At 43.8% G+C, this 69,968-nt stretch overlaps 7 protein-coding genes and 1 pseudogene across 9 annotated transcripts in view; 1 reads left to right on the top strand and 7 right to left on the bottom strand.

The window, feature by feature from the left end:
* The window catches only part of PDE318 (P-loop containing nucleoside triphosphate hydrolases superfamily protein), a 7,717-nt gene extending 1,071 nt beyond the window's left edge, over positions 1-6,646 (top strand). Inside the window, exons 2-14 of the mRNA XM_048678491.2 lie at positions 1,367-1,490; positions 2,313-2,433; positions 2,545-2,609; positions 2,684-2,797; positions 2,972-3,046; positions 3,749-3,787; positions 3,930-4,001; positions 4,162-4,275; positions 4,771-4,842; positions 4,947-4,983; positions 5,524-5,636; positions 5,797-6,006; positions 6,143-6,646. Coding sequence (XP_048534448.2) covers positions 1,367-1,490; positions 2,313-2,433; positions 2,545-2,609; positions 2,684-2,797; positions 2,972-3,046; positions 3,749-3,787; positions 3,930-4,001; positions 4,162-4,275; positions 4,771-4,842; positions 4,947-4,983; positions 5,524-5,636; positions 5,797-6,006; positions 6,143-6,235 — 1,249 coding nt within the window. The 3' untranslated portion in view covers positions 6,236-6,646. The remainder of the gene's footprint in view (positions 1-1,366; positions 1,491-2,312; positions 2,434-2,544; positions 2,610-2,683; positions 2,798-2,971; positions 3,047-3,748; positions 3,788-3,929; positions 4,002-4,161; positions 4,276-4,770; positions 4,843-4,946; positions 4,984-5,523; positions 5,637-5,796; positions 6,007-6,142) is intronic.
* Positions 6,647-11,715: 5,069 nt separating this feature from the next.
* LOC125517435 (AT-hook motif nuclear-localized protein 20) lies at positions 11,716-16,072 on the bottom strand. 2 transcript variants are annotated; one of them, XR_007287601.2, is made up of 3 exons: positions 15,832-16,072; positions 14,475-15,595; positions 11,716-14,356 (listed from the first exon to the last, which is right to left on the bottom strand). XR_007287601.2 is itself a non-coding variant. In XM_048682638.2 (2 exons), exon 2 carries the CDS (start codon positions 15,458-15,460, stop codon positions 14,612-14,614), a length of 849 nt encoding a protein of 282 aa, XP_048538595.1. In that variant the 5' UTR covers positions 15,461-15,595; positions 15,832-16,072; the 3' UTR covers positions 11,716-14,611. The 2 variants fall into 2 exon arrangements, 1 of the variants encoding a protein (XP_048538595.1); XM_048682638.2 differs by having other exon boundaries at positions 11,716-15,595.
* A 5,561-nt stretch (positions 16,073-21,633) lies between these two features.
* Positions 21,634-23,407, bottom strand: LOC147963654 (uncharacterized). The gene is made up of 2 exons (XM_087531122.1): positions 22,436-23,407; positions 21,634-22,300 (listed from the first exon to the last, which is right to left on the bottom strand). Exons 1-2 carry the CDS (start codon positions 22,778-22,780, stop codon positions 21,923-21,925), a joined length of 723 nt encoding a protein of 240 aa, XP_087387248.1. The 5' UTR covers positions 22,781-23,407; the 3' UTR covers positions 21,634-21,922.
* Positions 23,408-30,714: 7,307 nt separating this feature from the next.
* LOC147963653 (uncharacterized) lies at positions 30,715-31,729 on the bottom strand. Its single transcript, XM_087531120.1, has 2 exons — positions 31,092-31,729; positions 30,715-30,987 (listed from the first exon to the last, which is right to left on the bottom strand). Exons 1-2 carry the CDS (start codon positions 31,384-31,386, stop codon positions 30,914-30,916), a joined length of 369 nt encoding a protein of 122 aa, XP_087387246.1. The 5' UTR covers positions 31,387-31,729; the 3' UTR covers positions 30,715-30,913.
* Positions 31,730-39,637: 7,908 nt separating this feature from the next.
* LOC125517457 (uncharacterized) lies at positions 39,638-40,378 on the bottom strand. Its single transcript, XM_048682658.2, has 2 exons — positions 39,993-40,378; positions 39,638-39,879 (listed from the first exon to the last, which is right to left on the bottom strand). The coding sequence occupies exons 1-2, from the start codon at positions 40,285-40,287 to the stop codon at positions 39,821-39,823; spliced, it is 354 nt and encodes a 117-aa protein (XP_048538615.2). The 5' UTR covers positions 40,288-40,378; the 3' UTR covers positions 39,638-39,820.
* A 1,798-nt stretch (positions 40,379-42,176) lies between these two features.
* LOC125517416 (uncharacterized) lies at positions 42,177-42,962 on the bottom strand (annotated as a pseudogene). Its single transcript, XR_015608841.1, has 2 exons — positions 42,581-42,962; positions 42,177-42,433 (listed from the first exon to the last, which is right to left on the bottom strand). The product of XR_015608841.1 is annotated as an uncharacterized LOC125517416 (transcript).
* A 3,963-nt stretch (positions 42,963-46,925) lies between these two features.
* LOC125517573 (uncharacterized) lies at positions 46,926-47,521 on the bottom strand. Its single transcript, XM_048682778.2, has 2 exons — positions 47,188-47,521; positions 46,926-47,053 (listed from the first exon to the last, which is right to left on the bottom strand). The coding sequence occupies exons 1-2, from the start codon at positions 47,468-47,470 to the stop codon at positions 46,983-46,985; spliced, it is 354 nt and encodes a 117-aa protein (XP_048538735.1). The 5' UTR covers positions 47,471-47,521; the 3' UTR covers positions 46,926-46,982.
* Positions 47,522-54,227: 6,706 nt separating this feature from the next.
* LOC147963652 (uncharacterized) lies at positions 54,228-55,794 on the bottom strand. Its single transcript, XM_087528588.1, has 2 exons — positions 55,331-55,794; positions 54,228-55,189 (listed from the first exon to the last, which is right to left on the bottom strand). Exons 1-2 carry the CDS (start codon positions 55,614-55,616, stop codon positions 55,161-55,163), a joined length of 315 nt encoding a protein of 104 aa, XP_087384714.1. The 5' UTR covers positions 55,617-55,794; the 3' UTR covers positions 54,228-55,160.
* Between the last annotated feature and the right edge of the window lie 14,174 nt (positions 55,795-69,968).

Here is a 69,968-nt window from a genome sequence, read left to right as displayed (position 1 = left end):
CAAGATTGAGTATGAAAGGGAGGAAGAGGTTCGGGAGTTGGAGTCTGTACACAGGGATTGGGGTAGGCCAGGGTTAACATATGCTCCTTACTGAGTTTTGACTGGGCTGGACCGTATCAAGGAAGTATCAGGGAACGTATCTGCATTCATTTTATTGCCTATATTCACCGATACTGGCATTGATACATATCGGGACGTTGGGAACGGATCTGTATCGAATACGGTAGACACGCTGTATCGCTGTTTTTTAGATGTACTAACGAACCCCCTTTTGAGAGAATACAAAACTTCTGCTCACAAATTACATCTGTGCGTTTTATTCGATAGTTGCATTTGCATAGTAAAAAAAACAATTGTGCACCTTATTCCATAAATCACATGCAGACCTGGGTCGAAAAAAAATCTCCCCCTATTTAGGTCGATTCAAACTATTTAGTTTGTGTATTTCCTGTGTTTATTGCACACATTCTTTTCTTCTACATGTGTTACCTCTGGAATTCATATTTATGTGATATTTTCTGTTGTTTTGTTACTCTGAAATAACCACTAAGCATATCATATTTATTTTGATAGGCCGTGCCATTGTAAATCATTTATTCTTTTTATCCATGGTAATTAGCTAAATATAGAATTTTACAACTATTGACAATCATATGCTGAAACAACCACTAAGCATATCACAGGAATTCAAATATAGAATAATCTCCTGGTCTTGAATTTTAAGAAATGGTCTTGGGCTAAATCTTTGAAATTCGACAGTATAACTAATATACTACCTCCGTTCCTAAATATAAGTCTTTCTAGAGATTTCAATATGAATTACATACAGATGTATATAGACACATTTTAGAGTGTAGATTCACTCATTTTGCTTCGTATGTAGTCCATATTGAAATATCTAAAAAGACTTATATTTAGGAACGGAGGAGTATATAGCATGCTGTTCTCCCCCTAATAATATTATTTTTCTGTTTTATTCCAACCCTTTGTTGTCAGTTTTTTTGTGTGGTAATTCCCTTTGCTTGTGTGTGCACATAATCAAATCGTAGTTACAGTGGACTGAAAAACAACACCATCAGAAATGAGCCAAAGGCAAAAAAAATGGTTTATGTCTTGTTTTTATTGATATGTGACCGCAAAGATCTTCTTTAACCATCCAATCCAAGTAGCTCTTCCTGTTTTATTCTAGATTGTAATTGTATGTCAAGTGTTAGATGACAATGAAGATTGATAACCTATTAAGCTTCTCCAGTCTGAATATACTTTCAGAATATGGACTCTGTTGATGCAGCTATATTTATCTTTAAACTATTCATTTCGTTATGCTATTTTGAATATGTCTTCATCTTTGGTACTTGGAACTCAGGTTTTTTTGTCAACTCTTGGAACGAGGGGCTTCTACAGTCTACTTGGGTCGTTGGGTCCATTCTGCAACATGCAGTGTTTCTGTAGATGACAGACCACATGTAGAGTTAACAGATGGATCAAATGTACATTTCTTCAAACCCTTCGCCGAGCATGTCTTTTTGAAATTTATGTCGTGTTCCATATTCAGAGATTTATTGTCGCATGCATTGCTGTCATGAAAAAAGTACTTGTATAGTGTGCTTACCTGTTGTTTCCTTATTTTTATTTCACATTTTGGTAGTCATCATTTTGAACCAAAATTTTAGCATATTCTTGATTGCCAAGATTCCTGTGTGTTATTTTTATTTTGAGACCATATTTTGTTGGTGTCAATTTGTTCCTCTAACTTCTCTCACCTGACCGATCTGATTCTTGTATGTGCACCTACATTCATATTTAGCTTCCTCAAAGTCTTAAGATCTTGTTTCTCTGTATAATTTATTAAAAAATAATCTCATGTGTATTGTCTATTTTTTTGCATTTTCACTTGAATTTTCTTTATAGCCAGAGTTTCTGCTGTGCTTAGTGGTTATATGATAGGAGTGTAGCTGGGCTTACTTTGTGGGTGTCACAGGGGTTGTTCGTAAGCATATCGAAGCTGCATAATCTACAAGAACCGTGATGCTGCAGCTGTAGTATACTTGACCAGTGCTAAATAACAAGGAGCTGGTTAATAGTGTAATATATATATAAACCTCAAGTGCTGTGAAACTGAGTTTCTCTGCTTCAGGCCTAATTAATTCTTGGCACCTCAAGAGCTGACATGTACTTGGTGCATTTTTTAATGTTATATGAAATTTCAGCACGAAGACATATACTAGGCAAAAGTTACTTCCATTAGCACTGTATATTTACTATCAGATGCATCATAAGTTTCTTTTGTTTGCTATTATATATTCATTCAGGGAGATCTTGTGCAAAAGCGTGAAATGGTTGGTGCATTTCAAAGAATACCTATGGTGATGCCTGCAACTGATATACTTATGTCAGCACAAAGAAAATCAAGAAATGTGCCACCCACAAAGGGTATTCTTCAATTTAACATATATTTTAGCATTTTTTTCCTTGTAGCTACTATGACATTTCACATACAGTTCTGGGTCACCTATTTTGTTTTAAGATCCATATATTCTGTAGGTATACAAAACATAGCCAAGCGTGAAAGAAACAAAGGTGCAAAACAACTTGATGCCTTAATGAAGGTAAGTCCTCTATGTTGTTGCACTGCCAATGCAAATAGTTCAACTTGGTTACTGTGAGCTGTTTTGTTTTTTAGGAACTTTCGGTGCCACTGAGAACTTATACAGAGAACTTCCCTAGAAGGAGAGATTTACATCCTTATGAGAGATCTCTCATTGAGTTGACCTTTGGGGAGGGATATTATGAAAAGGTACAGTTCTTATGTAAGTTGCCCCTCCCGGTTCTGAGTATAAGCACTGGACTAATGATTACAGAACAAATGTCAAAACTAGCAGTGTTGCTAATTCTTTCAATTGTATTTGTCATGAAAGTTCTTCATTTTACTTCTAGAGTTATTGTGATTTTATTGGTAGTGCTATGACAGGTACTAGGGCGAGTGGATGCTCTTAGGAAAAAGATAACTTCTGTCGGGAAGCAACATGCTTCTGTCTGTGCTAAGGTTAGCGTAGATGCAGACCTTGTGGGGCAATCCCATCTTCATTTGTTGAAACCAAACATTATCCTGTCTTTAATAACTCAAAGAAAAGGAAACGGCATGTTGAGAAAAAGCACCACCAAAATTCAGTAATCACATAATGAAGTATCCAAGTACAACAGCCTAAAGAACAAATGCAATAGGGTAAAAGAGTGAGTGAATAGAAATTCAATGCGACACGAACATTACAAAAAGGACAGAATCAGACCATCTGCCTCCAAACTGGTCACACCCATATGCTCTGTTAACTTCATTCCCACCTGTATCAATATTGTACCATTGCAACTATTCATGTATTGTTTTTACTAAGCATTTGACAAGTGTCTTACAAACACATTTGGAACTAGTAACTATAACCATTGATGACACATAAAGTCATTTATGTTTCAAAGTTAGATTGGCATTCTGATAGGAAATGATTACAATGAGCACATAATGTAGGGAAAATTATCACACCGTATATGCACCGACATGCTCGGTAAGGTACTTTGGTCGTCCACTATGGGAACGAGGACAATTCAACAGCCTTTTAGTATGCTATTCATTGTTGTTCACTTACTAAGCCTAGATAGCCAAACCCTAACTGTTGCGAGCTTCTTCTCTTTCAACAAAATAGTAGCATAAATTTTGTAAATTTGATTCACGATCTACATTTGATATTGACAGTCTTTGACGAAGCGTGAAGCAGAGGAGCGACTCACTGAGGTTTGTTCAAGTTTAAGCACATATAAATAAGTGTCTTCCTAGACCCTACTATCTTTTGTTTTTTGTTCAAATGTATAATCAGTTTATTTACACTTCTTTCTCTGCTTGATGAGTTCTTTGGTTGCATCTAATATTTTTTTAGGGCCGGAAGGAACTTGAGGAAGTTTTCCAGCGTGGTCAAAATGCAATTGAGGATTTAATAAACGTTGCAAAGGTAATATTCCTTACTTTGTCATTGGGGATTGTTGTGTGCGAAAAACCAAGAAAATTATTATGGTGTCTCATAATTTATTTTTTCACACTTATTTAGGCTTCTAAGATTTCTATTTCACTTATTATGTTATTAGCACTGACTGATCAGTAAACTATTACAGGCTTTGCGTTCTATGCCAGTTGTTGATCCACATATACCGACACTTTGTCTTGTTGGATCACCCAATGTGGGGAAGTCATCATTAGTTCGAATATTATCCACTGGAAAACCAGAGGTGAGCATATTTCTAAGCAGTGAATAATGCTTATTGCTTAATTTATCTGTAGTGTAGTTTGGTGGTAGACATAGCTTCCTGATAATTCATGTATTACTGGTTACTCCCTCCGTCCCATAATATAAGAGCGTTTTTTACACTAGTGTAGTGTCAAAAATGCTCTTATATTATGGGATGGAGGGAGTAGTAATTAAGATTCTAAACAACTGTGCTCATTTACAATTCTTTGAAGATGGCAATTCTTAGTACTCTTGTCTTATTCAGTATTAATGCTGCTTTTTTCTAATAGTTCCTCCATTGTATAGCACTAAGGCTTCTTGTTTTTGATTAACATCAAAGCACAAATGTTTTAATTTACTTTTAACCCATGTTGACAAGTTCTTTGTCTGGCCTTAGCCTAACTGAGTGTGTACCTTGTAGCCTCATTCTACTCTCCTTTCTTTATTTCTATAATTTTGTGTTTCTGTTTTCTTATTCTACCTCACCTTTCTGCAGGTCTGCAGCTACCCTTTCACAACAAGAGGGATTCTAATGGGTCATATAGTATCCAATCATGAACGTTTTCAGGTTCAAACACATGCATTTCTATTTTCTCTACTCTTCAGACAAAATGCTTATTTCCTCCTTCCCATCTAAGACCTGACGCCACTGAACAACCAAAATATTTGTAGGTTACTGACACTCCGGGGCTTCTCACAAGACATGATGGTCAGTCAGACTTCCCTTATTGAATATGATGTGAATACAATGTGATCCCCTCCCCCCCCCCCCCCCCCCCCCCAATACTGAATATGTGATTCCCTTTTTACATAAAGTTTGCAGCAGTTTTCCCGTAGAATGTACATCCATAACAAAATGTTCTCTAGTAAGTAACAGTGACATTTGCCAACACTATATAAGCCTTTCTTGGTTGGGAAATGCCCTTTGGTTCCCGTGTGTATATACACCCGATATGGGATTTTTTTAAAGAAAAAGTCAAGTTTATTTGCCCTGAAGGCAACGGGGGTTTTTCTTTCGTGGATTTTTTTTACGATTACAATGGATCGTCAAGTTTATTTCAAAAATATTTTCAGAATTTTTTTAGTTCATATTGAATTAGTAATTTTTTTCCAAACGTCTATATCCTGGGTGCTTATATGTTCTCCGCTCCGTACTTTAACAAAAATTCCATGTTCTGTGCACCTGTATTATTCTGGCATATCCTTTATCACATCCCTTTTGATCTATTCCGAATTTTGTGGTTGACAGATGACCGGAATAACATAGAGAGATTGACACTGGCTGTCCTTTCTTACATGCCAATTGCTGTTCTGTATGTCCATGATCTATCTGAAGACTGTGGGACTAAGGTGGCTGATCAGGTGCATCTTTTATTTACCTCTCCATTTTTATTTTCTTTGTCACTTATAGGTTCTAGCCTCCCAATACCAAACAGATGACGCAGTCAGCCGGTCAGCCCATTGGTTTTGCATTCTCCCACTTGATTGGTTGTACTAAACACAACTTCTTCCTCCTTTGCAGTACATCACGTACAAGCATATAAAGGAGCGGTTTGGCGACCGTCTTTGGATCGACGTCGTGTCCAAATGTGATCTTCTGGACAGGGCCACACCCTCCAGGTTCGACGATGCCGCTGATGATGGCGTCGACGATGAATTAAGGAGATACAGAGAGTTTGGACCGGAAGACGCCATCCGGGTGTCCGTGCAGAGCCAAACCGGAACACAAGAGGTCAGCAAAACTCATGGCTGCCTCGCTAGTCACGAATCGTCTTATTGGTCGGACGGTTATCCGCCTCTTTATGAGATTGTGAAAGTCATGACCGTGTCCGGGCTAATATGTTGTATATGTCTCCTTTTTTTCCCAGCTGAAGCAACGGGTACATCATCTGCTAACCTCTCAGAGGGCTCGGATCAAAGCCGACACGGGCGACGATGAAGCCGTCAGTGAAGTTAGATAAAAAGGGATTCATGTTGGACTATCGTTATAGGTTAGATGTTCTTGTGGAGCTGATCTGGTCAGCCTTATCTCATGCAACATGCATGGCGCATCAGTCACGTTGTTGGAGGCATTCAGTCAGCCAGGTTCCCTCACTGGAGCGTCGATCAGCTCGAGCGTTTTCTTCACGAGCTCTAGTCCAGCGCCGTCCTTCGGTGGACGCGCGTGGTTAGGCTGGCTGATGCTCTGGAAGTAGACCTCTTCAAACTTCTTCACCGACCTGTATGTACGACATTTATATAAACGAAACGGCCCTCCATATGTATGTATGTACTCCCTTATGGCCTTTTAGGGATCGGTTAGAAATGCCCTAAATGTTCTTATATTTCTTTACAGAGGGAGTATATTATCATATAAGAGCAACTTTAGCAGAGTTGTCTGTATCAAACCGAACTTCATAATAACCTCTGGGGCATTTTTCTTTCAGAAAGTAGGTGGAGAGTAGCCACCCCGTCCTCCATCACGGTAGTAAATTTTTTGAGGGTGCTGCAATAATAAAGGACGCTGCAATAACAAGGTGACGGACATCCGAAATCACTAATTTAGGAGTACTTTCTAGTTGCGACAAGTGGTGCACATGTCACTTGTTGTAACTTGAGAGTTTTTTCTTTTTTTTGGAAAAGAAACCTTGCCTCTTCTTGTGGAAGCAAAAACAAAACGTGTTTTCTTTGTGGAAGGAAAAAAAAAAGAAACACGTTTTGTGGGAACAATTTTTTTTGTTAAAAAGCTAAGAAAGACCGGTGGAAAGTCGAGAAAACCATCTAAAAACTGAAAACGCGTGCGAAAAAAATATAAAATAAAATCTGAAGAGAGCACCCAAAGCGCAAAACATGGCGGCGGCTGAGTGTCGCGCTCTCAGCCCACCCCAAATGATTGTTAGGAGGATCCTGAAGGAGGCTCCTTAATTAATTGCTCTCACGGACACACGCCCAAAACAAGTTTTTTTTGGAGTAACACCAAGTTTTATTGTTCAAAATCCATACGGGATGGGATGCAAATGGGATCGTCCCTGATCAAAAGAATAAGAAAACTTAGCTAACCTATCTGCATCAATGTTTCACAACTCTACCTTCATAAGTGAATGTACAATTGAACATTAAAGCTCTACTCTTAATTTCGCTAATAATATTACTATACGCGGCCAAACAAGTTGATGATCTATCCTAGACAGGCCGCTCCACATGCAGGCTCGCCTATGCGACACCACACAGAGGCCCGGTGGCACACATTTCATTCTTTTCCTCTCTTCTTAAAAAAAAACTAGCTAGTAAGTTACACCAACCTAAAAAGAAAGTAGTAAGAGCATCTCCAGCCGTTGGCCTCCCAGGCGGCGATTTTACGTGCCCCTTGGGCAAGCCAGCGCAAAAATCGGCGCGGGGGCGAGCAGGTTCCCAGCCGCTCGCTCTAGGGTCGGCCCCCAGACGCGATTTTTTATTTTGAAAAAAAACCAAATTCAGCAAAGTTTGGCTAAATTCGACAAACTTGACATAAATATTGGACATGTTCGGCGTTACATAAGTTATATTTGAAGAAAAACCAACCACGGGGCGAAGAAGTCGCTGAGCGCGGCGAAGTCGCCTACGTCGCCGCCGTCGTCGGCGGCGGCGGTGGCCTTCTCCTTCTTGATGGCGCGGCCGCCCCTGCTGGACCCTTACCCGACGTCTCCATGACGGACCGCTGGCGGCGGCGCGTCCTCGTCGTCGCTCTCGTCGAGGACGACCACGCCTCCCTCGTCCCGGCCACGGCGCCGAGCTTCGAAGCTCTCGAAGGCGAGGCGCTGGCGCTATAGCTCCGTCTGCGCCCAGTCATCGCGCGCCCACTTCAGGGCCGCCGCGTTGTAGAGCTCCTCCTCCTTGACGCCGCTGGAGAGCTCGGGCTCCGTCTTCACGACGGGGAGCCCCGACTCTGTCTTTGTCTTGACGTAGCGCGGAGGAGCCGAGGAGGGGGCGCGCCTGCCACCCTAGTTGATGATGATGCCGGCGCTGCGGGTGCGCCGGCCGAGCGACGTCTCCGTGGCGGGCTCGGCCTTGACGCCGAGCAGCGCCGGCGAGCCGGAAGAGTGGGAGGACGCCTGAGATGAGGAAGAGGAGGAGGAGCCGAACCTCCTGGGCGCCCATGGCCTGGCGCTCCGGAGGGGGGAGGGTAGGATATGCCAGCGGTGGGTCATTGCCGCCCTCGAGGTACGACAGTACCTCGTGGAGCGTGCGGCTGGGGACTCCCCACCAGATGCAGCGGCCGTCACTGTTCTTGACGCTGCCCACCACCGGCGCCCCGTTCGTGGACGCCAACCGCTGTGCCTGCCGGCGCCGGAAGTACTCCGCCCACGCCGTGTGGTTGTCGGCGGTGTACTGGGGGAGGGCGCGTTGCTCATGCGTCAGGGACGATCGCACACGGTCGACCTCGGCGGCGAAGATGCCGGGCCGCGCGTCGATGTCGGGCACCGGGGGGATGGGGACGCCCCCGTTGCTGAGTCTCCACCCCGTCGGCCCGGCGTGCATGTCCGGCGGCGTCGGGATGTTGGCCTCGAACAAGAGCCGTTCTTCCCACTCTTGGAGCGAGCGGCGGCCGAAGCCGTTGGCCGCCGCGGCGTCGCCGGGGAAGCGTTCGGCCATGGAGAGGGAAAGGGGAAGGGGAGGAAAGGAGAGAGAGAGCGGCAGAGCTCGGTGGCGGACGGCGGCTGGTTTGGCTCGGCGGCTCGGGCTGGTGTGGCCAGCGGAAAGGGGAAGCCTCTGGTTTTATAGCCTCGCGCCATGTGAACGCATGGCGAAAGGGGAGGCGTCGCCGCACTCGCCAGCCCGTGACGCGTTCTGGGGAAGACGAGGCGCGGGAAAACGAGGCGTTCTGGGGAAGACGAGGCGCCTGCCATTGATTCCCGCGCGGGAAAACGAGGCGTTCTGGGGAAGACGAGGCGCCTGCCGCTGACTCGGCGGACCCACGGCTCTTTCGCGCCAAAACCGCTCGCCCTGGCGCCCCGGGGCGCCCCCAGCTCGCCGGGTTCGGCCTGGGGCCGCCGGCGCCAATTTCGGCCCAAGCCGGCGAAAAACGGGCTCCTGGGGTCGCGACTGGGCCGATTTTTGGGCGCCGGCCCAGAAAAAACGCCTGGGGAGGGCCTGCTGGGGGCGCGGCGGGAGATGCTCTAAGTTACACACGTGAGAGCATCCCTAGCCAGACCCCGTAAATGTCGCAAATCCACATAAATCCGGCGAGTATATGGGCTCGGCCTAATTTTCTGGCCAGAACAGAGCCCGTACAAAATTATACCGCGGCTCACAAACCGCCTAGCCGAAGCGGTATATCTACGGGTTTGCAGGGGGATACGGGTTGAAGCCCTATCCCTCCACCGCGATTTCCCACTGCCCCCTCACATTTCTCGCCGCCGGCGAGCCCGCTCCGCCTCGAAACTCCATGTGGAACTTCGGATGCGGCTCCGGTGGTTGCCGCGACCCCGAGCGCGAGCGTCGTGTCCGCTCGGACGACGCGAGGAAGCGCATGGACAAGAAGTGGACGAACCGGGGCCTCTAGCCGTCGTCGAGGTTCCTCCGTCGCGAGACGAAGGAGTATGACCGTCAGCAGGCCGCGGGGTCCTCCGCCGCGGGCTCTAGATCTGTCGCGTGGCTCACCCGCGCGGCGAGCTCTTCCTCTTCCGGCGCGAGGACTTCTCGCCGTGAAGAGGGAGTGGTCGGAGGAGCCCGAGGAGATCGTGCGCCACGGCGTCGTCGGGCCCAAGGACTTCATCACCGATGTCGACGCGGTCATGGCCGTCATTGCCGAAAGCAGCTTGCGCGAGGAGGCGGAGCGCCGGCGCCACCATGAGGAGCTCGAAGACCTCGTGTTCCAGCAGGCGGTCGCGGCGTACCTTGCCGCCAAGGATAAGGACGACGAGTGGCGGCGCATCCGCGAGGAGTAGAGGGAGAAGTACATCGACCTCATTAGCTCCGACGAGGAGGATTGAGCTCCTCCACCGCGTTGTCCATGGCCGCGAGCTCGGCGCCGTGAGATCCCCACCCCCCTACTACTAGTAGTGAATGTAGTATGTAATATGAACTAGTGTTTGATCATGTAGTATATGTAGTATGTGATGAACTACTATGGTTGCAATTTCTCCCGCCAAACTTTTTTTTCTTCAAATTATACAGTTTCATATATGGTTTCTGTTCTGCCGCGCACATTTTCGACCCGCAAATAAGATCTTCGTCGACCGGGAAATGGCTTATGCGGGTCGGAATTTTGCAGGGTCTGCTAGAGATGCTCTGAGAGTAATTGTGACTGGATATATAGATTTTGAAGTCGCACATCCATGAAATATAAGAGTAGATTTAAGTTACATCGCTCATTCCATTAAAAATTAAATTATGACTACCGAATATGCGATCATTGCGTGGTATATACTACACCAAACTCATGTGTAGTCCGAAAACACAAATGGACTTTAGGAAAGATGCTGCCATAGCTTGGAAATAATTAAATAAATCATAGAGTAAAATAAATGCCAATCGTTTAGAAAGAAAAAATATTGGAGAATTTATGATTGTATGCAAGTCTAGAACAAACGATAAGTGGTTGTGTTTTGTGCATATTTTACAATGTGAATGATATTTCTACTATTTAAAAAGAATGTAAGGCTTCATATTTCATTTTTCTTCCCACTACCCCTTCCTCCAACCATCTCCGTATTGTAATCAATTATGCTAATAAACTTACCTTCTGAACCAATTTCACTTTAATTTACTAGTAAATCTCTTTCTCTATCTCTACTATTTAAAAAGAATGTAAGGTTCCACGTTTCACTCTTTTTACTACTACCCCTCCATTCAACATTTCACGTATGATAATCAATCACCTTAATTTACTTACCTTCTTAACCAATTTCACTTTAATTTACTAGCAAATTTCTCATCAAAATATTAGGTAAATCATGAACAAGATTTGATAAAAATTTATTTATACGTTGGCGTTAATATGGGCAGGTAAATCACAAGCTAACTAGAACATTTACATCCCGTTGCAACGCACTGGCTTGTCCTATTAATAAAAATAATACTCCCTCTGTTCCACTATATAAGGTGTATCGATTGTCGTGCAACTCAAATTTTTCTATGTTTGATCAATATTATAGAATAAAATATTGACATATAGAATAAAAATAAATAAAATATGAAACTACTTTTCGTGATGGATCTAAGATACAAATTAGGTACTGTAGATATTCGTATTTTTTTTCTAACAACTTGGTCAAATATACACATGTTTGACTTTTCAAAAAACTAATACACCTTATATTTTGAAACAAAGGGAGTAGGTTGGCAACATTTGGCAAGTATGCATCTCCAACAGCAAAAAGAAAAACAATCGCTAAGAAAAAAAGCATACAAGTAACTAAAATTTAATAATGATTGTTGCAGCCGCTTTTGTTAATATCCTTCAACCAACAAATCCAGTGCATCTCGCTATGTATATAACCTTTTATTGCAAAAATGACCAGATCTATTATAAAGTTCATCGAAAGTACAAAGCATTTCAAACATAATAAAAATTATATTGAGATTCCGAGACCACTACTATCGTCAGAATGATCCGCCGACGCGCCTTTGTCACCGCTCACTTACCGGAGCCGGCTTGACCTTGTCAATGACAACCGGGAAGTCTTCGTGCATGTGTCCCTAAGGACTAGCGTCTTGAATCTACAGTCGTCGCCGTTGAACTCTTGAATAGATCTGAAGCACCTGTCACCAGATCTCGTCACATGTAAGAAACACTGACCTCACCACCCGAAGGAGACGATATGAATCTACGCCGGAGGTTTGTCGACTACGCCAAGACAGGCAAACTCTTCATGCTCTGAAAGGTTAGCATTGATAATAACAGGATATATCTTCTTTTCATCAAGATAAGCATATTTAAGTGTATCGGGTAGTTTCTTTAATTCAAACACAGGATCGCTCTTGGGTGGTAGAGGATCTTCAAGAGTTTTAACAGGTGAATTATGTTTAAGGATAGATGCTTGCTTAAAGAATGTCTCATCTATTTCATTTCTTTCATTCATATGCAAGGAGCATCGAAACCTGAAAGACAAACTTAAAGAAGAAGTGTCACTATCCATCCGAGCGCCGCCCGCAAGGATTAAAAACCCCTAAAACCTAATTAGACTACTAACCAGAGCGAAGCCACCGGGATTCTCTACTACCTATACTATCCACCCGACGCGTCTAGAGCTTTTTTTTTCGAGAGAGAGAAAAACCGAGAGGAAGCCGCCTTTTAAGCTTTATTACACATTCTCTGCTACCTATACTATGCATGAACGTATATGCAAGTATGCACCGACTATAATAATGGAAGAACGCACACACGTATCTGAGCCGAGCTGAAATTAGTACAGGCATGCACCTCTAATAACCGGCCAGCGAGCATATCGATCGGTCCCCTAGGTAGCTAGGATGATACTATTTTCATTTTCAGCACCAATGTGCACTAGGATCAATTTGCTTTTGGTTTCAAATTTTGATTCCATGGGGGCAGCTGCTGGCTACTCAACCTTTTACAATACCGATCTGTCCGATGCAAGCACGCGAGCGAGACGAATATTGGACCACGCCATTGTATACAAACCGTACTAACTTACTTTGACTATCCAATATAATGCTTTGACCATATATAATTTATGTTACATAACATAGCCACCATCAAATATATTTTTCAAAACATTTCCGTGTTGTTATAGTTTTGTAACCGGGTAAACATTGTACGGGAGATTCACGGTCAAAACATGCACTTGGACACTCAAACTACGCCTTATGTTTTGGTTACTGTAGTGGTTTGGTCAATCAAACTTTTGAAGTTTTAACATGTTGGGATTTTTCCTCCTGTCCAAGACAACTATATAGTCAATGCACTTAACCCTAAAAGTTTTTTTTCATTGTTTGGTGCTACAACCATACACCCACAACTATTGCTTATGTCAATATACAGTCAACTCTCAAATAAAAAAATGGTTTATATCATTTATATCACTAGTTGTGTCCCACTATTCAGTTTTGCATTAAAAGTTACAACCGCTCAAAAATGCCATCGTTTTGTGAGATGCTTGCTCAAATATGCTATTAGACACCTAAAAAAAATGACATCGCTCCATTAGATGTTTGCTCAAAAATGTAATCAAACACCGTTACTGTCATGTCAAACTAGTTGACTATGTTATATGACCAAAATACCCCTACACCCGCATGTTAGCTCTCTTTATCTCACAATGATAATTGTGAGGCCTACTTACCAGAAGCAATCAACCAAATAATTTTAGAGGAAAATAAGAACACACTTTGGGGTTGAGTGGGACACACACTTTATTGTAGCGAGATATAGGGAGAGCTGTCATTTTTTCCATGGGTATTTTGGTCATATAATATTGTAAACGAACTTTGAGCTGATAGTAATGGCTTGTAGTGGCTTTTTTAGCATGTGCCTAACAGAGCAGTGGCATTTTCAAGCAATGGCATAAACGAGTAGTGGGACACAACTAGTGGCATAAATGATAAAAAACATTTCATTGTACCAAATTCTCATGTCTTTCCTATTCCTATGTTTGGGGATCATGCGAATCAAAAAGTTTCATAAACTTGATGAAATGACCACACATGGCCACCTTGTGCAGTCATGGCAACATCAACCTATCATAACATTGCTAGGAATGTGGAATGAGATTCAGTAACTAAAGGATGAGCAACATCAAGCGATTAAAACATGTGGAAAAATGACTCAAATAAAGTTTAGTTTAATCAAACAGAAGATCCAGTTTCATAATTATGTTGTATACATTGATCCATTGGTCCAAGCAGAACTGGTTAATCTTGCAAGAAATGTGAATTCATTATAAATATTTCTCAGCAATGCCAGGCTTCTTGTGTTCATACTACAATTGCATAAATACATATATATTCACCATTCCTTCACATATATAACTAGTTAAGTTAAAGGAACTTTGTGAATTATGCAGGGAGGATACATACGCATGCAATAGTCAGAGATGGGGTATATAAGAGTCACACACTTGGAGAGTTCTGTTTTTACTATATGATCACTAATAACCAATCTGCAGGCAGTAAAAGGAGCTCATTTATAATTCCTCATACATGAATCGGAGCAAGCAACTCCAAAATGATTTTTGGCAGATAATAAGCAAAGCAAAATCAGAGATTCTAGTTACTTACCAGCTGCTAAATATATGCAATGCAAGTCTAGTTATTGGTAGGATGGATTTCGATGAGGACGATGGGAGGAGCTAGCTGAACTTGATGCTTGGAATCGTCGACACATGGACTACTCCTGATTGATTGATGCTAGGTAGCTAGTAGGGCGGCCGTGCATGCGCCGCCCATTCCGGCGCCGCATGCCCACCGCCTCCCGGCATCAGGTTCGGCGGCACGCCGTACATCGGCATCCCCGCCGCCGAGGGGTCGCCGGCCATCATCGGAGGGACACCACCGCCGGGGGCTCCGTGCATGCGGGCGGCCTCCAGCTGGTGGTCCTCCTCGGCGTCGTCCAGCGGCAGCCGCTCGTAGGTGGCGTTGGCGAAGGTGGAGGCGATCACCATGACGGGCCCCGCGGCGGTGAGCGCGCCCACCACGCTGCCCCCGACCACCTGCCCCTGCCCGCCGGCGAGGTACACGGTGAGCCCGGTGGACCCCGGCGGCGAGGGCCCGGGGAGGAAGGTGCCGGAGAGGGAGAGTATCTCGAAGCGGCCGCGGAGCGCGACGACGGCCCCGGGCGCGGCGGGCTGGCGCAGGGCGACGTCGGCGACGGCGCCGGCCCCGCTGAGCACGCAGACGCCGCGCTGCCTGCGGCGGGAGAAGTGCGCGATGGCCTCGGCGACGTCCGCGCCGCTGGCCACCTCCATGACGTGGCTGCGCAGCGCGTTGGGGCTGTCCCGCGTGACGAAGATGGGCGGCTTGGGCTTGTTCTTGGACCCCGCCGGCCGGCCGCGCGGGCGCCGGTTCGCCGGCACCACCACCGCGCCCTCCTTGGGCTCGTGCTCGTCGTCCTGCCCGCTCCCTCCGCCGCTGTGGCTGCTCTCCCCGTCCACCTTGGGCACCGCCATGGCGTCCTCCAGCTGCTGCCGGTTCTGGTCGCTGGCGAGGCTTGATGCAGCTGCCGGCGCCTCCGTCAGCCGCCCTTCGTCCCACCACCTGTTGGCCATCTCTCCACCTAACCTAACTCTATGTGCTACAGCTGATCTGGTCTTCTTCTTCCCTATGTAGTTCCAAGGGCGGCTAGCAAGCTTTCTTGATTAGTTGACTTCTTGCAGAGCTAGCTTCACCATGATGCCCTGGATCTGAAATTGTGCACACAAATGAAGATCAGAGAAGCTTCATGTCAAACACACAAGAGATCGAAGAAAACGAGCTAGAAATATAGATGGGATATTCAGCATATGTGCGTGGGGAACTGGGGATTGGGAATCCGCTCCTTGTCAGCTTTTGATTTCATGAACAAAAACAAGACGGTAAAGGGCCCTGGATCGAAAAACCTGATCGATCTAGCTAGCTAGGAGGAAAAAAATATCAATACCTTATGCGCCATGAAATTGCAGCTAATGAAACCAGCTAGCTCCCATCAATCGATCTAGTATGAGATTTTGGTTGCTCCTCTTTTTCTTGGGGGGTCGAGAAAGCTAGCTAGCTAGCTAGAGGGTAGAAGAGGAAGACCAAGACTTGCTTGTTGCAAGCTGAGTAAGCGAGCTTTGTCATGGAGAGGGTGCATGAGGTGTGTTGATGGGTACCTTCCGGTTCTACTTGCTCAACACCTGCCTGCAAACTAATTAGTTAAGTTAAATACAGATCGATCGATACACATGTTATGCATACTAGTATATATGATTAGTATGCTAGTATGTATATATGATTAGTAATTTAGTATGTGTACATGATGCCACTGTTTTTAAATTTGCATAAGGCTAAGCTAGCGCACCCCTTTTATTTTACAGTGGGTAACGTGGTGGGGAGTACAACTCCCAGATATACAAAGCTGAAAATACTTCGTATGATTGCATGGACCACGCTATACTCTGGCACCATTTTATAGCAAGGTATTTTCAAAGCTGCATCTGAGAATATGCTTAAAAATTAATTAAGCTAGCTATCCTGCTACCATCACATGTGGATTTGCACATATTGCCAGCCCAACCAACCAGTTTATTTATGTTAAAAGGTAGCGTATACTTTTCAACGTAACACGTATATAAAAATAGAAATGATCATCGAGCCAAGTATCTACGTAACACATATGTAGGCTCTATGGCAGTCTCGCCGGTTTGGTGGGAACCGAAGACGCGCGCTTCTGAGCCGGCTTATGGGTGTGAAGAAATATTTCTTCCGTTTTAGAACCTCCACTATCAAAGATAGCTCACATATAGGGATATAAGGCTCGTGGCAAGAAAATTCCCTGGTCCGTAGCGTAGTATATATACATGGCTTTTTCGTGTTGTGCGTCATAACACTAGTGGTACCACATACCTTCATTTGTATGGTTTCATGGACCACTATTGGTGTCGTTTTTTAGATCATGGTATTTTTGTTGCTGCCACTAAGTATACACTTAAAAATTAGTCACCTACCATCAAATGTGGATTGACATACACTCACCATCCCATACCAACTGGTTTATTTCTGTTAAATCTAACACAAATATAAGGGATCCTTTGATTCAAAGGATTATCATAATAATTTTAGTGTGTTAGAATCCTTAGGAATTTTTACTATGTTGGTTTTTTGCTTCATAGGATCGAATCCTATATGATTTTTTCTAAGGATTTTTTGTACTACTTCCCATAGATTTCTAGCATCCACTCAAATTTCTTTGAAAGAATCCTTTGTTTTTCTATGATGCAATCAAACAACCAAAAATCATCTATAGTTGAGATGAGCATGGCATTCCAATCCTATGTTTTTCCTTTTCCCGTGTTTTTAGAATCCTGTGAATCAAACAGGCCCTAAGACATTCTAACTTTTTTGTAAATCAGATGTAAATAGACATGTTTGAGTGTGTTTGTTCACCCATTTTAGTCTTTATGTAGTTCATATTGAAATATACATCTTATATTTGTGAACAGAGAGAGTAATTTTCAATACCATAATTCTGAATACTTTACATAAGCTGATTTGTATACAAAATGGAGATGATCAATGATCCTATAGAGTAGAGAAATCTATGGTATACAATTGTCAACTTGTTTTTCCTTTTTCTAGATGGGAGAATAAACCCCTGGCCTATGAATCAAATGGATGCACAGAGCCATTTTCTCATCAACTAAAATTGTGTTACAACACACGATGTAGCAATAAAATATGACGACATCACGCACCAGAGATCTCAATATATATCATGGTGATTCCAGATCACATTGTCTTGATTCATAAGTTGAGAGAATCCCCAAATCACTACACATTGGGAAAATTAAGGTGCACCTAAAGATAAAAGTTATTATGTGGTTTGTTCACAAGTGATCTTGACCAAAGACAACCTGGCAAAACGTCGTTGGGAGGGTAGCAAATGATGTTGTTTTTGCAATTGTGATGAATCGATCCAACATCTGTTCTTTCAATGCCCACTGACCAGACTACTGTGGCGCACAATGCACGTGGCCTTTAATGTTAGCCCACTTAATAACATAGACACTTCATTTGGGACTTGACTTAATGTGGTGGATCTTAAACTAGCAACACATATTCGAGTCAGAGTATGTGCATTAATTTGAGCAAAATGGAGCTACCGAAACGACATCATTTCTAACATACAGAACATTACCAATTTTTTGCAGGTCATCTACAGAGCAACTTCCTGGATACATACGTGGTTGTTACTTAGTCATGCGGAAGCCAAGGAGCATATAGCTTATGGGTGCAACCATTGTGAGATGGTAGCACGGGGGATACCTACAACCGGTTTGGATGGCGGTACAACAATAGGATATGTGTATAGGCATCTATTCTTATTTGTGTCGGTTGTGGCCTTGTGTATCTTTTATTTACTTTTCAAAACTTGTACCACACTTCGTACTCGTTGGAGACTTTTTTTAATAATATGGCCGCATGCATCTTTGTAATGTAGAGGCCGGGGCAATCCTCCTTTTCGAGAAAAGTTAAGTTGAGAGATTAAAATATATTGTACTAATTATAGATGGAAAATTTAATTGGCGAGGTGTGGTGACACCTGAGTATATATGTTTAACACTAGTGTTTGGAATATCATCAGAGAATGCATGCATGCATTGCATTTCTTTGTTGCTGAAGCCATACACATGATGACTTCGCCAATCCTAAGATGATGTGCTCAGTCTCTCGAAGGTGCTTATAATAATAGGGTGTGCATGGGTTCATAGGGGTGAGTGTATCTGCGTTTATATGAGCGTCTATGCCTACACTATGTTAAAAAATAAATCATTTTTCCTTCCTACTCCACGACTTCCGCTTTTCCGCATCCCTGCTGTTTTTCTATTTGCCAAAAGAAAAAGGGAAATCTTTGCCAAAACCATGATCAACTTACATATTACAACATTACTATCAATCAACTTGAAATGTAGCTACAGTGCATCCACACCGTCGACCATCCTCCACTCTGTTGTAACAACCCTCGATCTTGCAAGTTGTGGGTATCCTCAAGGTCGAGAGGCGGTGATCATCTGGTAATATTTACTATAGAGACATGAAGAAGCGGATTTCCTCTCCGCTAATTGTAATATATTGCTTCTGATCCAAAATGCACGTCATTATAGATTTTTTTTCCAGTTAAACATTTTAGTTTGACGACCATCTATAAAGAAAAATAACAATAGCATCAACACCAAATAAATACTACTCCCTCTGCAAAGTTTTATAAGATCTTTTAGATCACTACGATTACTATACAAATTTTAATAATAGGAATTCAGCGAGCGCGCCTACTACAAAGCAAAAGAAATATAAGCTAGTATTCTAATGGAATGGGGGCTTGGGCTCGAGTGATATTAGAGCATGCAAGTCCCAATTAGTAGCTAGCTTCGATCCCCGGTTAATTAAAAGTACAGATAAGTAGTGATGAGATTCCTTTTGGCTCTATTAGTGGTGGTCCTAAGCACAAGTTGCCAAGTAACACTACTAACCAGGCCAAGTACTAATCAAAGATCGATGATCCTGCCTGTCATGGTCATGCACAGTTTGTTTATCTGATTAATCCTGCTTGTTGGTTAGTTTAGAGTAAGCTTTGCTTCTAAACTCGACACGCGTACTCGGTCATGCTAAAAGCAAACACAACTTGCTAGAACAACAACTCACCCATTCTTTCCTAAAGAAAAACAGCTTGCCCATTCTCCTTGTTACACGTTCTAGAACAAGTAGACGACAATGTAATCCTAGTTGTCCACATGTTTGGGTAAATGGAAGGAGAAAGATATGTTTTGGTCTCTCAATTATTGCCAAGGTTTAAATTGATTTCAATACGGGAACTTTTGGTCTCTCGATGGTGCCAAAACCATACTGATTATTTTAAAATGAATTCAAGGGAGTCCCCAAAATATAATTATGAATTCGGATGCATGCTTAGGACTAGGAGGACTTGAACTTAGACGGTGGAATTATATACCCTCATGCCCAACTAAGTGAGCTAGGCTCTCCCCGTGAAAATAAAATGAGCTAGACTCTCACTTCTTAGAACCATCAAGATTTATTTTTCTATGACAAAAATCACAGGAAAAGTGAGGTAATCAGAAAGACATATATGAAAAGACAAAACGGATGGAGTTTTTCTATTTTTATAAATTCAACTAAGTGAAAGAAAAAAATTGGGGAAACAAATTTCTTTCTGTGTGTAAAAAAATTAGAATAGAGAAACCATGAAAGTAGAAGTTTAGAAAACACAAAGAAAGAAAGAAAAGAAAATGAGAAAAGTTCAGGGGAAATAGAAAAATAACTAATAATTAGGTGAAATCGCGAGTATACATGGTTTTCTTGAATACATTTGTCGTGTTCCATGGTTTTCTTGAATTTTGTTGCCAAACTCCAATCTTTTCCAGAATATTTATAATTGTTGTTCATTTTACATCCCAGGATCATTAGTAATTTTACTAGATACGTGACTGCTTAACTTTCTGATATTCATTTGGATATTATAGATATTTTTGTTCTCATCTTGCTGCGCTTGAAACCGCGTCGTGTCACCATAAAAGCAATTGTGTGGAGCTATAGGACAAATGCAGACGGTTTTGACACTCAAGGGACCAACTTTGAACTAATTAGAGTCTCCTTTTATTTTGCCGATAGTTGAGGAAGTACAATTCTTATTTTGTTTGCTTTTTGGATGAGGGTTGATTAATTAGTAAATATAATTGCCTCATCGCTAGCTTAAGTAAGTGGTGGGAACATCATTTTATTTGTAGAAGAAAAAAGTTCAGAGTTACTTTTTTTTCTTTCTCAGGGGCAGGTCAGGGGACACTGGGACAGTCCTTTTCTTTTTATAAGATCAAGGCAGGGGATAGTAAGATCTGAGTTTTTTTTGAGGGGTGTCAGAGCTGAGTTGAAATGTACTTGGAAGCCCATTCGACAAAGTAGGACTGCAAGCCTGGAAGCCCACCCACAGATAGGCCCATACTCCCACGGGCGCTTTGCCTGTTTGGCAAGTCGGCCGGCCGGTTGAATGCCGCCTCCGGCGATCGCCGGCGTCCGAGCCTCAGATGTCGCCGACCCGTTGATTGGAGACGAAATGCTTCGCCTGCCAACACTATGTGATCCGGCCGCAGTGCAGGCGTGCAGGTCAGCCTCCCTCTACTGTGAATCCAAGTACCACCACGAACTCAACCTGTTCGACGGAATGCCTCCTAATCCACAAAAACCATGGCCGCCATTTTGCTAATTAAGGCGTGCATACCACATCTCCTAGTTAATTCTATCATAATCGGAGACTTTTCTTCCGCTTTCTGACTCTATCACACACCTATGAACCACACCACTCGGTGGCATGGCTGCGGGCAGCTTGGCGTCTGTCTCATGATCCTAACTAGTTATTTAGTCAAGTTCAACTGAATCAGATATTAATTTCCATTCCACGTATTGGTTTGGAATGTGTGAAATGAACTTGACAGAAGAAGCTTGGTTAGCTCCACCATCATTGTTATGTTTTATTTTGCTGTTTTCTGTCCTCCCAGTTTTGTATGTTTTCCAGCCATTTGATGTTGCTTCTTTTTCGATCCCAAAGATGAGGCACTGTTATGTCATCCCTATCGTTTGGACCCATACAACAAACTACAATGTTAATTGTGATTCCCTAAGCACGAAACTTCTTTTTCGGTTGCACTAAACCAAATGTCTGGCTTGTAGGCAATGAATTAATGATCATAGGAGGGAAAAAAACATAGCTCGGCATATCAGCATCTCTGATTCTTGCCAAGTCACGACAGCTAGAAAAGCACGATGAAGCTTCAGCATACTTCAATGATGGTTGGTAAAAACCATGTCTTCTACACCCTGCTTGATTCAGAATTTTAGTACAGGCTGCTCATGGAACATTCTACAATGGTTATCCATGGCTTATAATCTGACCAACTGTATATTACCAAAAGAGGACTGCTGGTAGTTTTGCAGTTACCAAACACATGATGTGACACCTAGTTGATATATGCAAAGGCAACTGACTAGAGGTCCTCAGTGCCATAATTCCCATTCTCCTGCAGATATTCCTGGATATCAACGGGAAGCATGGTGCTACTGTGGATACCCTCATCGTTAAACGGGGCTGTATAGTCAGGCGTGTATACATGTGAAATGTTGTAATCCTGAGAAGATTGCATGGAAGTACAGGTCATAAGGTCATTTCCGAAGTAGCTCTCGCTCTCACTCTTTACAGCGGGGCATAATTCTGCTGGCCGTGGCATCCTAGCTTCCCCTTTCTGGTAAGCCATAACCTTGGCCTTAATACTGTCTTCTTCAGGGCTTGATACGGAACAAGTATTTGTGTACCCTTGTGGTGCCTGAGCCTTTAGTGACTCCAACTGTGCTTGCAGATTCACAGCCTAAGAGAACATTGCATGCCATCAGTTTTGAGTTATTACTGTCCATGCAATTAGCAGTTCATCAAACGAAAATTCAGAAAGCAATAGAATTGTTGTTGAAGTCGGTGTGAGTGCAACAGTAATGAACTGACTAACCTGCTGCTGCAGAGCAAATATGTGCGCGACGCAACCATATACAGGATCATGTAGCCTGGCCTGTGCCTCGTAGGAGATGGTGGCTGCAGCCTCGCGGCGGTCTATTGACGGGAGGCCTGTGAGGAGCTTTGAGACATTGCTTGCACCAAAGACCTTATGGATGGCGCCAAAATGTGCAGCCCCTTGCTCATGGCAGAAGTGTGGGGCGAAGACACACCCACTCACGCACTTCCTCCGAAGGAACTTGCAAGCGCCGCATGGAGAGGGAAACCCTGTCATTGCTCCTGCTACCTGATCGATGCTGGTGTTGTATTCTTGTTCCTTGCAGCTTGCAAAGTGAATCATCAATCCTTCAACTTATAAAGGCTACTCTAGCACTAGCAGTGGGGTACATGCCGGGGATGGCTTAGTTTGTTGAATAATTAATCGGACACGGTCTCCCTAATGGCCTGCAGATTCCATTATCCAAAAGCCAGGTTCCCAGTTCTATACCAACTTGGCATTCCTTTCAGAAGGACGCAAGCGACAAAGGAGGCAACAATCACCCGACCCATTTGTGTTTGCTTGAGAGACTTTATTTTACTATTGGTTGTTGGGTGAGTTTATGAGGTGTTCAACTTTTCCTTTCTTTTTAACATGTCTGACAAACTTAGTACTACCCTTATGGGCGACAAAATCTCACAACTTGGGGAAAGCTGGTAGAATGAACCAAAGAAAATGACTGCTGTTCAACATATGGTACACTCATACTCAAGCCCATGTCAAGTCGCTCACCACGTAATGTTGTGAGATGATTATGTGACTATGTCCATTTAATCATGTGTGTCAAACCACTGATGATGCGCATACTACTCTGTTAAACAACCTAAGTATACCCTTCTAACTATACTTTTCCTCTGTTTTGTTTCTGCCTAGGACTTTAATAGTTGTAATGCAGGTTATGTAATACTTTGATCATTTTTGTGTATATCAAGCATGTAGCCGTTCTTGTCATGTGGGGCACGGCCTACAGGCGTGGGCCACGTGGCCAGGAGCGACAGCCGCCGGCCGCAACAGGCGAGGCGTAGGCTGGGCAGGAGTCCTGGTCCTTATACATTAGTTCCTATAATAAAGGAGTAGTTTAGGCATAGGTTTCTAGTTTGTTAGCAGCCCATGGGGCCTTTATATACCGTATAACCAGCACCCTTTGAGGGCAAGTAATAAAGTTATTATCTCCTACCTCTTCCTCTACTCCTATCCTCTCCTCCCGCACCATTGAGCAGCCAGGCAAAAACCCTAGCGCTCCTATCCCCCGAGACTACGAACTACGTAGTCGAGGTCCTGCTGTCTTGGGCACCGAGGCCCTTGACAACTTGGTATCAGGTTCCAGGCGATCCTCTTCCGCGTCCGCGCCAAGCACACCTCCATCGCCACCTTCCGCCGCCGCCTCGGTCACGTCCGGCATGGCAGAACCAACCACCGCTGATCTAGCCAAGATAATCGAGGCCTTGACTGCAACGGTGGCGTCCCTGCAGACGTCCGTCGACGCGCTCCAGAAGGACAAGTCCACCTCCTCGTCGAGCGCTGCCGGCGCCCACGATGGGCAGCACCACAATGATCGCCCGCCCCGGTTTCAGAAGATGGACTTCCCCAAGTTCGACGGCAAGTCAGATCCGCTCGCTTTCCTCAGCAGATGCGAGTCCTTCTTCCATCAACAACGGATCGCCGAGGAGGAAAAAGTCTGGATGGCGTCCTACAACGTTGAGGGTTCTTCCTAGCTATGGTACATGCAGGTCCAGCGTGACGAGGGCACTCCGCCGTGGCGCCGCTTCTCCAAGCTGCTCAACCTCCGCTTCGGGCCACCTCTACGCGCTAACCCGCTGGGCGAACTAATGGCGTGCAAGCGCACAACGTCCGTAGTCGACTTCCAGGAGCGGTTTGAGGCGCTCCTCCCCCGGGCAGGCATCTTATCAGAGACACAGAAGGTTCAGATCTTCACCGCGGGACTCCAGCCACCCCTCAGCCTCGACGTGAAAATCCACAACCCGCAGTCCCTCGCCGTAGCCATGAGCCTCGCCCGCAAGTTGGAGCTGCGCGACCAGTGCGCTCTCACCTCCGCGCCACCGGTGCGTTTTCAGCAGAAGGGCATCCTGCCGGCGCCCGTACCACGCCTCGCGCCCCCCGCACCGGCTCTACCAGCCGCACCCCCTGCTCCCAGTCTGCCGGAAGGGCGCCCAATCAAACGCCTGTCACAGACAGAGATGGAGGAATGCCGTCGCCTGGGCTTATGCTTCAATTGTAATGAGAAGTTTGGCAGGGGCCACAACTGCGTCTGCCAGCGCATCTTTCTCCTCGACCTGGCGCCGGACGACGACGACGACACGGCCTCCGCTGATGCCTCGCCGGCCGACCCTCGGATCTCGCTCCACGCGATCTCCGGCGTGCGCACGAGCGAGACCATGCAGATGCATATCACCCTCGGGGGTGTCTCCCTCCTCGCCCTGATCGACTCAGGCTCCACCAACAACTTCATCGCCGAGAAGGCGGCCGCTCGTGCTACACTGCCATCCCCCACCACCGAGAAGATGCGTGTCACGGTGGCCAACGGCGAGCGTGTTCCGTGCCAGGGCGCATACCGCGCCGTGTCCTTCCGCATCGACCAGGAGGCGTTCTCGGAGGATTTCCTCGCATTGCCGCTCGCAGGCTACGACGTCGTCCTGGGCACGCAATGGCTGGCGACGCTTGGACCGATCCTGTGGGATTTCCGCGCCCTCTCCATGACGTTCTGGCGGAGGGGCCATCGGGTCTGCTGGCGCGGCCTTGCAAGACCGGACGGGCTAGCCCTGCAATCATGCAATGGCCGCGATTTCCTCGACGCCATCATCACCGAGTTTGACGGCATCTTCGTCGAACCCTCCGGCGTACCACCACTCCGCAGCCGCGACCATGGCATCACCCTGCTGCCCGGCTCCGCCCCGGTGGCCGTCCGTCCGTATCGCTACCCGGCCGCGCACAAGGACGAGCTGGAGCGTCAGTGCGCCGCCATGCTCGCCCAGGGCATCATCCGAGCAAGTCGTTCCGCATTCTCATCGCTGATACTGCTGGTCCGCAAGCCCGACGGGTCCTGGCGCTTCTGCATCGACTACCGCGCCCTGAACGCCATCACCATCAAGGATGCGTTTCCAATTCCGGTGGTGGACGAACTCCTCGACGAGCTCCGGCGTGCTCGTTTCTTCACCAAGCTCGACTTACGCTCCGGCTACCAACAGGTGCGGATGCGTGCGGAGGACATCCCAAAGACCGCCTTCCGTACCCACGACGGCCTCTACGAGTTCCTGGTGATGCCGTTCGGCCTCTGCAACGCGCCGACGACGTTCCAGGCACTCATGAACGATCTGCTGCGGCCGTACCTGCGCCGCTTCGTTCTCGTCTTCTTCGACGACATCCTCATATTCAGCGAGTCGTGGGCCGATCATCTTCGCCATGTGCGCACCATCTTTACCGTACTGCACCAGCACCGGCTCTTCGTCAAGAGGTCCAAATGCTCGTTCGCCGACGAGTCGATCTCCTACCTGGGTCACACCATCTCCGCGGCCGGAGTGGCCATGGATCCGGAAAAAGTGCAGGCCGTGGCCGACTGGCTGCAGCCTCGCTCGGCGCGCGCGGTCCGGGGGTTTCTCGGTCTTGCAGGGTACTACCGCAAGTTTGTCAAGGAGTTTGGCGTGGTCGCCGCGCCCCTGACGGCCCTGCTTCGCAAGGACGACTTCTCATGGTCGCCGGAGGCGGCAGCAGCTTTTACCGCCCTCAAGACGGCGGTCACCACGGCTCCCGTGCTCGCGTTGCCCGATTTCACACGGCCGTTCATCGTCGAGTGTGACGCGTCTACATACGGTTTCGGGGCCGTCCTTCTCCAGGATCAGCACCCGGTGGCTTTCTTCAGCCGGCCGGCCGCGCCTCGTCACCGTTCTCTGGCGGCATATGAACGGGAACTCATTGGCCTGGTGCTCGCTATTCGCCATTGGCGACCGTACCTTTGGGGGCGCCAATTTGTGGTAAAAACTGACCACTACAGTCTCAAATTCCTCCTTGACCAGCGCTTGGTAACCATTCCGCAGCACCACTGGGTCGGCAAACTACTGGGGTTCGATTTCACTGTGGAGTACAAGGCCGGTAGTACAAACACGGTGGCGGATGCCCTTTCCCGCCGCGACACGGAAGAGACGGGGGTCATGGCTATATCTGGTCCTCACTTCGACTTCATCGACCGCCTACGGCAAGCTTCGTCCACCGACCCAGCACTCGTCGCGCTGCGCGAGGATATCACGGCAGGCGCTCGGCAGCTGCCGTGGGCGCTCTCCGACGGCCTCGTCACTTTTAACGGCCGCCTCTACATCCCGCCAACGTCTCCACTACTCCAGGAGCTTCTCACCACAGTGCACGATGACGGACACGAAGGCGTCCTGCGCACGCTGCATCGTCTCCGCCGCGACTTCCACGCACCTAACCTTCGCAAGACGGTGCAGGAGTATGTCCGCGCCTGTGGTACTTGCCAGCGGTACAAGTCCGAGCACTTGCACCCAGCCGGTCTGCTGCTGCCACTGTCGGTGCCCACAGCCGTGTGGACTGACGTCGGCATCGATTTCATAGAAGCGCTCCCTCGTGTGGGCGGGAAGTCTGTTATCCTCACTGTGGTGGATCGCTTCAGCAAGTACTGCCACTTTGTGGCGCTGGCCCACCCGTACACGGCGGAATCAGTGGCGCAGGTGTTCTTCGCTGAGATTGTGCGTCTCCATGGCGTCCCGCAGTCCATGGTCTCTGACCGCGACCCCGTCTTCACCTCGGCTTTTTGGCGGGAGCTCATGCGCCTCACCGGGACCAAGCTGCACATGACGACGGCGTTTCATCCACAGTCGGATGGCCAAACGGAGGCTGCTAACAAGATCATTGTGATGTACCTCCGTTGTCTCACGGGGGATCGTCCCAGGCAGTGGCTCCGGTGGCTTCCCTAGGCCGAGTACATATACAACACCGCCTACCAGACAGCGACCCAAGAAACTCCGTTCAAGCTTGTGTATGGCCATGACCCTCCCACTATTCGCTCTTACGAGCCGGGCGATACACGGGTGGCCGCAGTGGCCAGGAGCATGGCGGAGCACGACGAGTTACTCGCGGACGTCCGCTATCGTCTACAGCAGGCACAAGCGGTCTACAAGTCCTGCTACGACAGACGCCATCGGGACATTCGGCATGACGTGGGCGATTGGGTCTGGCTTCGTCTTCGCCAGCGCGCCGCGTCCTCTCTCAACCTGCCAACCAGGGGCAAGCTCAAGTCACGCTTCTATGGGCCGTACCGCATTTCAGAGGTCGTCAACGACGTGGCCTACCGCCTTGAGCTTCCGGCACGCTCGCGCCTCCATGACGTGTTCCACGTGGGCCTCCTCAAGAAGTTCTTCGGCACGCCTCCAACTGCACCACCGGGATTGCCTCCGATCCACAACGGGGCGGCTGTTCCAGAACCGGAGCGCGTGACTCGTGCACGACTAGCACGCGGCATTCGCCAGCTGTTCGTCCACTGGAAGGGTGAAGCAGCATCATCAGCTACATGGGAGGATCTTGACAGTTTCGTCGAGCGCTACCCCGCTTTTCAGCTCGAGGACGAGCTGCTCGTCGAGGGGGAGAGAGATGTCATGTGGGGCACGGCCTACAGGCGTGGGCCACGCGGCCAGGAGCGACAGCCGCCGGCCGCAACAGGCGAGGCATAGGCTGGGCAGGAGTCCTGGTCCTTATACATTAGTTCCTATAATAAAGGAATAGTTTAGGCATAGGTTTCTAGTTTGTTAGCAGCCCATGGGGCCTTTATATACCGTATAACTAGCACCCTTTGAGGGCAAGCAATAAAGTTATTATCTCCTACCTCTTCCTCTACTCCTATCCTCTCCTCCCGCACCATTGAGCAGCCAGGCAAAAACCCTAGCGCTCCTATCCCCCGAGACTACGAACTACGTAGTTGAGGTCCTGCTGTCTTGGGCACCGAGGCCCTTGACAGTTCTTCTTACTTATTTATAGATTTATTGGCGAACCACTTATACCTTTTTTCATAGGCATTTGCCCTGCATCTATGCTATTGGTCCTTGCAAACCCATAGGTGTTCACAACAGGATTTTATTTGTATCGCTCGATATATAGAAATCAAGCTAATTGCTCAGAACTGACCACGTTTTATTTTAGTTGTTTACCTTATGCAATTTTCATTATTTTTGGTTCTTATTGCATAGTCGTAACCTATAAATTATACTTCAGCCATACTTGGTCACCCAAGTGCATCTTTGCTTCTAAAAGGAATTAATATTAAAACAGTAGAAGGAGCATTTAACAACCACAAAGGTGTTGCTTTCCAGAGTGTAGAAAGGAAAAGGTGCAGAGTAGTAGTCACGGTTGCTTTTAGTGACTCCCAACTAAGATGCATTCTAGTCACTCCGGCATACTACAAAATACAACTAATGATGATGCGATGTTCCTAATGACATTTTTCGTTTTGACTCTATGATTCTACTGATTCGATTGGTTTCATATAATATTATGTCAAAGGAATAACAATCTTGGTTATCTCACATGTTCTATGTACATAGGTCCCCAGAGTTTTTTCCTGAATCATGAGATGATTGATTACAGGAGTTAGTTCGTAGACGTGCCCTCGCAGCTAATTAAGTTCCCCAGGCCTCCACCCAATCGAGTGAAGTGGATAGTATGTCCAAAAAAGTGGAGGCAGCCTTACAGAGCTCAGCGTGTGATCATTGTAAACTAAGTGTTTTCTAGTTTTTGGTGCCTTTGTTAATAGCTGCCATGCTTATGGTATAGTATATGGTTAGCTTGCTAATGAATGATTAGCACTCGATTAATACAAAAATTTTGATAAGACAAAATATATGAGTGCATTCCACGCTTTCCAGTTTCCACTGAATTTGGAAGTCCCAGCTATGGAAGGCAGATAAATGCTCTGTTTCATTGATTACTGATGCAGGTTTAGTGCCTGTTCGGAGTCCCTCTGCTCCACAACTCCGCTTCGGAGCGGAGCGGGCTTCAGTTCAAATTTACAGAGCAGGGGAATAGGTGCTCCGCAGATTCTGAATATTTCGTGGAGCTGGTGGATTACCAAACAGGCCCTTGGTTAGTGCAAGTGCTTGGCTAGCTCCTGTTTCAAGCAGTCTGTGCAAACCTCTTGCAACCAGCTACACATCCTTGATCTTGAATCCTTCCTGCATGCACAAATCTTGTTTACCACTTGCACTTCATTCCACTTTACAAATTGCTTGTTTACCACTTCTTTCAAAGTTGCTGTGTCGCTTTCCTGGCAAATAAAATTTGTTCTTATTTGTTTTATTTAATGAGAAATAGTGTTTATTTCATTTTTTTCTCGTCCAATCAATTTCTAAAGGAAAACCATGGGCTCTCAGTGGAATAGGCTCAGATACTGAACAGGGGCTGATAAAGTGCAGCTGAGATGGGCCGCTATTGGGTACTATGCATGTTTGACCGGTGGTATTGCTTGCTCTGCAGGTATCTAAAGTTACATTCCAGTGGCTGAGATGCAGAGAGCTGTTGGGTGTAGTTTCTTCCATTTGTATGCTCGCCGTGGAGATGGATCCTCTATGTAGAATGCACTGCCAGCTATGTAGTGCACTTGTAGGAATTAGTCAAATTTTTGGTAAATTCACCCGTCAATTGATCTTGCTAGCACTTTAGTGTGTGCCCATGCTGTATCAGCATTTAGAAGCTTAGTTCTGACCAATGAATGCTGAATGAATCCCATCAGTACTCTGGCCTGGGAGTTGGGAAGAAGTTCCTGTAAGCTGAACCAAATTGCACCTGCCTTAGCCCTGGTGCTATTTGCTACTGCTTATATACAGGGATGGGTTTCGGCGCTTCTCTGCCTTCTTTGATGAGAAATAAAATGGGTCGCTTGTTCCTGCCGGAAAATACATAACCAAACCGTCGCACTTGCTGTTGCTTCTGAAGAAATGATTTAGTTCTTATCAGGACAGGGATAGGTAAAACAATATTATCCTTGATTTGCTTCTGAACATCGATTACTGCCTTTGCTTTTAAGTTTCAGTAGCAATACTACTTTGCTTGTGGGACGTTTTTTCCTCGTTTCTCTGAGGTGTGGCGAAGGTTTCCACGGCTTGGGTAACATTTGAACTTTAGCTCGTCTATGAGTTAGCTTGAGAATGTTTGTTTTCACTTCTTCCTTACAAATTTAAAAGGCAAATAATTTTTGGTAGTCATGATCGAATCAGGTGTTGACCAAATCAAACTAACACCGATTAAAATTACTATTGATAGGCCTCTACATTTAGTAGTATAGATGACATGACAGACACAGAAACTCATTTTATTGGTTGCTGCCACAATCACAGCAGTTCAACATCGTTTATATATGATCCAATGATCGACAAGCTAGCTCTTAAAATCTTTTTCTCCTCTAGAGCAGCTTGGAAGCTAATTATGGGCCTTGTGGCTCCATATTTTCATCTTGTTGCAGTTCTGCACGCAGACGTCGGCGTCAGCTGCATCTGCAAAATAGCAACGCAAGAACAGAAATCCTCAGAACATATTCAACTCATCAAGAAGAAGAAGAAGAATGCGATCAAGGACTCAAGGTGGTCTGCTGTCTTACCGGCTGGCGCCTCTGAAAAGTCACAGATGTGTATCTTGCAGGCCATCCTGCACGTGGCGGCGGCAGAGCCGACACCGTCGCCGGCCTGGTTGGTGTTGGGGCTGCACTTGTTGGCGCAGAACGGGATGCAGAGCCAGCGCGGCACGCCGGGGCTCTTGCACCCGGGGTAGCAGTCGTTGAAGCACTTGCAGAAGTCGGACATGGCGGCCACCTGCTGCCGCTGCCCGGACAGCAGCACGAGGAGGAGCATGATGCACAGGGCGGCAATGGCTGCCGCTCTCTTCTTCACCTCCATCTCTTTCTCGGACCAATGAACGATGCTTCTTAAGGATCAATAGGAGAAGGGAGGAGGGGACTGCTGTTGGTGACTGACTGGTGACTCTGCTAGTCAGTTTTGTGGTTCTTCTTATAGGAGGCACTGGAGCTCCAAGGGCAAAACCGACATTTGGCCTGGATAATTAGTAAGGGAGCCGAGCATAGTATTTCGCCATTTTCAGCGCAAATCAAATGACTATGATTTTATAGTGCCGCGTCACGGCTCAATTGTGCGGCGTGTTTTGGCGAATGGGTGATGGCCAGGTGGAGTGTCCTCAGTGGCGGAGCCAGCATTTTCGACATGGGTATGCGGAATCAAAAATATATTTTTGGTGCACAATAATGCAAGACATAAAAAAATTATTGCCTCTGATTTAGTACAACTTCAGTATAAATGTTGAGACGAAGGGAGTAGACAATAATACCAATTAAACTATAATTTTTTCTTTGTAGCAAATGTGTCTTCAGTTATTTGGTTACATTGCAGAACAAGAAGAATCACAATAACATAACAAAAGTGAGAAATGATTGTGTCTTCCTTTTCTTTCATGAAAAAATTGTGCTCACAATTAACCAAGCAGTCATTTAAATATTATTCCCCATTTTGTCTATTAACTTATTCTTCACATAAGGAACCAAAATAATGATCTATCCTCGACTGGTAGTTTGGAGATATCAAGATTAATGAAAATGAATAGAACACTAACCAACCACGATCAGATGATCGAGGCATTTAGCACGCTGATGTTGGCGGCTTTGCCTGTGCTTTCCTGGAGGGCCGATGCGCTGTGTGCCTGGGTCGCTGCGGACTATGGAGGAATGGTGATTGGGGAGGCAATCTACCGGCGGCGGCCTAATCTGCAACAGACGATGGCGCCCTCATCCGCGCATAGCAATTAGGCGATGCCAGTTTTGCGATTGGAACTTGGAACCGCACACGTCGGCTGGCTCCTAATCTCCTCAACTTTTGGGGTTAATCAGCCAGCGGCAAGCCCTCAAGGCCTAGTAGATAGTACACTAGCAGCCCAGTTAGCATGTTGGCCCAGGTGGCAACAGAATTGTTTTCTGCTTTGTTTGTCTCCAGCGCTGTACGTAACTGATGGCCAAACAGTATATAAATGCATACAGGAGCATATATACTAAAACTTCTCTGTATAAAATATTGGGTATGCATTGCATACCCTTGCATTAGGCTAGCTCCGCCCCTGCGTCCTGTAGTCAGTTTGCCATGGTATTCATTTTCTGAACAAAATATCAATCACTATGAGAATACCCTCGGATCTTAAACTGATTAGCCAAGCCTTTATGAAGCTGTTTGTGCTGATGTAGAAAGAAAACCGAATGCAGTTTTTGATACATTGCTGTTTTTATATAACAGTGGAGGTTATCCTATGTTTGGTAATATCTCGTTAGCTGTACAGTTGCGCGTGAGAGAAATCAGATTTCATTTTTTTTGCGGTGGAAAAGGAGCTTTATTAAACAATGATAGGATTACAATCAGCAGCCAGCAAGTTATTCAGAGCCTATGGGGCATCCTGCAACCACAAGTCGGTTCGATGCTCCGCTCTCGACATATAAGCTAGCCGATCTGCAGCCCTATTCTGCAAACGATCAATACATAAGAAAACATGCTCCCTTTCACTCAACAACTCCTTAATCTCTTGTATCAATTGGCCTAGGTATGACTTGTTCTGCCCAGTCTCCCTCATTACCTTAACAACAGCAGCACAGTCAGTTTGAATGATAAACGATGAGGAGGTATGCATCAGTGCTACTTTGACTCCTTCCCTGACTGCCATCATTTCTGCTTCAAAAGCATCTGCACAGTGTGGGATATACCAGCATGCTGAAAGCACATGCCTACCGTTGTTATCTCTTACTACCATTGTCGCCCCAGCCCCATCATCACATGTTCCAAAAGATCCATCTGTGGTAACAGCCAACCAACCCGCTGGAGGTGGAGGCCATGGATTATGCTCTTTGGGATGTTTGGAACGTACATTCCTATCAGTGGGATCCTCCACTATAGCTGGCCCCTTTCCTTTCACCACATCTCTTCCATTATTTAACTTGATTTGTTGCAAGGATGAAACATAACTTTGCAAGAAAATTCGTGTCGCTTCAACTGGAGACGGCGTCTTATCATGCAATATATCATTTCGGACTTGCCAATTTCTCCATATAATCATAAGGACCCTCATCCTCTCCACATCCGTGAGTGTGACCAGTAAATCAAACAGCCATTCATGCCCAGTATTTAGTATAGACTCCTTTGTAGGGATCTTCCAGACCTCGCTCATGCTGTCCCAACAGCCCTTGCCATCGGGCAAGACACAACCGCATGAAAGCTATCCTCTGTTTCGTAACCACACCTTTGGCACTGCTCAATGACCTCCAAGTGTCTATGCCTTTTCACTTGCCGTGTGGGTAGACCATTCCACAGCAATTTCCACATCTTGTTATTCAGATTTCATTGACGTGGCAACAGGTAAAATAAATATTTCCAAGCAGTTTACAAGCTTCTGCCTTCTGGATGTTACACAAACAAGACAGAAAAAAGAACTTCTAGAAAATTATCCTTTCATTCTTTTACACAAGCAAGCACATCCGAAAACCTTGCACATGTTACAAACCATTGCGAACTCATGCCGCAAATCATATACAAGTATCCGCTCTGCGGAAAATGAGCCTACTTGGATGCTACACGCAACTGTGTTCATGCTGCTAGACACATTTATGGATGTTGTGGCTATCAGTTTAAGATGTGTGGTTATTTTGTCACGAGATTTTAGTACTAGTATATTTTGTTTTTCTTGCAATATTGTGTATAATAAACTTAAGAATAGCTCCAGATGACTCCAGTCCCTTCTGAGTTCTAACCAGCTAATAGTCTGAGTGTGTGTATTCTTTATTTTACGATATTAATGAGTGTGTTGTTATGGGAATATTCAGTAAATTTGACAATGATGTGTTCTGTATATCTACTACTGTTTTTGTTTCAAATTATTGTAAGTTGTGCTTCTCAAGTTACAGTTGTAAGTTTATGTAAATATCTCAATGATGCCTCGTTTATTTTTGGCAACGTCATTCTGCCATGCGCCTTCATTGAATCATATATTTCTTTGCCTATGTTCTTTTATGTCCCGTTTTATGCGTGTTTTTGTTGTTATTGAATTTGCACCTCAATATTTAGAAGTATAGTTCTGACTAATAACTAATGTTGAATCCCATCAGTAGGCATGACCTGGGAGTTGGGAAGAAGCTCCTGTGAGTTGAACTGAATTGCACCTGCCTTCCTGCTGCTATTTGCTACTGAATGCATAGCTAAGGATTCAACCAGGGCCGGGTTATGCAGCGGCGTGTTTTTGGCGAATGGATGAAGGCCAGCTGGAGTGTGTCCCGTAGCCAGTTTTGCCATGGTACTCATTTTCTGAAGATAATGTCACTCACCATGAAACTAACTTTGATCTAAACATGATTAGAGATAAGGGAATGCCGGTCATCTCTGTTTTCTAAGACAATCCCCTCATGTATCTGCCTGCGTTGATGTAAAAAGGAAACAGAATGCAGTTCTGATCCAAATCCAATGCTGTTTATATAACAGTCAAGTGAACAACTGAACATTGTTCTACTAGTATCTCTTTAGCTGTACAGCTACGCATGAGAGAGGTCAGACTTCAATAGCATGTCAGCAAGTAAATACTTCCAAGCAGTTTACAAGCTTCTGGATGTAATTCCAGCAGAATAGTTGGTGCCAGAAAAAAAATGATTTTATTTCCATCTTGGCAGAGTCCTCGCCCACGGTCGATGCACAGTAAGTGTTTGTTGAAATGCCACATAGAGAGAAGAGGAGGACGAAGAATAAGATGGATGCTCACGTCTGGGCCCTACTTGTCATAACGGTCAAAATAAATGACGTTGACTTTCCTGCCACGTCAGCCCTGATGGGTGGGTCCTACTTGTCATAAATGTGTTTAAAACGTCTAAAACAGTCATCAGCCGAAAGTTGTAGTTTTTAGGGACGAATTACGAAAAAAGTGGTAGTTTTCGGTCAAAATTTTGATAGTTGTAGTTCTGTGGGACGCCAACCCCAAAACTGGTAGTTTTTTGTCAGTTACTCTGCTATTTGCTTCTACTGGCGATTCAACCAGGGTAGGGTTTCAGTGCTACTCTGCTTTCTTTGGGATGCTAATATTTGATTTGACTGAATTTCGGATTCTTTCATGAGCCGGCTAGCATTTGAAATGTTTTTGGAGCTAGCTTCTGAAGAAATGAAACATCTCGCTTATTTCCTTGCAAAAAGTAAAGATGAACAATTTGGTTGTTCTTATCAGTACAGGGATATGTACATCAAAGCTAAATCCATACCAGCCTTGATTTGCTCTAAGTTTCAGTAGCAATGTTACTTTTTTGGCTCGGATATGTTCTTTTTCATCCTTGTCTGAAGCGAGGCGAATGTTTCAGTAGTAATGCTACTTTGCTTCTGGGATGTTTTTTCTTGTCTTCTTTGTCTGAGGTGTGGTGAAGGTCCTGATGTTTGGCTAATGTTTGAATTTTAAATCCTCTGTGAGTTAATTAGTTCAAGAAATATATTTTCGCTTTTTTCCTCTAAAAAAGACAAGTAAAATTGGTAGTTATGATCGTGTCAGGGCCAGAGATAGGCCAAATCAAAGCCAGGGAAAATTTTGTTTTTGCCACTCTAGATTTTGCCAATTTTCCTTATGCCACTCTAGATTTTGACATTTCAGTATTGGCACTCTTAGCTTTTGAAAAATATCACAATTGCCATTATGTGGCAATAGCAAATTAATTTTATTTCACTTTTGCCACTCTAGCTTTTGACAATGTATCACAATTGCCACTCTAATTTATTTTGGTTTTGCCACGGAATGGCAATTGTGATAATTGTCAAAAGCCTTATTATTATGTATATGCCTCTAAGTATAGAAGCTCATTTTAGAGGCATGAGTCAGGGGCAGGCCAAACAAAGACATGTTAACATTATTATTGATATGCCTCAACGTATAGATGACAGCCACAGAAATTAATTTTATCGGTTGTTGCCACAATCACAGCGGTTCGACATCGTATATATATACCATCGCATGATCAGCAAGCTAGCTCTTCAAATCTTGTTCTCTCCTCCTAAAAGGGAGCAGCTTGGAACTTAATTATGGGCCTTGTGGCTCCATATCTTGTTGCAGTTCTGCACGCAGAGGTCGGCGTCAGCCGCATCTGCAAAATAGCAATGCAAGACGAAATTGTTCATGTCAAATGTAAAAGAACAGGCAGATTCAACTCGTCAAGAAGAGGAAAAACGTGATCAAGGTGGTCTGCCGTCTTACCGGCTGGCGCCACTGTCAAGAAGTGTATCTTGCAGGCCATCATGCACGTGGCGGCGCCACTGTCGACGGCCTGGTTGGTATTGGCGTGTTGCAGCTGCACTTCTTGGCGCAGAACGGAATGCAGGCCAAGTGCGGCATGCCGGCGCTCCTGCACCTGGGGTAGCACACATCGAAGCACTTGCAGAACTCGGACATGGACGGCAGCACGAGGAGCATGATGCACAACGCGGCAGTGGCTGCCACTGTCTTCTTCACCATCTCTTCCTTCAGGGTCACAAGAGGAGAAGGAACTGCTGTTGGTGACTGACTGGTGACTCTGCTAGTCAGTTTTGGGGCACAGGAGCTCTGAGGGCAAAACCGACATTTGGCCTGGATAATTCGTAAGGCAGTTTTTTTTTCGAGAACACCTCAAAAGGGGCAGGGGGTTCCTGCATTTCATTGAGAAGAAGAGAGTTGGTCCAGTTTATAAGGAAAACCGGACCCAAAAATCTAACATTCTCGGCTAACCAGGGAAAACCGAATGAAACCCCAAAAAGAAAGAAAAAAAGAAAACGAGAAAAAAGGCACTAGAACTTGGGGACAGGGACAAGACAACTATAGCATCAAGGGACAACATCAGAGCCAGACACCAAAGCATCCAAGCCCAAGGCAGCTAGGCGAGGCTCAAGTGCAACCAAAATAACTGCCACTCGCCGAAGGGAAACTGTCCATACCGAAAGACTCTTCTGACTCGGCCTCAAAGAATCATGTGCTAACATTATCAGGTGGAAAACATCCTGATAGGTCCAACTTTAACTTCCCAGCGATCCTCGCCAAAGAGCTCAACGCCTCGATCACTTGCGGTGAGAGCGGTTTTTTGTACATGTCCAGGTATGCTTGCATCTTTTGCTCTGGCCCCTCTGCTTTGCCAACCTCCGGCAACTCATCAAAAGCCTCCAATATTCTATACTCTACACGCTTGGATGTCGGGATATTGCACGCCTTGTTCTTCTTATCCAGACGCCCGCTCTGTCGCCCGCCATTCTTCTCCCCATGCGAAGGCACTGGGGTCCCAAGCAGAGGTTGTGGGAGCGAACAAGTAACCTTGCTGAGAAAATACTCCAGAGATAGTGGTGCCGCTTTAGTTTGCACCACCTTCGCAACAACATTGCACACCTCATCCATAGGCTCAACCAGAACATCAGGCGCGTTGAAACCGAGCGGCTCCTCTGGACTCGGCATCAGACGTACAAGGGAGTGCACCACAGAAGACGAGGAGGAGCCTCCATGGTGTGGCGAGAGAAGAGTAGCCTCTGAGCACATAGGATCAACATATTCCTCACTCCCTACGGACGAGGCACCATGGCTGAACCACATGTCATCGCCCCAAGCGGAGCAGTCCCTAGGACCAAGGATGACAGGCAAAACCTGAGGGGAAGGCACCATTGCTTCATCAAGCATAGGATCATTAGGCCACGGATCGATGCCCACCGGCCTAGCCGAGAGCATAGCAGCAAGAAGATCCTGCTCAACCGGAGCGAGAGGGAAGACACAGCCGTCCACACTACGAGCCAAGCGATCTCCAAGGGGTGGCGCTAAGAGAGCCTCGGCGTATGAGCGCTTCCTAGAAGCATGGCTGGCCGGCGCGTCACGGCGATTCCCAACACCAAGTCGAGGACCGTGGGAAGGCACCGTCGAGGAGAGCTTTGACGAAGGGCCAAGGCACTGGCTGGCAAGATGGAAATCTTTGTAGCAACGCCAGCACTTTAGCGGCTCCTCGCAATCCTTGGCGAAATGCTTGCGGCTGAGACACCGAAAGCATCGAGCATAGTATTTCGCTATTTTCAGTGCAAATCAAGACTATGATTTCATAACGTCGCGTCACGGCTCGATTGCTTGGCATGTTTCGGCGAATGGGTGATGGCCAGGTGGAGTGTCCTGTAGTCAGTTTTGCCATGGTATTCATTTTCTGAACAAAATATCAATCACTACGAGAATACCCTCGGATCTTTAACTGATTAGACAAGCCCTTATGAAGCTGTTTGTGTTGATGTAGAAAGAAAATTGAATGCAGTTTTTGATGCATTGCTGTTTTTATATAATAGTTGAGGTTATCCTATGTTTGGTAATATCTCTTTAGCTGTTTTTATATATTTGCGCGTGAGAGGAATCAGATTTCATTGACATGGCAGGAGGTAAATACTTCCAACCAGTTTAAAAGCTTCTGCCATTTGGATGTAATAATTCCAGTGTAACACAGACAAGCCAGAAAAAAAATTCTTCTAGTTACATGCGGCAAATTATCTGTTCATTCTTTTACACAGGCAAGCACCACCTGAAAACCTTGCATATGTTACAAACCCTTGTGAATTCATGCCGCAAAATCATCTACTGAAACTGAAGTATCCGCTATGCGGAAAATGAGCCTGCTTCGATGCTACATGCAATTGGTCTATGCTGATAGGCACAGTTATGGATGCTGAGTCTACCAGTTTAAGATCCGAGGTTATTATCATAGTGGTTTTGTGCGTGTTTGTTTTTTGCGGGTTGAATTTTGTACCACAATATTTAAACCACAGTTCTGACTATAATGAATGTTGAATCCCATGAAATAGTCTGACCTGGGAGTTTGGGAAGAAGAAGCTCCTACAAGTTGAACTGAATTGTACCTGCAGTAGCCTGGTGCTATTTTCTACTGCATAAATGGATGGCGATTTCCTTCTATTTTGAGATGCTGTGAAGCCATGGATGTTAGATCAGCTGCCCAAATTTTGGATTCTTTTATGAATTGGCTAACATTTGAAAAAAATTATGAGCTAGCTTCTATGCGATAAGTTATAACGAAAACAAAGTCGCACACAGAGGATTTACATTTGGTTGTTACGATCCAGTCATGGGAATGCCAAATCAAAGCCAAATTAACTTTGTATTGTGTATGTATGCCTTACACGTTACATATTGAGATACTCATTTTATTGGTTGCTGCTACAATTACGGAGAGGTTCAACATCATATATACGATCACATGATCGACAAGCACCGTAGATATCTTTTTACTTCTCCTAAAACGTAACAGCTTAATTGTGGGCCTTAATTGTGGCTCCATTTCTTGTTGCAGCTTTCCACGCAGATGGCCGCATCAGCTGCATCTGCAAAACCATGAGAACAGAAGCACAAATGACACTTGTCAGAAGAAAAGGAAACGCAGACTCGATGGAGCAAACGCGATGTGGTCACTGATCAAGATGGTCCGACATCTTACCTGTCGGTGCCGCTGACCAGCCGCAGATTTCGATATCCAGCTTGTTGCAGGCCATCCTGCACATGGCGTCGCCGCCTCTGGCGGCCTGGTTGGGGCTGCACTTGTTGGCGCAGAACACTTTGCAGAGGAAGCGCGGCACGTCGTCGTTCGTGCACCCGGGGAAGCAGTCGTCGAAGCACTTGCAGAACTTGGACTTGGCGGCCACCTCCCCGGGCAGCAGCACCAGGAGGAGGAGCACGCACAGTGCGGCAATGGTGGGCGGCCTCGACCTCTTCGCCTCCATCTTCCTCCTCATGCAAGCTACAGCCTCTTCTTCTTCGGGATCAAGGGATGGGAGGAGAGAGCTGCTGTGATGAGAGTGTGAGAGTTTGTGTTGAAGTTTGGGTGCTTATACGGGCACTGGAGATATGAGGGCAATATCGTCATGGCCCGGATATATAACTTGTAATGTGCTGTAGTATTTTGCTATTTCCTGGTAAATCAAATGGGCATGATTTCCCTAGCACGGCTCCGGGTTATGCGGCGGCGTGTTTTCGGCGAATGGATGAAAGCCAGGTGGAGTGTGTCCTGTAGCCAGTTTTGCCGGGGTACTCATTTTCTTAAAATAATATTCCCTCCGATCCACTAAAACGACAACACTTATTATGGATAGGAGGGAATATCACTCACCATGACTCCATGAGACTAACCTTGGACCTAAAAATGATTAGAGACAAGTGAATGCTGCTCATCTCTGTTTTCGCAAGCCACTATGAATCTGCCTGTGTTGATGTAGAAAGGAAACATAATTCAGTTGATCAGTTTTGATACAATGCTGTTTCTGTATACCTGCAGTCTTGAGTGAACAACTGAACATTAAGTACTGCTATCTCCTGGTAAATCAAATGGACACGATTTCCCTAGCATCGCCGCCGGGTTATGCGGCGGCGTATTTTCAGCAAATGGATATAGGCTAGGTGGAGTACGTGTGTCCTCTAGTCAGTTTTGCAAATTGTATTCATTCCTGAAGATGATATCACTGATCACCCACTATAAATATAACCATGTTGGACCTGAAAAATGATTAGAGACATGGCAAGGCTGCTCATCTTTGTTTTTGTAGGCAAGCCACTATGAGTCTGCCTGTGTAGATGTAGAAAGGAAACAGAATTCAGTTATGATCCAGTGCTGTTTATATACCAGTCGAGTGAACAACTGAACATTACTCTACTAGTATCGCTTTAGCTGTACAGCTACGCGTGAGAGAGATCATACTTCATTGGCATGACAGCAAGCAAATACTTCCAGGCAGTTTACAAGCTTCTGGATGCTATTCCAGTCGGATAGTTGGTGCCAGAATAAAATGATCTCACTCTCATCTTGGTAGGCTAAATTTGTTCAGATAAGTAAATCATGATCACTTACGTATTGTGGCTGTGATTTTTCAGTAGTAGTATACTTTATTTGTCTTCCAGTATTGTGTAGAACAAGCTTCAACGATAGCTCCGGATGACGACTCCTTTCTGACCAGCTAATAGTCTGATTGTGCATGTTCTTCATTTTTCATACGATATTAATGAGTATATGCTGTTCTGGAAATATTCAGTAAATTTGGCAGTAGGTGTGTTCTATATACTATCTATTAGTGTGTGTGTTTATCAAAACTGAGTTGTATTTCTGAATTTACAGTTGTAACTTTATTTAAATATCTCCCTAATGTCTCCTTGTTTAGTTTTGAGCTTTTCTCTGAAATGTCATTGTGCCATGCGCATTCATTAAATCAATCATATGCTAGCTACTGTCATTGCTTTGCCTATGTACCTTTATGTCCCTTATTTTGCGTGTTTTTTGTTGTTAACTTCGCGCCTCAATATTTAGAAGCACTGTTCTGAATAATGAATGTTGAATCCCATCGGTAGTCTCAGTCTGATGTTAGGAATGTTGGGAAGAAGTTCTTGTGAGTTGAACTGAATTTGCACTTGCCTTAGCCTGGTATTATTTGCTACTGCGTATATGGCTGGCGACTCAACAACCAGCTCTAATATATGGTTCCAGTGCTACTTTTCATTCTTTTTTTTAAGATGCTATGAAGCCTTGGGTGTTGTATCAGTTGCCTAAATTTTTCTCATCTCTGGGTTAAGTTAAGGGGGGAAAGGTCGCACTTTTTCGTCGCAAAAAAGACAAAAAAACTTTGGAAATGCCAAATCAAAGCCAAATGAACTTCATATTATGTATATTATGCCTTACATATCGACATACTCAATTTATTGGTTGCTGCTACAATCACAGCCATTCAGCATCATATTCATATAGTATATGTACTGATCCCTTGATCGACAAGGTAGCTCTTCAAATCTTCTTCTCTTCTCCTAAAACGGAGCGGTTTGGCGGATAATCAGTCTGGGCCATCTGGCTCAGCTTCCTGTTGCAGTTCTGCACGCAGACGTCGGCGTCAGCTGCATCTGCAGAAATTGCAATGCAAGAACAGAAATCATCGATCAGAACAAAACATGGAAGTATTCTTGTCAAAAAGAAAAGAACACGCAGATTTTCAACTCATCAAGAAGAAGAAGAAGAATTAATGTGATCAAGATGGTCCGTCGTCTTACCGGTCGGCGCCGCCGCTGAGTGGCCGCAGATCTGTATCTTGCAGGCCATCCTGCAGGTGGCGGCGGCAGAGCCGACGCCGACGCCATAGCCGGGCTGCAGGTTGGTGTTGGGGCTGCACTTGTTGGCGCAGAACACATCGCAGGCGTAGCCCGGCACGTTGTCGTTCACGCACCCGGAGTAGCAGTCGTCGAAGCACTTGCAGAACTCCGACTTGGCGGCCGCCTCCTGGGCAGCAGCGCCAGGAGGAGGAGCACGCACAGCGCGGCCATGGTGGCCGCCCCCTTCAGCTTCTTCGCCTCCATCTCCTTCCTCGCGCAAGCTATGGGCTATGGCTTCTTCTTCTTCGGGATCAGGGAGTGGAGACAAGTGCTGTGGTGAGTGTGTGAGAGACTGTGGCAGTGTGGGCTCTTCTTATATGGGCACCGGAGTTCCGTTCGGAGGGCATAACCGTCATTTAACCTGGATGACTCATGATGTATTTTCCGAGCATCGAGCATCGTATTTCGCTGTTTTCGGGAAATTGGGACGGGCGCGATTTTCGCTGTTATGCGGCCAAATGGTTGATGGCCAAGTGGAGAGTGTGTCATTTAGCCAGTTTTTGCCATGGTATTCATTTCCGAAGATAATATCACTCACCGTGAATACAACCTTGTTGGACCTAAAAAATGATAGAGACAAGGGAATGCTGTTCATCTCTGTTTAAGTAGGCAAGCCACTATGAGTCTGCCTGTGTTGATGTAGAAAGGAAACAGAATGCGGTTCTGATCCAATTCTGATATATATACCAGTACAGTTTCATCTTGGCAGGCTAAATTTGTTTAGATAAGTAAACCATGATCACTTATGTATCGTGGCCGTGATTTTTCAGTAGTAGTATACTTTATTTGTCTTCAAGTATTGTGCAGAACAAGCTTAAACGATAGCTCAGGATGACTCCTCCCTTCTGACCAGCTAATTCTGATTGTGCATATTCTTCATTTTTCATACGATATTAATGAGTATATGCTGTTTTGGAAATATTCAGTAAATTTGACAGCAGTTGTGTTTTATATATCTATAACTATCTTTGTTTCAAAAGTGAGTTGTGTTTCTGTTTTTTTTTGAGACTGTGTTTCGGAAATTACAGTTGTAAGTTTATCTAAACTAATAAGTATGCACGTGCAACATACGTCTCAAACGTAAAACAGGTGAATTCACATAATAAAAAAATAAATGTTTTTAAAAATATAAATCAAATGGATACACAATGTTTGATGTCGCTCAAATTGTATTTTCAAAAGCGAGACACAATAGTGGTTATGTTGCTGCATAGAGTAATAGCTGGAAAATATTCTCATTTAAATAAAATCAGTAATTATTTATTAATGCAGTAATATAGACATGTAGTATAGTCTTCTCTTCGAGTGCAGCCAGAAAAAAAAAGTATAAACTGCCTTACGGTGCAATTATATTGTTCAAGATGTTTAATTCTCAAATCTTATTTTATTCTACTAATCTGCATAGCAAAATATATATTTGTACTAATTTGGATCAAATTATATATATTTTTTGGTTGTGTGGACTGCCAAAATTATATAGCTACCTACTATGGATAATAGGAAATAGAAGATGATATGTGACTACAACGACTTCTATATGAAATAAAGATGATTTACAAGAACTAATTGAAATGTAAAAGGGCTAAAAGAAATCCAATAATTATCATGATAGAAAATATTTATCCGGTTTTGTATGTGTTTATGCGTTGGCAACCATACTAACTTACAATGATGTAAGACGCTTTGTACGTATAGAAACTGAAATAAGTTATGAAGAAAAATAAAGATGAAAGGAAAAGTATTCTAGAGTATTTGTCAAGCTTAACCTTATCAAGCTTTCAGGTCAGCTTCTAAATTACAAAAAAAATGATGAATCCTCAAATAAGAAAGAGCCAACAATTTGGAACATGCTACAAAACTGGTGAAGATAGAAAGCATTCATCCTCTTTTTCCTTGTCGTAAGGAGTAGCTTCAGCATACATTTGTAACAGTGTAATACCTGATCCGGAAAAAGTTGTTCATTATTATTATTGGAGGAAAGAGGCGCGCAGACAAAGAAAGAGAGACGGTGCAAATAAGGCCTTAAACATCATGTCTTCAAGTTTGATGACTGCAGATATGTTGGATCATTCAAAACTGCACAAGTATATAAGAATAAATATATGTGCCAAAATAGCGAAAGGTATTTGGTTTCTCTGTCATGAAACAAAATAAATCCGACTGAGTACAGTTTATATGATTTCTCTGTACCAATATACGGCAGCTGTATTAGGACAGATCCTTTAAAGGATCTATTTATTGGAACCCAGCCGGATTAGTTTCTTCATTGGATCCTTCTGTATGGTAAAATTCTCTTTATTGAAACGCAGTAGAGATTGCATACCTTTACAGAACAGCGAGAGATATTCTCTAACAACAGTTATGGAGTCATGTGACCCGTTTTAGATGTATAGAATCATGTAACTGAAATAGTAGTACATCTTCAATATCTTGCTTCCTACTGAATCTTACATAATTTACTGGACTGTTGTGCAATTATGTTAAAGTGACGCGTGTAAAGTTTTCTCTAAGAATGAATCATATATTCTGATTTCCAACCTATCCCTGGAGATAGTGCCTAGGCAGGTGCAACCCACCTTAATTCCAGGTAAAGCAACGTCATATGTAAAACACACACTGATCAAATAGCACAAATAAGGCAATTCTAATCAAGGGGATGGCGTTACCTCTTGATACGGTCCAGTTTTATGCATATGGTGGTACGAAGTAAAGCCCAAGGAAGCCGACATGAACATGAGAAGTAATCATGGGAAATAGACTCTGCATCTTGACTTCTTCAGTATCCCTCTTGATCCTACTTTGTAAGACAAGATTGCTGCATTCTTATGTGCGTGCCATATATAATTACACATTTTCAGTATAGCAATCGACAACCTAAGATAATTCCAAATCTATAATTCTAGATTGCTTGAAGCCCCACGATTCTTATTTAATATGTAATGCACGTGCACCCACTAAACAGACACTTTGTCGGCGTGGGTGCTGCGAACGGAGCTGAAGTCAACGCGGATGCCGATGGTTGCCGGAGAGCATGCCCTGGACGTGGATGGAGTCGTCGCAGTAGCGGCAGAAGAGCGCCTGGCCTCCAAACAGAAGACGATGGCGGCGATAGCACGTGTGTTTCCGGAGGAAGACGAAGCTCCTCGCGCTTCCCCCATTGTGGCTAGCGTGCATGATGGCGGCAGGCGGCTCGCGATTAGCTTCCTAATAGGATGGATGCGTCCGAAATAAGTTTTTTAATAGGATGAATTTGTCTGAGATTAGTTTCCTAATAGGATGGATGCACTCTGATTTAGTTTCCTAGAATAGGATGCACCCGTGATTATTAGTTTCCTAATTGCTCAGGCGTGGAGTTTCATATTTTCCTTCACGGTGGAGTACGGTCAGTCAATGTAAATTGCTAAGTGCACACAGAAAATGGTTTAGGTTAAGGCTAACCGTTAGATTGATTTTAGTGGGTCGTGCGGTGGTATTGGATGTGTGTACGCTTTGTGAGGTATGCTTAAAGAAGTTTTTGTTTTATTGTTTAATAGTAGTATAGATATCTTCCTAACGGCTCTTGTTCCGTTTTGAGCTTTCTCTGGAATGTCATTGTGTCATGCGCCTTCGTTAAATCATATGGCAGCTACTGTCTACTGATTTGCCTATGTTCCTTTATGTCCCCTTTTGTGCGTGTTCCAGCGCTACTTTTCCTTCGCTTTTTAGATGCTATGAAGCCTTGGATGTTGTATCAGTTGCCAAAGTTTGGAATTCCTCTATGAGTTGGCTAAGAATTGAAATATTTTATGAGCTAGCTTCTGAAGAAAATAAGATGGCTCACTTGTTCCTGCCAAAAAGTTGAAGCCTAACTTGCTTATGAAGAAATGATTTCCTTATTCTTAGGAAGACAGGCAAACCAAAGCCAAATAATCAGTATTAGCCTTTGTTATTAAGTTTCAGTAGAATGCTACTTTGCTTCTGGGCGTGTTATTTTTTTCTCCTTTCTCTGATCTGTAGCGAAGGCTTCAATTTCAATGGCTTGGCTAACATTCGGATTTTTTTCTCATCTCGGGATAAGGGGGTGAAGGTCGCACTTTTTCATCACAAAAAAGAAAAAAAAACATTGGAAATACCAAATCAAAGCGTAATTAACTTCATATTATGTATACATGCCTCGCATATCGAGACACTCATTTTATTTGTTGCTTCTACAATCATAGCCACTCAACATCATATATATGTAATGATCCCATGATCGACAAGCAAGCGAGCTCTTCAAATCTTTTTCTCTTCTCCTAAACCGGAGCAGCTTGGACCTTGGAGGTTAATTGGTACGGGCCATGTGGCTCAGTCTCCTGTTGCAGTTCTGCACGCAGCCTTCGGCGTTAGTTGCATCTGCAAAAATTGCAATGCAAGAGCAGAAACCATCAGAACAAAAGATGAAACCATTCTTGTCAAACGGAAAAGATCACATAGATTCAACTCATCAAGAAGAAGAATGTGATCAAGACGGTCCGACGTCTTCTTACCGGCCGGCGCCGCTGACCAGCCGCAGATTTTGATGCTCAGCTTGCTGCAGGCCATCCTGCACATGGCGTCGCCGCCGACGGCGGCCTGGTTGGGGCTGCACTTGTTGGCGCAGAACAGTTGGCAGAGGAAGTGCGGCACCTTTTTGTTCACGCACCCGGGGAAGCAGTCGTCGAAGCACCGGCAGAACTTGGACTTGGCGGCCACCTCCCCGGGCAGCAGCACCAGGAGGAGGAGCACGCACAGCGCGGCCATGGCGGCCGACCTTGGCCTCTTTGCCTCCATCTGCTGCTTCCTCGTGCAAGCTATGGCTTCTTCTTCTTCAGGATCAGGGAATGTGTGGAAGATGATCCAAGCGTCTCCTCAACTCCTCGTAGAGAGCCCGCGTTGGTTTATATTGATTATATGGGGGGGCTTATCCCATCAGCGCATACATATTTGGTTATAATCCTTGAGGATCAAGGGAAATCAGAGAGAGAGAGATATTGTAGAGAATACAAGGAAGGTTACAATCAGAAGAGATCTCCTAAACAATATCCTTGTAATACAAAGATATGAGCCAAGTATATTGCCCACTAATATTACGTTCAACACCCGCCCTTAATCACAACTGCACAAGTTAAGATTACGTCTGAACTCCTCAAAGCTTCTTGCGGGCAAGGCTTTAGTAAATCCATCTGAAAGCTGATCTTTGGACGGGATAAATCTGATTTCCAATTGTTTGTTAGCAACTCATTCTCGAACAAAATGAAAATCGATCTCAATATGTTTAGTCCTGGCATGGAACACTGGATTTGCACATAAATAGTAACACCAAGATTATCACTCCAAAGGCATGGGGTTTGTATGTGTGACACCCCAAGTTCTTTGAGTCTAGACTATACCCAAATAACTTCAGTTGTAGCATTTGCTAGTGCCTTCAATTCTGCTTCATTGCACACCATGAAATTAAGTTTGGGCCATAAAAAAAATGCAATACCACTAGTGGACTGTCTGTCATCTAAGCACCCAGCCCAATCCGCATTGGAAAAGACACTTACACGAGTAGAGGATGATTTACTGAATGTTAGGCCAGTACCTAGCATTTTCTTCACATACCTCAGAATACATTTGGTTGTCGTCCAATGAGAAGTGGTGGGAGCATACAGAAACTTACATACTTTGTTAACCGCAAAAGATATATCAGGCCTGGTGAGAGTCAAGTATTGAAGCACACCAACTATACTTCTGTAACTTGTGTTGTCTTCCTGGTTCAAGAGTTCTCCTTCTGTCAAGGATAAATGTTCAGAACTTGACAATGGAGTGGGAGAGGGTTTGTGGTCATGCATGCCAACTCGAGTTAATATATCAGTAGCATATTTTTCTTGTGATAAATGTAAACCATCTCTGGTTTGTTTTACTTCAATGCCCAAAAAGAAGTGTAAATCGCCCAAATCCTTAAGGGTGAAGTCTGAGCTCAAATCCTTGAACAAGCCTATGACTGCCTTGTCAGATGAGCTAGTCATAATGATGTCATCAACATAGATAAGAAAAAATATGATTGTGTGCATCTTGTTGTAAATAAATAGGGATGTGCCGGACTTGGAAGGAACAAAACCAAGAACCTGTAGTTTGGCACTTAACTGAGAGTATCAGGCTCGTGGTGCTTGCTTTAGACCATAAAGAGCCTTATCAAGTTTGCACACATGAAACAGTGCATTCTTGTCCTCAAACCCAGTAGGTTGTTTCATGTACGCCTCCTCTTCCAGAACACCATGAAGAAATGCATTTTGCACATTAGTTGCCTTAAGCTCCATCCCCTATAAACATCAATAGATAGGACAAGATGAATAGTAGCAGCCTTGACAAAGGTGTCCTCATAGTCAATATCATATCGTTGTTTAAAACCTTTGGCTACAAGTCATGCTTTATAGCAATCAATAGTTCCATCAGATTTGCTCTTGATTCTGAAGACTCACTTACTATCAATTAAAATTTTACCTTGACTTCGAGGAACTAAATGTTGTGTATTGTTGGTTTGCAGTGCTTTGTACTCTTCCTCCATAGCCTTCTTCCATTGTGCATCACCAAGTGCATCCGTGAGATTGCCGGGTTCACCTGTTGCAGTACATGACAAACCATACATAGCAATATTTTTATAGTTAATTCGTTGAGTAACTCCCCTTTGAAGTCATGTGCGTGGAGGCGGTGCGCCAGCAGGAGGACTTTGTGGCACTCCGGCTTAGAGAAATCGGAACGCCCCGTATTCCAGCCAAGAGATCGAGGAGATGTCTTCTGGAATACGACACTGCTTAGTATAGAACAAATCAGCTCTTTATTACAAGCTATATGGATACAAGGGGATTACATCGGCACGGTGACACTACGCTTGCCACGGTTGCTCCATGCAAGCAGCAGAACAATACGAAGCAACGGAATAACTCTAGCAGCGGAACAGTGACGACGGTGATGAACTCCACTCCATAGACACTCTGACTGAAACACTTATCCTAGCTCGTAAACAAGGGATCCACAGCAAACAAGCAATTAAATCCGGCATGACCTGCAAACTGGCATGACACGCCAGGTCAGTACATTGAATGTATTTGCAAGCGCACAGCAACCAAGAGCAATCAAGACAGACAACATCATGGCAATTACAGGTTAACAAGGATTAACATGATACTATCATAGCAATCATAGCATGAACAAGATGAACATGATACAAGTAGAACAATATGAGCATGGCATGAACATAAGAACATGATGATACTAGCATATTCAATACTTCTCTGATCTTGAACATGAATATTCATTTGTGAGTAGTTACTTTTATTCTTGAGGACGTGGGAGAAGTCTTGTTATAAATAATCATGTGAATTTGGTATTCGTTCGATATTTTGATGATATGTATGTTGTCCTTCCTTTAGTGGTGTCATGTGAACGTCGGTTTCATGACACTTCACTATATTTGGGCCTAAGGGAAGACATTCCGTAGTAATAAGTAGATGATGGGTTGCTAAAGTGACAGAAGGTTAAACCCCAGTTGATGCGTTATTCTGTAAGGGGCTGGTTTGGATCCATATGTTTCATGTTATGGTTAGATTTATCTTAATTTTTCTTTCGTAGTTGCGGATGCTTGCGAGAGGGGTTAATCATAAGTGGATTACTTGTTCAAGTAAGAACAACAACCTAGCACCGGTCCACCCACATATCAAATTATTAAAGTAGCGAACGCGAATCAAATCAACATGATGAAAGTGACTAGACGGTAATTCCCATGTGTCCTTAAGAACGCTTTGCTTTATATAACAGAATGTTTTGGCTTGTCCTTTTCTATAAAAAGGATTGGGCCACCTTGTTGTACCTTTGTTAATTTTGATACTTGTTACGAATTATCCTGCTACAAAACTATTTGTTACCGCTACTTTCAGTACTTGTAGAGAATACCTTACTGAAAATTGCTTATCATTTCCTTCTGCTCCTCGTTGGGTTCATCACGTGCGTCCCCGCACAGCGCCCCGCTGGGCACGTGGCAGGGTCGGGTTGGGGCGGGCTGCTAACCGGACCAGTGTGCGTCTCCTGCCGCGGATCGGGCGCCAATCCCGAAGCTGCTACGCCAGGCGGCTGCTATGCCTGATATGAGAGCATGATTAATAATATAGCCAAGAGCCGGCTATATGGAGTTGTCATGTCACTTATAGCCAACCTAATAGCCCACCCATACAATGATTAGCCATACTAGTATGTCATATAATTAATATATGACCCACCTCTTTCTCTCACAAAGCTTATTGGGTCTCGTGCTACAGTTGGCAATAAGTTTGTAGCCCGCTTTCTCTTCTCTCTCCTCTTTTCTGTCCTGCAACTAGGCACAAATCTAATGTGACATCTCTTATAGCCCGCCTACATCACTTTATTGTACTTGCTCTGAGGCGGATACGCCTCGAATGCCACCAGCAGTTGTGTCTCTCCCTGGGAGACACATAAACTGATGGTTTTGAGTGCTACTTGTAGCTGCATGATCACTATTTTCCTCTGAATTTTTTTTTTTTGCATCATGAGACAACTAACATACACAATTAGTAGGAGGGTTAGTCATAGTTGGATCAAGACAATTATCAGCCCTGGAATTGGAAAGGTGTGGTGGAAGGAGAATTTCTTTGCGAAGTAAAGCACCGGCGTTGTGGTGGAGTTGCTCAAATGGAAATTTGGTTTCTTCAAAAACAACATCTTTAGAGATATAAACTCGACCAATGGGAACATCTAGACATTTGAATCCCTTATGTTAGGGCTATAGCCAAGAAAAACACATTGTTTCGAACACCAATCCCTTACATTTCAAGAATTTAATTTCTCGTATTCGCCACCCCAATCTGATTGAACAACAATAATTTTGCAATCAAATTTTCTTTCAACAAGAGCCTAAAAATTGTGAAAGACTTGAAATACATCGGATCATTTCTTAAGAAGATAAATCAAAAAGTAGAATGTGTGAAATTCTAGAAACACATTGTAGTCGAGAGCAACACGATAAACGGAAAGGAGATTTTTTTTATGTACTAGGAATATGCATATTGCTAACATGACTTATCTCCATACCTATACCATCGGTGTTGTGAACTTGATCGCGGCCGTGATACTTCTCATGCATGGTGACCTTCTCGAGTTCACTAGTGATGTGACCCGTGGCACTGGAATCAACATACTAGTCAGTATCTACTCCATAGGAGGTGTTCGCTATGGCAGCAACTTTCTTCTTCCTAGAGTTATCTTCGACATAGCGCCACTTGCAATCTTTTGCAATATGGTTATCTTTCTTACAAAATTGACAGATGCCATTATACCCTTGGAGAAAGAAGGTGCCGCCACATTGACGGCCATCGTTGTTGTTGTAGTATGGGCGCCCGGAGGTGTTTCGGTTCTGGTAGCCGCCATGGTCACCGTTGTAGCCACCGCTGCCATGGTCGCCATTGCCATGACCACCGCCATAGCCGCCATGGCCTTGGCCACCGCCGTAGCCGCCATGGCCTTGCCGTCGCTCCTATATCGGGGACCACCGTGGTTCCCCTTGGAGAGGTTGCCGCGGAAGCGTGCAGCAGCATTGGCGGAATATTTGAATCCTCCCGTGCCCGTCCCATGGAAGAGCTCCACTTGCTGATCGAAGTTGGGAACCATGGAGAAGAGGTCGTCAATGGAGAGAGGATCTGTACGGACATCCAGGGCGGAGACGATGGGCTGATAGGCCATGTCCAGACCGGCGATGACGAAGGAGATCAACTAGTCGGTGGTGATTGGGTCGCCCGCCATGACGAGCTCGTCCATGAGGGAGCGCATATGGCCGAAGTAGGCAGCAGCAGACTGGATACCTTTGTCTGCATTCGTCAGGTTGATTCGAAGGTTGTTGATGCGTGACCTCGAACTGGAGGTGAACATGCTGGTGATGGCCACCCAGATGGCATGGGACTGCTCATGCGAGGCCACCTGAATGAGGACCTCCTTGGATAGGTTATTCAGCAAGTAGGCAAGAACTTGCTGATCTTCTCATGCCCAGATCACATGTGCTGGGTACATGGTGGTTTGCTCCTTGCCACAAAAAAATTTGGTGGTGATTGTCTTGGGTGGTTCAGGTGTAGATTTGTATAAGTACTCACTAGCACATATGCCCGTGCATCACAACCTGAGAGATATTTTTTACCAGAAGCAACCTGAGAGAAATGATGTGTCCTCCAAAAATAGTCTCCACAGCAGTGGACAACAGAGCGAGGAGCTGTAGTCTTCTCGCGGGTCATGTTTGGCACACGAGATCATGATAGTGGTGGGGTTTGTCGGCGTCTCCTACACAGCATAACCGGATGGATTACTAATTATAGCGCATAAATCAAAGTCATGTTGACGTGTTGCTAGCTAGTCAGACAAATGTGTCCCAATAACCAATGGCCAGCCCGAATATTTAAGAACATAATGCAGCGTCAAATTCGAAGCATTTTATGATTTTTTTGAACTTTTCATAAAAAACAATAATGAATTTCCGAATATTCTTTGAAACGTGAATAGTTTTTTATTCTGAACATTTACGAAAAAACATGAGCAAAATTTTAAATTAGAACATTTTTTAAATTAAAAAAAATCTGAAAACATGAACTTTTTATAAAAACACAAACATTTTATGAATTAATGAATGATATTTTAAAATGGGAACATGTTTTGAACATTAAGAATTATTTTCAAAGATGTGTTTTTTTAATGCAAAAATTATTTTAACTTTGTGAACATTTCAGTTAAACAACAATATTTTCGAATTTCAAACATTTTTTAAAATGCAAAAAGATTTATTCTAAATACTGTATAATTTTGGAGAGCATAATATTTATTTATTTTCAACGAATTTCGGAATTAGAAAAAAATAAAGATCTGAACATTTTCGAAACCAGGATTTTTTTTTTGGAATTTGGAACATTTATCGAAAATTTGGAAAAAAATTTGTAATTCTGAGTATTTTAAATTTTTTGAATTTATGGAAAAATATTAAACTTCGAAGGGAAAAAGGTAAAAAGAAATAGGAAAGAAGAAGAGAAAGGAACGAAAAAAACAGAACACAGAATGAAACGAAAACGGGCCAGCCTAGTACTGGGCAACCTGTGCGAAGCTCTGGCTATTTGACACTCCATGTGGCAAATAGGTCGGCTGGCTTCGCTGGGCCTCAGAGCGCAGCTCAGGTACGAAATTCAGGACAAACCATTTTTATTTTCTAGTAGATGAACGCATAAAAATTTATTACCATCTCGGATAAAAAAATTCGTAGGTGAACGGATGAAAAATTGGAGAAACGCACTTTGCATTATTATTAAAAATTAAATTAAAATTTAAAATTAAAATTAATTAAAGTAGAGTAGATAGATAGTAGATATAGATATAGATATAGATTTATTAGTAGGTATAGATATAGTTATAGATATAGATACATGCTCGCAGCCCTGATCTGAGAGAGCACTTGGGCATGCCATAGGATATAATTGGTGCGGGAGAGTTTCTCCGAGACTTGAGAGGCAAGGTTGAAGGCAGGGGTGGTGGAGGAGCACACCATGGATGGAGAAAAAAAACAGGAGCTAGATACTATGGGGAAAAGGGGCTCTGTATACCATGTGCAAGATGATCAAAGCGTCTCAACTCTCTGTAGAGAGCCCGCGTTGGTCTATAGTATTGATTATATGGGGCCTATCCCATCAGCGCATATATAGTTGGTTACAATCCTTGAGGGTCCAGGGAAATCAGAGAGAGTGTGAGATATTGTAGAGAATACAAGGAGGTTACAATCAGAAGAAATCTCCTAAACAATATCCTTCTTCTTCTTTTTTTGAGGGGTAAACAATATCCTTCTAATACAAAGATATGTGCCAAGTACATTGCCCACTAATATTACGTTCAACGGAGTGGAGAGGAATGCTGCGGTGAGTGTGTGAGAGACTGTGTGGCGGCGTGGGGAGGGGCTCTATATGGGCACTGAAGCTCCAAGGCTGTAACCGACATTTATCCCGCTGGATGGCGCGTAATGTGTTTTTCGAGCATGGAGCATCGTATTTCGTTATTTTCAGGAAATTGAAATGGCCACGATTTACCCTAGTACCGCCTCCGCGTTATGCAGCGAGTTTCGGTGAAATGGTTGATGGCCAAGTGGAGAGTGTCATTTAGCCAGTTCGGACATGGCCAAGTGGAGAGTGTCATTTAGCCATTCTACAAGTTAGCTTAAGAATACTTGCTTTCACTTTTTCCGCACAAAAAAAGACAAATAAATTTGGTTGTTGTGAATTGTGATCCAGCCATGGAAACATTATTATACGCCTTGTGTATCAACATAACATCGGCAGAAACTCATTTCATTGGCTGCTGCTACAATCACAGCCGTTCAACATCGTTTGTATACGATCCCATGCATGATCGACAAGCTAGCTCTTCAGATCTTCCTCTCTTCTCCAAAAACGGAGCAGCTTGGAGGCTAATTATCCACCGCGGCGCCAGGTGCATCTGCAAAATCGCAATGCAAGAACAGAAATCATCATCACAAGAAATAATCCTTTCCAAAAGTAAAAGAACACACAGATTCAACTCATCAAGATTCAAGAAGAAGAAGAAGAATGTGATAAAAGGTGGTCCGTTGTGCCTTACCGGCCAGCGCCGCTGACGATTCGCAGGCGCGTGTCTCGCAGTCGCACGGGGCGGCACCGCCGCCGGCCTGGCTGGTGAAGATGGTGCACGAGTCTTGGCAAGACGGGATGCAGTCCCAGCGCGGGTTGTGGTGGTCGTTCCTGCAGCTGAGGTAGCACCCGTCGAAGCACTCGCAGTACTCGGACCGGGACTGGGACTGGGCGGCCGCCTGCCCGGGCAGCAGCACCAGGAGGAGGAGCACGCACAGCGCGGCCATGAGGGCCGCCCTCGACCGCTTCGGCTTCATCTCCTTCCTCGTGCAACCTATGACTTCTCCAGGATCAACGGAGAGAACTGTTGTGCTGGCTGGTGACTGTTGGTGAGTCAGGTTGTGGGATCTTTACTTCTAATGGAGGAGACCGTTGGTTGTTTGGTTGGTTCGCACGTAGTTATTAATGCGAATCTTTACTCCTAATGGAGGAGATCATACGTCGTTTGGTTCATTCGCACGAAGTCATTAATGCGAAAATAATTTAGAAACCGAATGCCGAATCAATTAACAAATCAACAACTAATTACTTGATTATCAATTATGGATGGAAGTAATTTTGTTCATTTAAATAAAGATTTTTCGCACGGAATCAATTTTAAATCTTTACTCCTAATGGAGGAGATCGTACGTCGTTTGGTTGGTTCGCACGAAACCATTAATGCGAAAATAATTTAGAAACCAAATGCCGAATCAATTAACAAATCAAACCATTAATGCAACCAATTACTTGATTATCAATTATGGATGAAAGTAATTTTGTTCGTTTAAATAAAGATTTTTCACACGGAATCAATTTTAAAACTGAGCCATAATCTCTACTCCTAATGTCTGAGTTGGTTGAATAGTACGGTTTATTTTTGTCCCACCACTTTCAACCGTTTTATTTCGTTAATTTTTTTGTCCTTCCTCCAGCCCCATCGGTTTAGTTTCGTGTCATCCTCTCACACACAACGAAAAAAATCTGAACGGATCAGATATTTCCATGCTGGTGCAAGTTATTTTTAGTAATGTCTTTACGTGAAAGAATCAATCACAATCAATCTCTAAAGATCAAATCTAAATTAATTAACCTTAATTTAAATCGCTCAGTCACATTAAATAGGAAACACATATTTAAATCGATTTTAGTTGTCAATAAGATCAATATATTCTCTATCTCTACTATTAATAATGTCTCAGTGCGTACATCGTTTCGTTCGCTTGTTCCTTGGAACTCAACCCCCCATCGATCTAAAGAATCAATCTCTATTACTAATAATGTCTCAGTGCGTACGGAAAAGAATTCTATGAGACCAGGTCTCACGCGAGACCCATCCTGATGAATGACACATGGCATTTATAAATCACAAAGCATCCCCCATCCCCCATTTAAAATCAGGAGGAGGAAGATTAGATGCTTTGTGATTTGTGAATGCCACGTGTCATCCATCAGGATGGGTCGTTCGTTGGAACTCAACCCCCCATCCATCTAAAGAATCAATCCCCGCCGATTTCCTTCCACGAGCTCCGGTTTTTGTCTCTGATTTTTTGGCCTTCCTCTCCCACGCCCTGTCCCCGGATGTGTAAATGAAAAATAGAAAAGGAAAAACCGGAACCACGAGCCCTCGTCCCTCTCAATATTCTCTTACGATCCCGATCTAAATCTTCCTCTCCCTCCCTAGCGCCCCTCTCATGGAGTACCCTACCGACGCTGTTGTCCATCCTCGCTGGTATCCCATTCCCATCTTTGGAACTGGCGGCTTGCCATCCATGGACAACGTTGTCCGAATGGTGTTCGATGCCCAAGCTGCCATGCTCAGTCTCCAAGATTCTTCTTCCGCTGAAGTCCTCTTCAACTTCAAGCTCCTCCACATTGCGGCACTCTCCATCGTCTCTATCGCGTTGCGGCGGTCATATATAGATTGGCGGCAGCGGTGGCAGCAATGCAGGTATGTTATTCTCTCATCTCTCACCACGCTCTCTCTGGTCTGCAACGGCGCTGGGACATGGGCATGGCAGCGACAGCTTAGCAAAGGGCGGCGACCGGTGTGTGCCTGAACCGACCGTGCTCCTGCTAGACATGTACGTGCATGTATTGCTTGTCTGTTTCAGCCGGGACTCGAGCCTTTGGCAATCTAATGTACGTGGTCCTTTTAATCTACACCCTACAAGAAATAAAGCCAAGAAAGAAACAAAGGTTAGCCTCTTATAGCAATCCAATTGTGTGTGCGTGTATTTCTGTGGAGGTATCTATATATTGTTGCGTGTTTCCAACCGAAGCAATATCTGGATGCAGAGATGCAACTTTTACCAAGTCCTTTCCGGCAAGATGCAGAACAACCTCGATTTCTTTCCGAGCAAGCATGTATGGTAGTACACGGCGAGTTGTGCACGTACGCAACCACACATGCAAGCTGATTGATTTTCTCCAGCGTGGGGGAAATTAATTGGGTAAGTCACAGTAATCGATCTCACGAGCCAATTTTGATGCGTTGCAGTGCCCAGGGGACGGGACATGAGCCGCTCATGGCTGGGAGGGATTACTTGTAATTCTACCGATTAAAAATTAATCTCAAGGCCCAAATCCGTGCTCGTCCGCCGCTCAATGATCGGTGCGTGGCACATACGCCGGCCTGGGAGGAATTACTTGTAATTCTACCGATTAAAAATTAATCTCAGGGCCCAAATCCGTGCTCGTCCGCCGCTCAATGATCGGTGCGTGGCACATACGCCGGCCGTAGCTTAGTTATAGCTAGGGGAAGAGGCGGTGGTTGTCTCGCCCCCTTGGCCCCCGCGTCGCTCCCAAGGGGCGACTCGGGCGGCGATAACACTAGCCGCCGCTAGCCCTCCTTCCCCCTTTTTCCCTCTCCCTCGCCACCACCGGAGGGGGGCGCCGGAAAGCCGCGCGTCCGCCGGGGAGGGTGGTGGCGAGGATCTGTCCGCCTGCTTCGCGCAAGGGGCTTTGCAGCCGGGGCGGAGGCCTCGGGTGGTGGTGCGTCGCCGTCTTCAGCTGGCGGCCGTCGCTGGTGCTGGCGGCCCCCCTTGGCCACGCGGGTGGCAAGGCGGCGGCGGGGGCCGCGGGGGCGCCCGCCCCGGATCTGACGCCTCCGCCCCCAACCGTTTCGGCTCTATCAGATCTGGTTTTTCCGGCTGGCCCAGGTCGCCGGCGTCGCGTCTGTGGCAGGGGTGGGGGAGATGTGGGGCCTGGAGAAATCCACGGCTGGCTATGCCGGCCACGACGACGGCGACGCCTGCGGGCGCCGTCTCCTACTTGTAGGCGCCGTCAAGGTGCCCCTTTTCCCTCTTCTGCCTCTCTCCCTGCTCGTAAACCGGGGTGAAAACCCAAATCCCTCTGGATTGGGTGGCAGCGACGCTCGCGGTGCCGTCACCTTCATGGAGGTGCCACCTACGGTGAGCATGTGATGGTGGCAAGTTCGGTCTGGTTGGTGGGCGTCCGGCGGCGACATGGTCGGAGTTGGTGGTGTCTTGGAGGTTCTTCTCCAAGTTCAGTGGCTTCCCACCATCGTTGCGCTATCATCAGCAGCCCCGCCGTGCTTTTTGCTTCTCCTTGAGTGTTGGTTCCCTCTTAGTACCATGTTTGCCTTTGTGGAGCTCGGCGACGCGAGTTGGTGGTGCCCTGGTCAGGCTTTCCGGGCGGCAATGGCGTCGGTTGTACACCTTTGCTCTTGGGAGAGCGTTTGCATCGTCCGGCGGATCGGCGCCTCGAGCCAGGCGAGGGGCTAGGGAGCCCCTTCAGAGATGTAGGAGGTTGTCAACGGTTCTGTCGGAGTCTATGGAGCTGTCAGCGTTACCCTTACATGCTAGTTGGATCTCCTCAAGGCTCGCTGGTGTCTCGACGGGGTGGATTGCACTCAGTGGAGGGCTTCATTGCCTTCAAGCCGGTCTTGTTCTTTAGTTTCTTCATCTTTGCTTGTATATGGTAGGAAGCCTATTAGCTGTTGGCACAACACTCTGTATCCTTTTAGCTATTTCTTTGTTCTGTCTTTGTAAGTTTGGCGGTTGATGTAATCCTGGCCGGTTGATGGCTTTGTTAATTCAAAGCCGGGCTCGACTTGAGCCTTCGTTCTAAAAATATTTAATCTCAAGCAATCATTTTCTTGATAACGAGACGTATTAATGACTTCTTTTATATTTTGTGCGTATTTAATTTGTTTTATCTTGTTGTTGCTTCATTAATCTGAAGTACTTTCTGAGTATAAAGAACGTCTTTATAGAGACCTTTGGAGTTAAGTACAGTAATTTGGTAGCCATATATATACTATGATTCTGCTAGCTAGGCTGTCCTGAATTTTCATTTACTTCAATGAATTAAATCTGAGTTGTAGGTTTTGTTCTCGGTGGTTAATATCTGTGAGGGCTGATTCTGAAGATGCATATCTCTTGTTATATTGCATTACTTTGTCCCTTTCAGTTTGAGATGAATAAAAATGATATCCTTGGTCAGTGAAATGTTTAATCCAGAAATATCACTTAAATGTAGCCGGGTAGGTTTTCAGTTTAAAACGTTGCATTGCACATATTTCCATTCCGTGCAGATGATACATTTCATATCACTCGGTGTACTATTTCACCGAAACAGATCCTCCTAATCATGGCATGCTTTTTGGTCTGACGTGCTTTAGATAGCTTGTGCTGACTCGTTAATTCTTCAATGATAATGAGCGATACATAAATCCAGCAACAGACTAGATTTGTTTTGTCCCGAGATCATGGATACTTGAATGCCATTTATTCAGCATCTCCTGCAATACAGGAGCGAAAAACTTAGCAGTGTTGATTCTAAACTTGAAGTTACAACTGATTAACCCCACAATAATTTAGTTCTGGAGATTGCAGAAGCCGTTTCAAGGAAACAATGAACATAAAAGATGGGGGCATCCTGGGTACATTAGTTGGGAGCAGCCTAGAAAAATCTGACAGTAATAGTGACAATAGCAGCAGCATGCCTGAGACAAGAGAACAAAATAGTGATTGGAACATCAAAGCAGCAGCATGCATGATACAAGACAACAAAGTAGTGATTGTAGCACTAAAGCCCCTTGTCTTTGGATTTTGATTGGTTTTCTTGTATCTCCCGCTTTGCTCAGACATTCAAATGTCTGGTTTGTTTCTGCTATTTGGTATTCATTTTTTCTTTAGTCTCGGCTTTGTTTCTACTATTTGGTATTCATTTTTTCTTTAGTCTCATTAACTTTACAATTTCTGTAAAAAAGGCGTATGTTTCGCTTTTCAGTCTGACCCCCTACAAAATATTGTAGGGTGAAGAAGTGCTTATGTATATGATCCAAAAAAAATATGCCACAATCACTGGAATTATGGTGTTATGAGCTAGAAGAATTTGAAAGCACACCAATTAAGAACTTACACATATATACACCTCAGACGGGGAAGCATGTGTTTGATCTTTGCTGTTGAGATTCAATATTTCCTATCAGAGATCTAAAACAGAAGGTTGAAAGCCTACTTAAATTTATTAGAAGAAAAATATTTACAAGGATTACATGTATGTAATTTACATGGGGCTATCTTATGTTTGATATCCAGGCCTCTAATTATTTGTATTTGTTTGTTATAGATCTATGGATACCAAGATCATTAGTTCTTTAGAAGTATTGCATTTGTATAGGCTTGGCACCACTTGATTGGAAATACAATGGCGTCGGCAATTCATATTATATCAATTGTGACATCCATAAGAAATAGGAACTCCTACCATTGCCTTGAGAGGTGATACTTTGTCATGAACAGAGAAAGGACAAAGTTATGCGCAATAGTTGTCGGAGTGGTTACCATGCTGAGAGCAGAACAATATATAAATAATATCATGTTCTTCATTATTGTTGGCTTATGTAGATTATCATGTTCAATGAAATTGCCTAATACTTTATTGTTGTGTTTCTAATTAAAAGACTGCAGTTGCACCTGAGATGAGGGGGTGGTAAATGGAAGATGCTAATTAAAAATAGTTTATTATTTAGATATTATATATGAAAATATCAAGTAATTATAAATGTCATTTACAATCATCAACGATCTTACTGGATGATTGTTTTCATGGACATAAACGAAAAAAATATCCTACAAGTTGAGTGCAGTTGGAGGGGGCTCAATCCATTTAAGCCAATAAAAGTTTCTGGTTGTAGCATCTTGAAACATTTGTTTTAAGGGAACAAAATCCTCCATGTGTTATATTTAATTAATGCATAATAATGGACATGCTTGTGAGACGATCAGTCTTAGCATAAAAATCATCCATGTGTTATCTATGATTTGTAATGTAGTGCACAAGAAAGGGTTCTATGTTTTTGTACCACCTTTTCTACTTTTTGTGCATCAGATTTGATACTATAGGTCGTCGAATTTCAATTTTTTGTCGAAATATATTACAAGTGGAGTCAATTTCAATTATTTTACCTCCTTTAGAGCATCTACAGCCAGACTTGGCAAATCCGGTCCCTCAAACGCCCAGGCGCGTTCGTGGGCAGTGATCGGGCACGCCTCAAATTTCAACAGTTACATCACTAGTGCAGAAACGGGCTTTAGCGCCGGTTCGTAAGAGCCTTTAGTGCCGGTTCCACAACTGGCACTAAAGAGTGGGGACTAAAGGTCCCCCCCTTTAGTACCCGGTTCATCAAGAACCGGCACTAAAGTGCCACCACGTGGCACAAGCCAGGCCCGGGTGGGTGTAGGACATTAGTACCGGTTGGTAACACCAACCGGCACTAAATGTTTTGGTTTTATTTTTTATTTTTCCATTAATTTTGTGTTTTCCATTTAATTCTTTTTTGTTTACTAGTATTTTACGATACGACGTATTGTACACGTTATGCATATATATAAATAGATTTTCTCGTAGAACCGATCATATATATATATATATATATCATTGAATGTCTCACAACCACCATTAATTATTCACACATACACATGTATATATATATACAATTTCTCCTACATGTTGCCTTGGTGCCTTCGGAGCACGATAATAAGTGGTTCATGGGGGCGGTAGCGGGTAATAGTATTCTCTTTTCGGATCTATGACCTGGTCGAGCCAAAATCCCGCTATTTCCTCTTGAAGTGCTAGTATGCACTCCGTTGTTAGCAGCTTCTCCCACACCTCTTTGAACTATTAAGAAGTAGATCAATATGCATGTGTATTAGTTGTGTGACTAGATATCGATAATGATGTAAATATTGTGAATAGTGTTCTGGCAAACGTACCCATTCCTGTCTTGAAGATTTGCTCCTTTCGGACGCCATCATGCGAATATTTTCGCAAACGTAGTATGCACACAGATTATTCCCCGGAGCCTGCCTCATGGCCTTTACAAGAATGGAATTTAATCAGATAATAATTAATCAAGCATGATAATTAATTAATGGTATTGAAACAAGAATTAAAGAGATGGTAAGCTAGCTAGTAATACTTAATTACTTACCTTGGGTCGATACCAATACAGCTTTTGTCGCCATTTTCCTGGAGTCATCTTGATGAACTTTTCCCAAGCTCTGCCCGCCAGCAAAGAAAATGAATAAAGGGGTTATTAAATAGTTGATATCAGGAAATGACGAACTAATTAAATAGGCCGAGATATAGTTAAAAATGATTGAAATTACCTGCCGACTATCCCCTTCACGATGGCGAAGTCACTTTCTGCCTTAATTAAGTAGTGAGTCCAGTACTTCAACTGTTCCTTTATCAACTTTAATGATTAACAAGATCCAGTGAAAACTGCATGCGCACACGTTTGCATGTCTTAATTAAGCGGGCATGTGCACAACACTAATCAACTAGCCTAAACCCTATACACTTAATTATTAACATCTAGCTAGCTAGTAAGCAAAAACAGAATTTGTAGTACAAGACAGTGTGACTCACATGAAGTTGTAAGGAAGTATTATATCTTCATTGCTATTGAGACGCTTGAAGAACTCTGGCATGCTTTCCTCTAAACTTGCTCAACAACTTGGAATGTTCCATGTGTACTCATTAACGGTATTAGGGTCAATGAACCCAATGCCATAGCGTCCAGATTTTTTCCTTTCATACATCTTCATCCTGCATAATACCACAGAAAAGAATATAGTGAGGATAATTACAGGCAATGATTGATCAAAATGGTCGCTACAACTAGCTTGAGACTTCAATTATAGAAAGAAATCACTTAAAGACAATAGCAACTGACGAGAGATTTGTCGAGTGCATCTTGATTGTATAACTGAAATAGTTCTGAATACTCAACGGACAGAGCTTTCTCATGGTAGTAATGCTCCTCCTTGACATTCACCATGAGGGACTCTTGATTGGAAATCTTGGTAATGTTCATGTACCACTGATGCAATTCATACATTCTCATTGGGAGGTTCTTGACCTCCTCGGGCTTGACCAAAGGTTGGCCACGGACATATTGCTATTTGCTACCTCTTTTAGCACTGCGTTGGTTTTCCCCGAAGAGGAAGGGATGATGTAGCAAAGTAGCGTAAGTATTTCCCTCAGTTTCTGAGAACCAAGGTATCAATCCAGTAGGAGGCTACACGCGAGTCCCTCGCACCTGCACAAAACAAATAAATCCTTGCAACTAACGCAAATAGGGGTTGTCAATCCCTATAGGGCCACTTATGAGAGTGAGATCTGATAGATATGATAAGATAATATTTTTGGTATTTTTATGATAAAGATGCAAAGTAAAATAAAGGCAAAGTAAATAGCAAAGTAAATAACTAAGTAGTAGGAGATTGATATGATAAAGATAGACCCGGGGGCCATAGGTTTCACTAGTGTCTTCTCTCGAGAGCATAAGTATTCTACGGTGGGTGAACAAATTACTGTTGAGCAATTGACAGAATTGAGCATAGTTATGAGAATATCTAGGTATGATCATGTATATAGGCATCACGTCCGAGACAAGTAGACCGACTCCTGCCTGCATCTACTACTATTACTCCACTCATCGACCGCTATCCAGCATGCATCTAGAGTATTAAGTTAAAAACAGAGTAACGCCTTAAGCAAGATGACATGATGTAGAGGGATAGACTCATGCAATATGAAGAAAACCCCATCTTGTTATCCTCGATGGCAACAATACAATACGTGCCTTGCTGCCCTTACTGTCACCGGGAAAGGACACCGCAAGATTGAACCCAAAGCTAAGCACTTCTCCCATTGCAAGAAAGATCAATCTAGTGGGCCAAACCAAACTGATAATTCGAAGAGACTTGCAAAGATAACCAATCATACATAAAAGAATTTAGAGAAAATTCAAATATTATTCATAGATAAACTTGATCATAAACCACAATTCATCGGTCTCAACAAACACACCGCAAAAAGAAGATTACATCGAATAGATCTCCACAAGAGAGGGGGAGAACATTGTATTGAGATCTAAAAAGAGAGAAGAAGCCATCTAGCTACTAACTATGGACCCGTAGGTCTGAGGTAAACTACTCACACTTCATCGGAGGGGCTATGGTGTTGATGAAGAAGCCCTCCGTGATCGATGCCCCCTCCGGCGGAGCTCCGGAACAGGCCCCAAGATGGGATCTCATGGATACAGAAAGTTACGGTGGTGGAATTAGGGTTTTGGCTCAGTATCTGATCATTTGGGGGTATGTGGGTATATATAGGAGGAAGAAGTACGTCGGTGGAGGGCGCGCCTGGGGGGTAGGTGTGCCCCCCTACCTCGTGGCCTCCTGTTACATGTGTTGACGTAGGGTCCAAGTCTCCTGAGTTGTATTCGATGATAAAATCACATTCCCGAAGGTTTCATTCCGTTTGGACTCTGTTTGATATTCCTTTTCTTCGAAACCCTAAAACAGGCAAAAAAACAGCAATTCTGGGCTAGACCTCCGGTTAATAGGTTAGTCCCAAAAATAATATAAAAGTGGATAATAAAGCCCAATGATGTCCAAAACAGTAGATAATATAGCATGGAGCAATCAAAAATTATAGATACGTTGGAGACGTATCAAGCATCCCCAAGCTTAATTCTTGCTCGTCCTCGAGTAGGTAAATGATAAAAACAGAATTTTTGATGCGGAGTGCTACTTGGCATAATTTTAATGTAATTCTTCTTAATTGTGGTATGAATATTCAGATCCGAAAGATTCAAGACAAAAGTTCATATTGACATAAAATGATAATACTTCAAGCATACTAACAAAGCAATTATGTCTTCTCAAAATAACATCGCTAAAGAAAGTTATCCCTACAAAATCATATAGTCTGGCTATGCTCTATCGTCACGACACAAAATATTTAAATCATGCACAACCCCGATGACAAGCCAAGCAATTGTTCCATACTTTTGACATTCTCAAAACTTTTTCAATCTCCACGCCATACATGAGCGTGAGCCATGGATATAGCAGTATAGGTGGAATAGAGTGGTGGTTGTGGAGAAGACAAAAAGGAGAAGATAGTCTCACATCAACTAGGCGTATCAACGGGCTATGGAGATGCCCATCAATAGATATCAATGTGAGTGAGTAGGGATTGTCATGCAACGGATGCACTAGAGCTACAAGTATATGAAAGATCAAAAAGAAACTAAGTGGGTGTGCATCCAACTTTCTTGCTCATGAAGACCTAGGGCAATTTGAGGAAGCCCATCATTGGAATATACAAGCCAAGTTCTATAATGAAAAATTCCCACTAGTATATGAAAGTGATAACATGAGAGACTCTCTACTATGAAGATCATGGTGCTACTTTGAAGCACAAGTGTGGTAAAAGGATAGTAACATTGTCCCTTCTCTCTTTTTCTCTCATTTTTTTATTTTTTTTATTTGGGCCTTTTCTCTTTTTTATGGCCTCTTTTCTTTCTCCCTTTTTTTATTTGGGCTTCTTTGGCCTCTTTTATTTAATTTTCGTCCGGAGTCTCATCCCGACTTGTGGGGGAATCAGTCTCCATCATCCTTTCCTCAATGGGACAATGCTCTAATAATGATGATCATCACACTTTTATTTTTCTTACAACTCAACAATTACAACTCGATACTTAGAACAAAATATGACTCTATGTGAATGCCTCGGCGGTGTACCGGGATATGCAATGATGCATGAGTGACAAGTATGAAAGAATTAAGAATGGTGGCTTTGCCACAAATACTATGTCAACTACATGATCATGCTAAGCAATATGACAATGATGGAGTATGTCATAAACGGAACGGTGGAAAGTTGCATGGCAATATATCTCGGAATGGCTATGGAAATGCCATAATAGGTAGGTATGGTGGCTGTTTTGAGGAAGGTATATGGTAGGTGTATGATACCGGCGAAAGGTGTGCGGTATTAGAGAGGCTAGCAAAGGTGGAAGGGTGAGAGTGCGTATAATCCATGGACTCAACATTAGTCATAAAGAACTCATATACTTATTGCAAAAATCTACAAGTAATCAAAGCAAAGTATTACGTGCATGCTCCTAGGGGGATAGATTGGTAGGAAAAGACCATCGCTCGTCCCCGACCGCCACTCATAAGGAAGACAATCAATAAATAAATCATGCTCCGACTTCATCACATAACGGTTCACTATACGTGCATGCTACAGGAATCACAAGCTTCAACACAAGTATTTCTCAAATTCACAACTACTCACTAGCATGACTTTAATATCACCATCTCCATATCTCAAAACAATTATCAAGTATCAAACTTCTCATAGTATTCAACACTCTCATAAGAGAGTTTTATTATTAATCTTGCATACCAAGCATATTAGGATTTTAAGCAAATTACCATGCTATTAAGACTCTCAAAATAATCTAAGTGAAGCGTGAGAGATCAATAGTTTCTATAAAACAAATCCACCACCGTGCTCTAAAAGATATAAGTGAAGCACTAGAGCAAAATTATATAACTCAAAAGATATAAGCGAAGCACATAGAGTATTCTAACAAATTCCATATCAAGTATGGCTCTCTCAAAAGGTGTGTACAGCAAGGATGATTGTGGTAAACTAACAAGCAAAGACTCAAATCATACAAGACGCTCCAACCAAAACACATATCATGTGGTAAATAAAAATACAGCTCCAAGTAAAGTTACCGATAGAAGTAGACGAAAGAGGGGATGCCTTCCGGGGCATCCCCAAGCTTTGGCCTTTAGGTGTCCTTAGATTATATTGGGGGTTCCATGGGAATCCCCAAGCTTAGGCTCTTGCCACTCCTTGTTCCATAATCCATCAAATCTTTACCCAAAACTTGAAAACTTCACAACACAAAACTTAAAGTAGAAAATCTCGTGAGCTCGGTTAGCGAAAGAAAATAAAAGACCACTTCAAGGTACTGTAATGAACTCATTCTTTATGTATATGGGTTTTATACCTACTGTATTCCAACTTCTCTATGGTTTATAAACTAATTTACTAGCCATAGATTCATCAAAATAAGCAAACAACACACGAAAAACAGAATCTGTCAAAAACAGAACAGTCTGTAGTAATCTGTAGCTAGCGCAAGATCTGGAACCCCAAAAATTCTAAAATAAATTTATGGACGTGAGGAATTTATCTATTAATCATCTGCAAAAATAATTAACTAAATATCACTTTCCAAATAAAAATGACAGCAGTTCTCGTGAGCGCTAAAGTTTCTGTTTTTTACAGCAAGTTCAACAAGACTTTCCCCCAAGTCTTCCCAACGGTTCTACTTGGCACAAACACTAATTAAACACAAAAAAACTCAACCAAAACAGAGGCTAGATAATTTATTTATTACTAAACAGGATCAAAAATCAAGGAATAAAAATAAAATTGGGTTGCCTCCCAACAAGCGCTATCGTTTAACGCCCCTAGCTAGGCATAACAAGCAAGAATAGATCTAGGTATTGCCATCTTTGGTAGGCAATCCATAAGTGGCTCTCATAATAGATTCATAAGGTAATTTAATTTTCTTTCTAGGAAAGTGTTCCATGCCTTTCCTTAATGGAAATTGGAATCTAATATTTCCTTCCTTCATATCAATAATTGCACCAATCGTTCTAAGGAAAGGTCTACCAAGAATAATAGGACATGAAGGATTGCAATCTATGTCAAGAACAATAAAATCTGCAGGCACATAATTCCTATTTGCAACAATAAGAACATCATTAATTCTTCCCATAGGTTTCTTAATAGTGGAATCCGCAAGGTGCAAGTTTAGAGAGCAATCATCAAGATCATGAAAACCTAACAAATCACACAAAGTCTTTGGAATCGTGGAAACACTAGCACCCAAATCACATAAAGCATAGCATTCATGATCTTTAATTTTAATCTTAATAGTTGGTTCCCACTCATCATAAAGTTTTCTAGGGATAGAAACTTCCAATTCAAGTTTTTCTTCATAAGATTGCATCAAGGCATCAACGATATGTTTAGTAAACGCTTTATTTTGACTATAAACGTGAGGAGAATTTAGCACGGATTGCAACAAGGAAATACAATCAATCAAAGAGCAATTTTCATAGTTAAATTCCTTGAAATCCATAATAGTGGGTTTAGCAACATTTAGGGTTTTAATTTCTTCAATCCCACTTTTATCAAATTTAGCATCAAGATCAAAAGATTCAGAATTCTTGAAACGCCTTCTAGGTAAAGGTGGATCATATTCAGTCCCATCATTATCAAGATTCATATTGTAAAACAAAGATTTAATAGGGGACACATCAATAACTTTTAGATCTTCATCATTATTTTCATAGGAATTAGAAGAACACGCTTTTATAAAGGCATCTTTCTTAGCACGCATCCTAGCGGTTCTTTCTTTGCACTCATCAATGGAAATTCTCATGGCTTTGAGAGACTCATTGATATCATGCTTAGGTGGAATAGATCTAGGTTTCAAAGAATCAACATCAAGAGCAATTCTATCAACGTTCCTAGCCAAATCATCAATCTTAAGCAATTTTTCTTCAATCATAGCATTAAAATTCTTTTGCGAAGTAATAAATTCTTTAATATTAAATTCAAAATTAGAGGGAATCTTATTATAATTTCCATAAGAATTGTTGTAGGAATTACCATAATTATTAGAGGGATTACTAGGATAAGGCCTAGGGTTGAAATTTCCTCTATACGTGTTATTACCAAAATTGTTCCTACCAACAAAATTCACATCCATAGATTCATTATTATTCTCAATCAAAGTAGACAAGGGCATATCATTAGGATCAGAAGAAACACTCTTATTAGCAAATAATTTCATAAGTTCATCCATCTTTCCACTCAAAATATTAATTTCTTCTATCGCATGCACCTTTTTATTAGTAGATCTGTCAGTATGCCATTGAGAATAATTAACCATAATATTATCTAGGAGTGTAGTAGCTTCTCCTAAAGTGATTTCCATAAAAGTGCCTCCCGCGGCCGAATCTAAAAGATTTCTAGAAGCAAAATTCGATCCGGCATAAAAGTTTTGTATAATCTTCCATAAATTTAAACCATGAGTAGGGCAATTACATATCATTAATTTCATTCTCTCCCAAGCTTGTGCAACATGTTCATGATCAAGTTGCTTAAAGTTCATAATATCGTTTCTAAGAGAGATTATCTTAGTAGGAGGAAAATACTTAGAGATAAAAGCATCTTTGCACTTGTTCCATGAATCAATACTATTTTTA

Source organism: Triticum urartu, chromosome 6A, assembly GCF_056163025.1.
Source record: "Triticum urartu cultivar PI428250 chromosome 6A, HENAU_Tu73, whole genome shotgun sequence".
Classification (NCBI taxonomy): domain Eukaryota; kingdom Viridiplantae; phylum Streptophyta; class Magnoliopsida; order Poales; family Poaceae; genus Triticum; species Triticum urartu.
The sequence above is the reverse complement of the archived record's forward strand: the minus strand, read 5'-3'. Positions and strand labels throughout refer to the sequence as shown.

What these genes read in the sequence shown, in the direction of transcription:
- LOC125517457 (XM_048682658.2), bottom strand. Translation starts at nt 40,287, where the DNA reads ATGAGGAGGAAGATGGAGGCGAAGAGGTCGAGGCCGCCCACCATTGCC. An exon ending in CTGGTCAGCGGCACCGACAG is followed by an intron (nt 39,880 to 39,992) that starts GTAAGATGTCGG and finishes ATGGTTTTGCAG; the next exon opens with ATGCAGCTGATGCGGCCATC.
- LOC147963653 (XM_087531120.1), bottom strand. Translation starts at nt 31,386, where the DNA reads ATGGAGGTGAAGAAGAGAGCGGCAGCCATTGCCGCCCTGTGCATCATG. An exon ending in CTTTTCAGAGGCGCCAGCCG is followed by an intron (nt 30,988 to 31,091) that starts GTAAGACAGCAG and finishes GCTATTTTGCAG; the next exon opens with ATGCAGCTGACGCCGACGTC.
- LOC125517573 (XM_048682778.2), bottom strand. Translation starts at nt 47,470, where the DNA reads ATGGAGGCAAAGAGGCCAAGGTCGGCCGCCATGGCCGCGCTGTGCGTG. An exon ending in CTGGTCAGCGGCGCCGGCCG is followed by an intron (nt 47,054 to 47,187) that starts GTAAGAAGACGT and finishes CAATTTTTGCAG; the next exon opens with ATGCAACTAACGCCGAAGGC.
- LOC125517435 (XM_048682638.2), bottom strand. Translation starts at nt 15,460, where the DNA reads ATGGCCAACAGGTGGTGGGACGAAGGGCGGCTGACGGAGGCGCCGGCA.
- LOC147963652 (XM_087528588.1), bottom strand. Translation starts at nt 55,616, where the DNA reads ATGAAGCCGAAGCGGTCGAGGGCGGCCCTCATGGCCGCGCTGTGCGTG. An exon ending in ATCGTCAGCGGCGCTGGCCG is followed by an intron (nt 55,190 to 55,330) that starts GTAAGGCACAAC and finishes GCGATTTTGCAG; the next exon opens with ATGCACCTGGCGCCGCGGTG.
- LOC147963654 (XM_087531122.1), bottom strand. Translation starts at nt 22,780, where the DNA reads ATGATTCACTTTGCAAGCTGCAAGGAACAAGAATACAACACCAGCATC. An exon ending in TATTTGCTCTGCAGCAGCAG is followed by an intron (nt 22,301 to 22,435) that starts GTTAGTCAGTTC and finishes ATGTTCTCTTAG; the next exon opens with GCTGTGAATCTGCAAGCACA.